At 33.4% G+C, this 70,918-nt stretch overlaps 6 protein-coding genes across 9 annotated transcripts in view; 1 reads left to right on the top strand and 5 right to left on the bottom strand.

Annotated features, from left to right (window-relative positions):
* The window catches only part of LOC111636051 (kielin/chordin-like protein), a 14,462-nt gene extending 12,899 nt beyond the window's left edge, over nucleotides 1-1,563 (bottom strand). For both annotated transcript variants that reach the window (XM_023381209.1, XM_023381210.1), the window contains exon 1: nucleotides 1,438-1,563. In XM_023381209.1, coding sequence (XP_023236977.1) covers nucleotides 1,438-1,501 — 64 coding nt within the window. In that variant the 5' untranslated portion in view covers nucleotides 1,502-1,563. The remainder of the gene's footprint in view (nucleotides 1-1,437) is intronic.
* Nucleotides 1,564-17,773: 16,210 nt separating this feature from the next.
* Nucleotides 17,774-38,360, top strand: LOC111636045 (low density lipoprotein receptor adapter protein 1-B-like). Of its 3 annotated transcripts, XM_023381200.1 has the most exons (7): nucleotides 17,774-17,906; nucleotides 24,720-24,865; nucleotides 32,074-32,186; nucleotides 32,264-32,474; nucleotides 32,756-32,893; nucleotides 34,864-34,904; nucleotides 37,925-38,358. In XM_023381200.1, exons 1-7 carry the CDS (start codon nucleotides 17,843-17,845, stop codon nucleotides 38,073-38,075), a joined length of 864 nt encoding a protein of 287 aa, XP_023236968.1. In that variant the 5' UTR covers nucleotides 17,774-17,842; the 3' UTR covers nucleotides 38,076-38,358. The 3 variants fall into 3 exon arrangements, with proteins under 3 accessions (XP_023236968.1, XP_023236969.1, XP_023236970.1); XM_023381201.1 differs by lacking the exons at nucleotides 17,774-17,906; nucleotides 24,720-24,865 and adding an exon at nucleotides 30,451-30,626 and having other exon boundaries at nucleotides 37,925-38,360; XM_023381202.1 differs by lacking the exons at nucleotides 17,774-17,906; nucleotides 24,720-24,865 and adding an exon at nucleotides 30,747-31,189 and having other exon boundaries at nucleotides 37,925-38,359.
* A 9,717-nt stretch (nucleotides 38,361-48,077) lies between these two features.
* On the bottom strand, nucleotides 48,078-59,659 carry LOC111636044 (protein 5NUC-like). Its single transcript, XM_023381199.1, has 8 exons — nucleotides 59,444-59,659; nucleotides 51,430-51,567; nucleotides 50,725-51,124; nucleotides 50,449-50,646; nucleotides 49,971-50,234; nucleotides 49,714-49,875; nucleotides 49,309-49,512; nucleotides 48,078-48,415 (listed from the first exon to the last, which is right to left on the bottom strand). Exons 1-8 carry the CDS (start codon nucleotides 59,642-59,644, stop codon nucleotides 48,228-48,230), a joined length of 1,755 nt encoding a protein of 584 aa, XP_023236967.1. The 5' UTR covers nucleotides 59,645-59,659; the 3' UTR covers nucleotides 48,078-48,227.
* A 1,676-nt stretch (nucleotides 59,660-61,335) lies between these two features.
* On the bottom strand, nucleotides 61,336-62,244 carry LOC111636042 (histidine-rich glycoprotein-like). The gene has a single exon (XM_023381197.1). The coding sequence runs from the start codon at nucleotides 62,242-62,244 to the stop codon at nucleotides 61,336-61,338; it is 909 nt and encodes a 302-aa protein (XP_023236965.1).
* A 925-nt stretch (nucleotides 62,245-63,169) lies between these two features.
* On the bottom strand, nucleotides 63,170-64,033 carry LOC111636041 (histidine-rich glycoprotein-like). The gene has a single exon (XM_023381195.1). It carries the CDS (start codon nucleotides 64,031-64,033, stop codon nucleotides 63,185-63,187), a length of 849 nt encoding a protein of 282 aa, XP_023236963.1. The 3' UTR covers nucleotides 63,170-63,184.
* Nucleotides 64,034-64,677: 644 nt separating this feature from the next.
* LOC111636040 (histidine-rich glycoprotein-like) lies at nucleotides 64,678-65,520 on the bottom strand. The gene has a single exon (XM_023381194.1). It carries the CDS (start codon nucleotides 65,500-65,502, stop codon nucleotides 64,678-64,680), a length of 825 nt encoding a protein of 274 aa, XP_023236962.1. The 5' UTR covers nucleotides 65,503-65,520.
* Between the last annotated feature and the right edge of the window lie 5,398 nt (nucleotides 65,521-70,918).

The following is a 70,918-nucleotide window of genomic DNA, read 5'->3' as shown; positions in this document are numbered from 1 at the left end:
GAGACACGTGACTTCCGTTCGGGATACTTTTTTTTTTTTTTTTTTTTATAAAGCCTAAACGACGCAATTTAAGAGCTTATTTTAAGCGTGTAAAACGCCACTTTTAAGGGCCTATACGTTCTTTGTCTATCAAGGGGCCTCAAAATTCAGCTCTCAAAATAAAAATCAGTAGTAAATTTAAAAATAAATTGTTTTTTTATATCCATGGATTACTATATTTTTTTGTTTTTAACACTCTTGCCTATTGAAACTTAATTTTTGTACCAATAAGTTTCAATTTTCGTAATTAATACAATCCGAACATCGGTAACCTTTTAAATACAGCCAGGCAGTTGTAATTTTATATTGATTAATTAATTTACATTGTTATTTCCCAGTGTCTCACCTTTTTTTCGGATTAAGGTATAGTGCCTACCAGAGTAAAAAACGTGAGCGTAGAATGCACAGTGTAGTGTATGGGTAGTAAAAATATTTAAAGGGAGCCTCAAAATTGAATTGCGCCTGGGGCCTCTCGTGTGCTAAATCCTCCACTGCTATGCACTATAATCATTGTACTAACCATTAGTTTTATTTTTACATTTTTGCCTTTTTCCCTCTTGTGGACACTAAGAGAACCATTTTAACCATACCAGTCGTGGGCTCAGCTAAGTCCACAACGAGGGTCCCAGCGAATCCGAGGAGGACCACCCACGTAAAATTTCTAGGGATTGCTGGACCGGATTGCATCCCGATTCCCTCACAGAATTGTGAATTTAAATTACGAAAAGGTGTTCTTCAAATTGTTATTTTAACGATAATTTTTTATTACTGTTTCAGATTCTTTGATATTTTATAAAATTATTTTCTTTAATTTTATTGCCAAAGTCTTGATCGTAAAATTAATAAAAGTTCCCTCGAGGAGGAAAGGAAAAAAGGGGGTAGCAACCTTGGATCTAAGCCAAGGATGCCGGAAAACAATGGAGCGGAGATTAATATTCGAGGAAAAAATGGCGGATTTTTATTTTAAACGCAATAAAATAAATAAAAATATCGAGTGAACCGAGTAAAAATAATTGCCACGATTACGGATAACTGAAAGACATTCGAATTTCTAGCATTTATACATTAAATAGTTCATCCTCGACGATGCTAGAGACTAAAACCAGTACGCAAATGAAGGATTATGCAGCGGCAAGAAGCGAATACGGGTTACAAATTTAGAGTTTACTGGTAGAATTATTTTAAAAAGCAACTAAATCAGTGGAGAAAATTAATATTTACATTAGAAAATATAATGATTTTGTGAACTCGGTGATCTGTATATATTTAATTAATCTAGTTTGCCTTGAACTTTCTCTCCCTTTACCTCGAGGAGAGGAAGGATGAAAAGCGTGTTCCTGGATAATTTAAAGCTCTAATTCGTGAATATTAATACTACATTCTGGAAAAAGTACTTACGAGGGAAGCAATCGACTCCCACCATCATCCAAACGAATAAAAAATAAATTTCCGCTCTACTCATTCTACAATTATTACAGAAATTTTGCACAAACCCTCGCGATGAGACTTACTTTTTAAAAGGATTTATCACGTGTTCGTAGTGGATCCGACCAATAGTAATGTCATCAAAATTTCGCAACGTTCCCTTTCCGAGATTTCAATACGTGAATCTTGAACTTGGGTGTTAACTGTTTATATAAATCCACTTATCTTAACAGATTAAAACTTGAAGCGGTGCATAAAACGAATTGCGATTTGAAATTCTGGAAATTTGCATTTCTCTAGGAAATTATATTGAATAAATCGTGGGCGATACGCGTCATTCTTGAACGTGTTATTTACAATAATATCGATGATTGCCGGATGGAAACATCACACAATTGTTTACACAATTGATATAGTGGCATCGAAAGTCACTCCTACTCGTAGAAAAGGTCAAGAATTTTGTATACATATTCAAATGTAAGAAATTCTAATTACTAGAATAGATAAATTAGATTCGTTACAGATACATCTGTAACGAATCTCTCATTAAAGTGTCGGTACAGTACGCGATAATCGGGTGTTGAGCGTGTTAAGAGGGTTAATAGTTCGTCCTTTAAGCTATATACTGTATCTGACAAGCTAATTTCATACAGCTTTTACTCTATGTTTATCATGAAAAACCTATTTATTTGAGCTTCCGAAGGTTGACAATTTACCTTCAGCGTAGCAGTTAGAAAATGACACTATTTGTATAGATTCCTCTTCAGAATGAAGGTCACGAAGCACGACTTTGATACAATGTAAAAATATTTAAAGATATAGTGATAAATGTATAGATATTCTTAAAAATAACAAGCAACTTTAAAAGTTGAGATTGCCGAAACAGCAGCGTTCGGAAATTAGTTAATCAAATTACAAAAGAAGTCGGTTTAACTCGGTTAACTGATTTTTAGGCCACAACGTTTGTGGTAATAGATAGCGTAGCAAACAATTTGGAGAAAAACGAAGGCACAGACGAGGATAAAAAGTGTGGGTCAGAGCTTCCCAACTGGTAGATCGCAATCCATTGAAGGGTCAGAACGAGTTTCTACGATGTTAATGTTGAAAATGTTCTTTGGTGATTAATTCAATTGTGTCTTAACCAAATTTTTCGTAATAATGAGGCTGTTCCTCGTTACCATGAAGAACGTATTTTGTTAAGACAAAGTTAATTCTCCACCAATCTTACACGGTTAAAAATTTACATCAGCATCTTCAAATTTAATTGGTGAGAGAGTATCCTACGTGTATATATCGAGTAACGATGGTGACACGTGCTGACTGTTGTGCGGCTTGATCCTCACGAAATATATTTATCGATCATAAACGTCATTTATTTTTATCGAGAATAAAAATATCAATAATTTAAAATAAGCTTTACACAGTACAGTCGACCCCCTATAACACTGTTGATAATTCCGTTTTATATGAATTCCATGTTGTACGAGTCACTTAGATTTTACAAATACGTGAGCCGTTCACAGCCCGGCACAGGTATTTGTAAAATCTAAGTGACTCGTACAACATGGAATTCATATAAAACGGAATTATCAACAGTGTTATAGGGGGTCGACTGTATATCGCATAAGTTCATCATAACTTTAACCAGAAGGATCCGGGTTCGATTTCTGTTGAATGACTCTCGAGATAATAGTTACGCTACTGTATTTTAATGGGTTATATTCATTAAAATATTTGGACGAATGTAAATCGACAAGAATGGTTTCCCATTTAATTTTGGGCACGAGTTTATGGATACGTTGCTTGGAGACACGTGACTTCCGCTCAGGATACTGTCGAGTAAATTGATTGTTAAGGTTACGTTTAGTCATCAAATATACTTAATATATGACCAGAATATAATGTAAACACGGAATTAGGAGGTTAAAATTGCGCATTATGTAAAGCATTACTTGTATATTTAGTAATAGTAGTAAGTGACATTGATAAAGGATGTATGTAGGAGGACAAGGGTACAGTACGTGTGTAAAGAATTCTTGGAAGCGTAAAAACATTTATCCCGATCAGTCGAGAGTTTCCAATAATTTGTGTTCGGACAGGCATTAACGATCCTTTATTTACGTTTATCTATTTTTAATCAACGTTCTTAATTGGACAATTTATAAGTACGATGATCCAGAAAGATAATCTTCAATTCATCGCTGCAAACTAATCCGATGATTATTATATCAATAGACAATCTGTTAATACAACATTAGAGAAGTTTTTATCTATGATATTTTATATTGTTTTTTAATGCGAACATAAGAAAACGCTCTGTTCCAAGAGACGATAAATAAAGGGCCAAACATATTTCGCCATTTCTTCGCCGCGCGTAAATTTTGATGCGGATTTCCGAAGTTAATATCGTGAAAACATTCCATAGTTCACTTAATTTAGGAGGAAAATCTAAAGGAAACTTTGCATTCGATTAAACAAATCTTCAAGTATTTGCCGAAGGTGGTAATTGCAAAAGTAAATTAAGAAATAACACCACGATGCGTCATCGTTCGCTTTGTTCCGAGACGAAATTCGCAATTTGAAATTCGTTTTTAACGGTTTAAAATTATATAGCTTGCATTTCTATATGGAAAATATACTTTTAATTTTCTAAATAATCTTTTTAATATAAATTACGTTTGCTTATACTTCCATAATTTGTTAACTTTGCTGCAATGGAGTCGATTAGCGCGGCCACCTCTAACGATCGATTTCCATCGTAGACGAAGAACGACGATGCCCATCCGCAAAGAAGACCATTACGATCGATTTGAAATTGTAATTACGACGTCACGCAACATTTTTTCCTTCGCTTAGACTTAATAAAAATCGCCTACGAAAATCACTCTTTCCCACCATTACGAAGGACTCCTACATAATAAATTACAGGGGTGTAGACTAGATTCGAAATTAGAGAATGCCGGACATGTTGAATCCTTAAACTTTCACTTCTCATATTTCATCGCGTCTTGCAATAAAATTATTACATTTAGTCTGCAAAATTGTCCTTAAAAAATTGAAATTTAAATAAGTTTTTCGTTCTAGAAATTGTACGAATTCGCCAATTTTTCGTAATTTCTGCAAATTTCTTCCCTACGCTCTTGATGATTAATCAATATGTAATTATGATATGTGGGGTAATCGAAGTATAATGTGGGTGTACAGTGTCTTTTCGATTGCCTTTACGATTTATATTATGATTAATTTAATATTAATTAGTTTTTAAAGCCATTTCTATAATATATTCGAAAAATAAACAAGTAATAGATAGCAATCCATTGCAGGGTCAGAACGAGTTTCTACCATGTTAAATACAGTTTAAAAATTTGTTTTAAACAGGAAGCATATTTCTCTTTATCACCTCTTATGATTTTGCTCTGGCATTTATTTGTTTATGATATAAATTATAAACAGATAAAACATTAAAACATAACTGAAACGAAAACTCTATATGTTTCAATTTCAGGTAATAGGCCTATGGAGTCCAGGCTTAAATCTGTACACTGTATACAGAAACTACAGGAGAATATTTAATAATTATTTAATATAAACGACTACGCAAATCATAAGAAGTAATGAAGAGAAATATGCTTCCTCTTTAAAACGTTAAATAATAACGCCCAGTATACAATAAATAGAGATGCCAAACGATCAACTTTTGGTAAGACAGGCTTACAATCGAAGGTAGGCCTACGTGTGCTACATTTATCATAAATATTCTACTTTTGAGGATTAGAACCTCAAAATCACAGAAAACGCGAGTGGGTAATTCATACAATTGTTTGGGTTACACACTTGTTTACTATTCATAATTTTTCGGGTCCGTGAAAACGAGGTGCACTAGTTGAACCCCACCGAGATTCCCTCAAAACAGAATGAAATTTGAAAGAGTAAACAGATACAAGGATACAAGGAGCCTCTTTGGTTTCCTTGTACCTGGGATTTTTGGCTTCTTTGTACCAAAATATATATTTAATACGGTTTATGCAACAATTTACAGGAATTTTCCAGAGATGCAAATCGTCTCAATTTGAAAAAAAAAAAAAAAAAAAACATTATGTTCAACTCTAACGAAGAAGGAAGTACAGTATCCACGTCTTCTCTTTTCTCCTACTCTGTCTTTTCTTACAAAACGATAAACATTTTTATCTCATCTCATTAACTCAACAAAGAATCACTTAATGTAGTTTTTTTTAAACGTATGATACAATAAATATTTAATCAGTTCATCAATAAAAACACGCAAAAGAGACGAGAATATTCCAACCTCTAACTTGTACTTTGAACAGCTCGTTGCAAAGGACACGATCATCGCAAAGTGGTTAAAGTATTAACTAATGATATACGTAAAATGAAGGCTTTAAGCTATAGATTCATAACGCGAGGCTCCAAACTGCAGCTTGTTTAGCATATGTGTAAATCAGGCCTGTTTACCCTACGACTACGGAACAATTACTTTTTCTTTTTTTCGAATTTATATTCGTTATGTAAACTGAAAGGGTGAGTAGGAATGAAGAAAATTATATTAATGTCATCTGTCGAGCGATAAGTAAAACTTTAATAATTTTGGAAGGGCTTTTTGCTAAGAGAGCGAAAGATATTATTCGGCCCAAATTATCTAGCCACCCCATTGAGATTCTAGTGACAAATGATGGGCATAAATATGGCCTTCTGAGTACCCACAGGGCAGAAGAATTTAAGAAAACTAACGGCCCAATGATCAGGGAGATAAAGGCCTCGGCTTACAGCTCTGGGGAGTGGGGATCCAAGTTCGATTCCGAATCAGAAAATGTTTCTTGGTCGGTCCGTGAGGAATATTTTTTTACTTTTTTCGCCCTATGAGTAATAAGAGGGCATTTTAATCATTCCCATCGTTGATTCGGCCAGGGACAACGAGGTGATGAGGAACGGGACCCGATAAAACCTGATGAATTTACAGGTTCGTGCCGTCCGTCCTCCACGTAAAAGGGTCCTGTTAATGCCCAAAGGACGAAAAACATTTTTAAAGTACTAATATTATCGCTTCATTATTTAACAAATAATTTTCATAAGATCAAATTTTGCAATTTTATTCCCCTAGAGACACTTCGTAGGAGGAATAAGGTCAATGTCGCTCGTTTGATCGATACGCACGTTTTGCGAGGTACTAAACACGAATTTGCTAGTCGAAACGAGCAAAATCGTGCGTGTTAAACGGTCGGATACACGTATAAAGGTGAGGCTGAGGTCACGTGATCGTTTACGTGTTGAGTTTATTGTCACTACAAATTTGGTACCCTAACGAAAACGTTTTATATTACAAAATTCCTATTGCCGTTTCGTTTACGTGTTCGAGGAACCAATCGGTATATGCAAACCAGTCTCATTATCCCTTTTCCCTCCATTTACAAAATTTCTTACACACTTTTTATATCGAAAGTCACTTATTTTGATATATTGGATAGGAATTTACAACTTATCTTTCAATAGTACTTTACGTTGAGTCACTCTCGTTAAGGGGGAACTTTAATGGGTCTGAACGAGCGGTCGTCAACTTCTTTTCATTATGTTATTTTTTTAGTGTCTTATATCTTCAATTGTATTCATTATACTTTAGACGACTTAACAAAGATTAGCGGAAACCATAATTCTACCACCGAAGCAGACTGGAGACGTGGGGGGGGGAGTTAGCGCATCTAATTGTTATTATCCTTAGGCGATATTAGAAGTAGTTACGCATGAGTTCGCGACTATGAAAGCTTCTATATACGCCAATATAATTGAAACTTCTATAGAGAAATAATTTAGTTATATATAACATCACAAGTTTATATCATACGTCCAGAATGAGACTCCATCGGAACCGGAAGTTACGGCGTATCTCTCCACGTTTCCGAAATTTAGCGAGTTCTGTTATGTTCTAAGGGTTTCTATTGTTATAAATTTAATTACAATGTCGTCTACTTCTTACACACATATTATTATGTAAGTAAATTAATGCATATATCGGTTGAGTGTCGTGCTGGGAAGCTACCTTTATCCTTAAGTATGTGTTTACTTCTGGATTCTTGACAAATATTTGCTAATTTAATTATCAGAAAGTATAAGAAAAGTAATTTAAGTGATAACATAAATACGATAATTTATTCATTTAATATTTAAACAGTTATTTATATAGAGAAAACATAATTAAATATATTCAATGCTCATACTACTTGAAAGAATCTGATTATCTTAATACCCTAATGAACAATTTTAAATGACTTCAATTACTGAATTTATAAAAAGAATAACACGTTTTATTACGTCTAATTATTTTAATAATTAAAATAATTCAATTTGTACTTAAATGCTAGCAGATTTATAAATTAATACACGAATATTTTAGTCGCTTTTTAGATTTAACTTTCACGATATGTGATTTTATCGTTGTTTAGAAGCTGTAAATTTGTATAAAAACGAAAAAAAATTAAATCTAATTAATAAATTTAGTTGAAAAATGTTATATTATACCTCGATTTAGCGCTACTTTATTCTCGATATAAATCTTATTAGCATTCAGCCTTTGAAGTAATCTATCACTTAACGTTGTTGGAATGGTGCTTAATTATAAAATCCTTACTTAAAAACTTGGTTTCACATAACTTTCAGTTGTAGAATTTTTCTGGTTTGGGTTCGAATTCAGTTTGTACTGTACATGGATACGGTAAAACCTGTCATGTTAAAAACTGTCCAAGTAGAGAGATACCCTTCGTAGAAAGGTTGGAGAAAACAAGATGTTCGCCAGTTTCGATAAAAAATATCCAGCTTAGAGCGGTAATCCAGGGTACAGGGATGCCTAACTTGGGAGGCTTTACTGCGTGCTTACCATCGTAATTGTTACAAAGTTTTAATTTATACTAAGCTTATTTAAAATTATATATTAGAATCCTCAAAAATTGAGTTATTTATTTATACGGGATGATTAAAAACCCATTGTGCATCCGCATTATAGGCTATCTCTATAATATAGATGCGCAGTGATGAATGTAACTGCGAAACACCCGAGTATAATTGTGATATCGATCACAATTTGTAAATATACGGCAAGTATTTCGTATCGAACGAAGACTTATGTATTTTTTATAGACAATAGGCGATATCCAACATTTATTATCATACTGCAAATTCTTGGAAGTGTGTAACGGAAGGTAGAATATCTACTCCGTCACCTTCTCTATATCTGGCAACGATTCAAAATTAGTGTCAAGACCAGTTTACTTAATTAAGAATTCGTCGTTTAAATCTAATTCCTTTTGCGTACCATTTAAATACCCATTATCATCCCTTTAAAATACAAATATGTAATATAGCTCCCGTAGTCTGGGTGTATTATTTTTTTTCTATTATTAATAGCGCAAAACTACGTGTACTTCGTCATTAATTAATTACTTAATTGAAAAAGAAAATTCGGCAATATAATGCAAGAATAATTTTATATGTAACATTCGATGTCTGCTAAGGAATTGCGAGTAAAGGTATCATTTTTCTAAGGATCGCAGCCAGATCTTATGAAAGAGAAGCTATTTTTTCATGTAAAATAAAATTGCCGTTCTACATTTATTTAATCTACCATTTTTCCAGATAATGGGCGAGCATTTTTCGTGAGAAAACAGCGGAGTGGCATCATTAAATTGGAAAAACAAAAAATACAGGAATAACTTATAAATCTGATAAAATTAACCGAATACGGAGTAAAATTCATTTAATTTATTAGAGTTTCTTCTATAAATATTTTTTTTCGAGTCTTTTTTACGAGCAACAGTTGCAACGTGCGTAAATAAAATATTTAGAATGGTTTGCCTTTACGGTTTCGGCTCTTCTACAGGGTAATTTTTATCGTAAAACCATCCTTTATTCAGCGGAGTGAAGGCAAATTATGCTAAACATCTGAATCTATACGCAAAAAAATATAGCATGCGGATATATCGCCATAGTGCTGCGAACTACGGGAAGAGCGCCCGTAAAATGGGTTCACCCAATTGAAATTTACTTACAAAAACTTTAAAACGAGTAGAAATAAGTGGCAAAACAAATTATAGCTGGAATTCGTTTATAATTATAATTTTCTATTAATAAAATTCTATTTTTTCTGGAGTATCCTCATTCAATTCCCAATTCCCTTTGGCTCTGGCTCCCAATCGGAGAGCCCCTTTTGTCGATCTCTCCTCCCAATTTTATATAATCGGAACGAAATAGCGCAGAAAAATCCCAGTTTTTTTTCAATTTTTAATTTAAAAAAAAAAAAACTGTTCAAATCGGCCGGAGAGAAACGTTTTCGCAACTTTTACCTTTGACCTAGATTAAAAATAGAAACGGAGCCGAGAAGGAGAACGAGTAAACCCGGTTCTCATTGGACGCCGCTCGACCGGCAGACGTCGCTTCGATCTAGTTCCTTTTGTACTCGCGTCACAAGTATCGATGGCATCGCTCTTTAAAGCCGTGCGGATTAATTCGGGATTTTTCGGACGTTCCAAACACAAAAGTGAGTCCTTTTTACCGTTTTTAATAAAGAATTTGGGTATTTTTTCGTTACGGAACGAACTTTCCCGCGTTAATTCGTGCCCTTTAATCGCGTGATTGACGGGCGCGCGTGCTTTCTCGCGTTGTTTACTATCGCCCTTGTTTTAATAGCGCGAATACAATACGTAGACTGGCAATTAATGCCTCCTCCGGGCTATGTTTAAGCCGTAATTTTCCTCTGTTCTAATTAATAAAGAAAGTCGTGCCATTGACCCGTTCGATCTGATAGCCATTGCCTTAACTTCGTTTCTCTTATTCTCTTTTATACGCAATATATTATCTGATGTAATCGCGTAAAGTGTTTTATTCCTATTTTTTACCTAGAAATTTGTACCTAAGCTACTACTTGGCTCGTTGAGACAGAGATTCATAAAGCTGATTATTCTCTGAATAGTATCCGGCCGATTGGGAANTGTACCGGTGACGGTTTAATAAGCCTTTACTGGAATGTACATTGATGAATATTGGAACATATTTTAGCACATTGTGGTTCACCAATGCAGTGTTTTATGCATACTGGAATGTACCCAATGTGGTCATATAAAATGCAAATTTTTTCGAAGAAACATTTTACCAAAATCATTTGTAAATACAGTATAACATTTATATCAAACACATTTTTAAAAACATTCAATAAATATGAAAGTTATTAATTTTTCATGTAAAATGTTGTATATAAGCAAATGTAAGCATAATACATGTTTTTACATAGAATAGATATAAAACATTTGCATATTTCCAATGATTAATTTTGTTTTGGTGCATTATCTCTTGATACATATTAGTTACTTGAAGAAGCATTAACATTTATGCATATATTGTGCAGTAAGTGGTAAATTGCTTGGTAAAAAGATTCACCAAACAGCAATTAACATCTGCATACCTGTTAATCACAACATCAAAACAATATTTTTAGGAAATAACATCAATTTATTTATTAAATAATATAATATGTAAAAACAAATACATTGATACAATCAAATGTAATTATTAGAAAGTTCTTCAAAATGAATAATTTTAATCAAAATATCAGATAAATTATTAAAGACTAAAAGTAATAACAGAGTAAATTTCATAAGTCTTCAAATGTAAAACTTCTTGTGCCACATGTGTGTGAAAAAGCATCCCAAAATAATTTTTATAATTACAAGCCAATAACTGTGCCAAATGATGCTCGGCAGATGGGATTCTGTCGAATCTTTTAATTTAAGAAATATCGATCACACAGTTATACTTAATAATGATTGCAATAAAATATTTAGAAAGGAAATATTTTTATTATATTTTTGTTGAAAGTTCAAACATCAAAAATATTATCTCTATCTCGGCTTCCAAGAATTATGAAATAGTTAATAAAAACAATTCCTAAACTCAGATTTTCCTTAAAATATGAAATGCAAGTAGAATTCTAGTGGTATTTTGTATTTTATTCATGTTGAAATTAACATTCTTTTCTTATTTTCCACCTTGTTCTGTCTTTTTGAGTGAAAGCTAAGTTTAAAATTAGATTTTGTTTTGGAGTTTATCATGGTAACTTGATACTTTCATTGATTTTTTCCTTGACATTAAGGTTACACTAACTATACAATTTTATCAAGAAAAAAATTGATTACTCTATTTATTATTCCATTATAGTATGAGATCCAAATATGCAAAAAACAAGATTTAAAGCTTTGAATTAAAAATTTTATATGGAAAAAAATAATAATAAATGTAGTTAATAGTGAAGTGTGATGAGATAATGATCACTTAATATTAGAAATGCCATTTAATCAAGAAATATTGGCAAGAATTGAAGACTCCACATACAAAATTCTGAAGTTTTTTCCTTCAAATGGATGAGTAAAATGCTTGGGCGGCTTTGACTGGTTCAATATTAGGAAATGTTTTATTTTACGGATTTTATGATTTGAAAATTTCTATTTTAATAAGAAAAATTATTATTTTTGAAAGAAAATAATTTATAGATTATAAATTGAAATTTAAATAAATTTGGCTGTTTTTACTTAATATTTCTGTAATTTTTATTAATGATTTAATTATAGTTTGCACTAAACAAGAGATAAGCATTTGTTTAAATCTGTGGACCCTACACGTGTCGTTTATTTTTTCGTGTATCCTACTTACGTCAGAGAATAAATTTGCGTAAGTTGGTTTTGTATAAATAAAATATTCAAAGTTTTGCATTAAATTGGATTAAAAATATTACCAGGAATGTCAGAGGATTTCAAAATAACTACCAAGAAAGCTGCCCAATTATCTAAATCGCCATTTTCGATTAGCAAATTATGAATTACAACCAGATACAGCAATAAATTTATATACGTTCAATTTCGATTTTTAACATAAAAGGTGACCCAAAAGTTGGTTGACCAAAAGTACGTCTCGCCCATTCTGACATACTCTTCAATACCAATGGTCAACAATGTTTAGAACAATTGTTTTTATTTTCTTTTAAAAAGTGCCGAAAACATTTCATTTCATTTTTATTATTTGACAACGATTCAGTCTTTACATTGGTTAACAGACTATTGGACCACCCTGTTTTTCTAATTCAAATCGATAAACACGAAACAGGAATGTTTGAAAGAGTCACAAAATGAGAGCAATTATATATAGATATGCTAATATACGTCGATATAACGCCACCCTGGTAAAGCGCCAGTGAATACCCTTTGGATATTCACTGGCGTGAATCACTGAATGTATGATTTTGCATAGTAAACGGCATTGTTATCGTGTCAGGTGACTTCCGGAATGAAGCTTTCGTATGGATTTTACGTCTGTGTATAATTCTTATTGTTTGTTACTTCAGTTTAACGTTGCACTCGATTTAGTGCCAATTTCTTAGGCGAAGAAACCGCGACGCTAAATGAAAGTTTGACGTGTGTACAGTACATATATACAAGCGTGTTAATTATTATGATTATTTGATTGTTTGGCTGCTTAATTACTAAATTTGATTGATAATTCATTTGTGTTCTTTACTAATTTCTGTTTATATAATTGCTTCTTATTAAATATATCGACTTAAAATGATTGCAACACGCTAGACGTTCGCATAGTTACTCTCACTTTTTTTAAACTGGCTTTTCTTTTATTGGTTTCAAGGTCGTTTCTTCTCGTCTCAATTGTTCCATTCATCCAATAGCTAGAAGGGTTATTTTCCTCTCGTGCCGCTCTCTCATCTTTCGTATAATTTACACAAATTTCTTGCCTTTGTTTTCGTTGATTAGTTCTGGTTCGTTAACTCCCTATTTCTCTCTTTGTAATAACTTTCTCTTTGTTTCAAACCTCGGCGGAGGAGGATTGAATTGAAGAAAGAAGAGGAAACGAGTAACTTAAACGTTAAATTGCTCTCCGGAAATACGAATTTAATAATAAATAACGAAAATTAATTCGGGAAAGTTTACTTGAAAAGCTTTAGAGATCTTCGTGATTACAAGATTCGGTTCTTCGAGACCATTCGAGAACGTCTTGAAAACTTGAAGATTTCAAGAAACTGGCCATATTCTCGACCAAGAATCTGGAGTTGAAGTTAACCAATTACCATTCGTTTTACTTTTAATACGCGAATTCTTATTGGTTAACCTCCAGTTTATGATCCTTTCAGACCTAAAGGCTCGAGTTTCGTGTAAATCCAAGCCTTTTTAATTAAACTACCGAAAATATTCTTTCAAAACAATGCGTTAGATCATCATTTTATAGAATGATAGAAATTTTATTTTTAAAAATCGGTAAATTTAACTGTGGTTACGTATATAAATAGGATCGTTCTCTGTAAACAGTTTATATAAAGAATGACATAAACAAATGCCGATCGCACTGGAGATATATTTCGAAAATAGGTTACTATGGACAGAACGAGATATTTCAAGCGATATTTATAAATAAATGACGTCTACGTCGCGAAATATCTGTTATATCTATCGTCACCCGCTCTTAGGACAGTAGAATTTTCTATAAGATAGAAGTATGTCGGCAGACTGCTTAATGCGGTGATGTAGGGGCACGCCTTTCGGGAAATTAACGCGTAGGACGTTAATTGGAAAATATCGAGTTACGTTTAGTAAAGCGACGCGTTACGTCAAGCGGCGCGGCCGCCCTTTATAGTTGTTTATACAAGGTTAAATGCACCCTGGCGACGGCATTGTCGCGAGTCAGTACTATTCCAATTGCATAGATTCGAGTCCATATACTAAAATACACACATTTCCACGGAAAAAATTAAATTAACAGAGTGTTAAGTAAAAACAATTACGAAAATTTTAGTTACAATTCCTGCCATTAGGTAGCGCTCGTAGGAAACGTGAAGACCTATATATAACAAATGGCGACAAACAACGGGACGCCATCTTCTGGTAATTCTTAAACCGTGTTTAAGAATTACCAGTAGGCGTTCGCAGTGGAAAAAAAAATGTTGCCACAATAATTTTGTGCGTAAACTTATGGCGGGGGCATCGATGCTTTCCTGTGAAATTTATGCAGCGGCGATTCTTGTCTATATTGGAGTATGTTCGACGCCATTTTCTAACTTCTGAATATGTTTTAAATTTGTAATAATATACGAGTATGGGTGTAATTGACTGGAAAAAACTAGGAGCCACGGAAAAGACTGCCATTACTTTAATATCTATAACTTTAATGAGAAGAGCTTGGGAAATTACCTTACTCGTTTTATTATGATGTTGGGTAAGGACCTGGATCTCTGAGCAGCGCCACCGCCGGCAGAAATTGTAACTAAAATTTGCTCAAAGTGTTTGTTTCCAAAAATTCTTGCTCCTTTTGAAGTACTTCTGTGAAAACTATGGACGTTTTTCACTAATACGTGAACTTTTAAATCTGTTTCTGACTGTTGGATCGTCCCACATTTGGGACGCAGACAAAAAACATTGTGCCAGTCCATGTCTTACTTCTGCTAAATATTAGCTTAAATGCGAGTGTGTAATTAATTGGTAGTGTGTGTTGGTGGCACAGTTGCTGCGCACCCCGATCTTTTCGTGGATTCAAATCCTGTCTTGAGTTTTATGTCCACTAAAATAAAATGTCAAAAATGTCATTTTACTGTAGTGAAGTAAGTTTTTTCTGGAATTTTGTGGTTTCTGTGTTGTTGTATTGTATTATATCCAGTTTAGAACTGGTTAATTACATTTGATGACTGCACCATTTAAATTAATAAATTGTAGTGAATCCCGAGATCTGTACAAAATTTAGTTAAAATACCCAAAGGGGAAGGGGCCGGATGCTGTCAAAAAATGGCTTCTCTGCGGGACCTTAAGCGGTAAAGGCCATGTAGTGTCCTCTTGCAGTTTCACTTCTCACTTTTTGTGGCAGTGTACACTGTAAATTTATGGTAATTTTGAAAATTTAGAATAATATAATTATTGATTTAGAACCAATCAGAATTCATTTATCAAGCTTGCAGAGTTCAGTTCTCATCCTAAATGGATTTTTCTGGATATTTTTAATTTATCTAATTACAAAATTGCCCTAATTTGTAGATGTAAATGTAAATATAATTTAAATCATACATCATCTTTGTTAGATGACGTATGATTTTTAATCTCTCTCCCACTCTTTCATTTATTTAACCAATGACAATTTTTTACCATGTAATTTTTTCAGTGACGACAGTTTTGCTCCTAATTATAAGTTTATACAAATAAGTTAATACAAATTATGTAAAGTTTAATTTAGAATGTTCAACAGTAATGGAAAATATTTTTGACACTCTTTATAATATACAAAAATTCATGTTAAATAAAATATTAAAAACAGAATTAAACTTAACTGGACAAAATTGTTACACATTTTAATAATGTATTTAGGTGAATTTTTGCAAAATTAATTACATAACATTCTGGCAGTATAGCATCATTTACAATTATGTTTAACAGTTCAGAATGTGTAAATATCACTCAAAGCCTTGAATTTACTTATAAAGATGGAAATATTTCCCTCTAAAAATAATTAAATTGTTTCTATCTTCACACGTCAAGTATAATAATAATGAAATTTATAATTCAAGTATAACACATTCGTTTGTGTACATCAGAATATTGATATTTTTAAATAAAGTAAAATAAAAACTGGCATAAAAACTATTTTATTGGAGCAAAGTTAAACAATTGTATATTAAAAATATGTGAAAGAAACTAAATATATTTTTACGTTTCTGTCACATCTAATCATTATTTAGTTTCTTCTGTATGNATTGTTACAAAGTTTTAATTTATACTAAGCTTATTTAAAATTATATATTAGAATCCTCAAAAATTGAGTTATTTATTTATACGGGATGATTAAAAACCCATTGTGCATCCGCATTATAGGCTATCTCTATAATATAGATGCGCAGTGATGAATGTAACTGCGAAACACCCGAGTATAATTGTGATATCGATCACAATTTGTAAATATACGGCAAGTATTTCGTATCGAACGAAGACTTATGTATTTTTTATAGACAATAGGCGATATCCAACATTTATTATCATACTGCAAATTCTTGGAAGTGTGTAACGGAAGGTAGAATATCTACTCCGTCACCTTCTCTATATCTGGCAACGATTCAAAATTAGTGTCAAGACCAGTTTACTTAATTAAGAATTCGTCGTTTAAATCTAATTCCTTTTGCGTACCATTTAAATACCCATTATCATCCCTTTAAAATACAAATATGTAATATAGCTCCCGTAGTCTGGGTGTATTATTTTTTTTCTATTATTAATAGCGCAAAACTACGTGTACTTCGTCATTAATTAATTACTTAATTGAAAAAGAAAATTCGGCAATATAATGCAAGAATAATTTTATATGTAACATTCGATGTCTGCTAAGGAATTGCGAGTAAAGGTATCATTTTTCTAAGGATCGCAGCCAGATCTTATGAAAGAGAAGCTATTTTTTCATGTAAAATAAAATTGCCGTTCTACATTTATTTAATCTACCATTTTTCCAGATAATGGGCGAGCATTTTTCGTGAGAAAACAGCGGAGTGGCATCATTAAATTGGAAAAACAAAAAATACAGGAATAACTTATAAATCTGATAAAATTAACCGAATACGGAGTAAAATTCATTTAATTTATTAGAGTTTCTTCTATAAATATTTTTTTTCGAGTCTTTTTTACGAGCAACAGTTGCAACGTGCGTAAATAAAATATTTAGAATGGTTTGCCTTTACGGTTTCGGCTCTTCTACAGGGTAATTTTTATCGTAAAACCATCCTTTATTCAGCGGAGTGAAGGCAAATTATGCTAAACATCTGAATCTATACGCAAAAAAATATAGCATGCGGATATATCGCCATAGTGCTGCGAACTACGGGAAGAGCGCCCGTAAAATGGGTTCACCCAATTGAAATTTACTTACAAAAACTTTAAAACGAGTAGAAATAAGTGGCAAAACAAATTATAGCTGGAATTCGTTTATAATTATAATTTTCTATTAATAAAATTCTATTTTTTCTGGAGTATCCTCATTCAATTCCCAATTCCCTTTGGCTCTGGCTCCCAATCGGAGAGCCCCTTTTGTCGATCTCTCCTCCCAATTTTATATAATCGGAACGAAATAGCGCAGAAAAATCCCAGTTTTTTTTCAATTTTTAATTTAAAAAAAAAAAAACTGTTCAAATCGGCCGGAGAGAAACGTTTTCGCAACTTTTACCTTTGACCTAGATTAAAAATAGAAACGGAGCCGAGAAGGAGAACGAGTAAACCCGGTTCTCATTGGACGCCGCTCGACCGGCAGACGTCGCTTCGATCTAGTTCCTTTTGTACTCGCGTCACAAGTATCGATGGCATCGCTCTTTAAAGCCGTGCGGATTAATTCGGGATTTTTCGGACGTTCCAAACACAAAAGTGAGTCCTTTTTACCGTTTTTAATAAAGAATTTGGGTATTTTTTCGTTACGGAACGAACTTTCCCGCGTTAATTCGTGCCCTTTAATCGCGTGATTGACGGGCGCGCGTGCTTTCTCGCGTTGTTTACTATCGCCCTTGTTTTAATAGCGCGAATACAATACGTAGACTGGCAATTAATGCCTCCTCCGGGCTATGTTTAAGCCGTAATTTTCCTCTGTTCTAATTAATAAAGAAAGTCGTGCCATTGACCCGTTCGATCTGATAGCCATTGCCTTAACTTCGTTTCTCTTATTCTCTTTTATACGCAATATATTATCTGATGTAATCGCGTAAAGTGTTTTATTCCTATTTTTTACCTAGAAATTTGTACCTAAGCTACTACTTGGCTCGTTGAGACAGAGATTCATAAAGCTGATTATTCTCTGAATAGTATCCGGCCGATTGGGAAGGGTGATGTAGAGTGAGAAAGGTGTCCCGGTGTCTTATTCTTGTCTGCCCGAGCTCCAATTGTTTGACATTGGGTACTGTGTTTCTGTCGGTTCCGTACGCCTTAGACTCTTTTTGTATTACTCTTCCCGTTCTGTGGGCACCTGGGGCCTTTGCCGTCGAACCCCGACGTGTCTGGGACGGATCTCCGAAAAATTCCTGGCACCGAGACTCGGCCCACGGAGTGTTGGGCAGATGTCTCAATTGCCGAACGAGATCTTTTGGGACCGACGCGGACGAGAGACGTTGCTCTGGCTCGTTCCGTCGGGATTTCGGGCGGATTCTCCAATTGTGGGACGAAGCCTTGGTGCCCGACCGTCTGGCCGACTCGAACATAGACGTTTGTTGTATATATATATATACGCAACAAATGTGCACATTTGTATTTATATACGAATTGAACTTGCGTGGGAAGATTTAATTACATTTTCACTTTGTTTTCGTTCCAAAAATTAAATGGCCTCTAATTTTTGAAGGATTTTCGGTCTGTTTGGCGACATCCGTGAATTTAAGGGGAATCTTCCAGAAACTTTTACAGATTTATTTTATATCTTGTGGGATATTTGATGTTTTTTGATATGTTGTAAATGTGTATGGGTTAACCGTATTCCTATAGACTGGATTTAATCAGTTCTGGATTGTGATAGTTATAAAAAATAGTTTGCAAACCAACTTTTAAATGAAAGTTTGAAAAATAAATGGCCAATTTAATCTAGAACTTATAAAGTATTCTATTACAATATCATGATAAATTAACGTATTGATGGACTTTTACAATCCTACAACCTAGTCTGTGTCATACTTCTGCTCCTTGTGCCAGATCTTGTTTGTGAAAGTTGTGCTTTTTGGATTCTTCACTCTTTTCTGAACTATAGCATAAAATAAGAACAAATTCATTTACAGAATAACATAAATATAAGGTAATTCAAAAAGAAATTTTCATTTGAGACAATTTTTATTTCAAATAATATGATTTTGATAGAATGGGAACAGTTTGTAACTTAAAATTTTTATTAAGAAATGAACTAAATAAAAGTTTTAAGAGGAAAAGGAATGCAGAATAAAAGCACATTCCATTACATTTAAATATCTATTTTATATATTATGAGTGCTTTTTGATTTGGATTTCTTTTATAAAATAAAGTCAAAAAAGATTTCTTGCAGGCACAAATACTTTTCTGCAGTCTGATCTAGTGCAAAATTATGTAATCATAACACAATAATATTTGCTTTCCCTTCTATCTGGCAAATATAATTAATTTTCATACACTTTCAACTGGAGATTTGTTTGAAAATAACCTTTTAAACTCCAGTATAATTATTAAAATTACATTTTCAACATAATAATTAATTCTAGTACTATATTTATCATAAACAATGATCAGTAAACATGAAAAGTGTTTGCTTTAATGAAATTTAAAAAGCAAAATAAAAATAAAACTTTGTAGACTTGTCATATTATCAGAAACACCTAAAGATGCTCCTTTGAACATTCCTGATGATGTATAGTATGAGACTTGTGAACTTGTGTTCTTACGTTCTTTCTTGGTTTTTAAAATTCATTAAAGGAAATATTTTATTTTTATGTTTGTAGTCTGTTTTGAATTTACTAGGTGCACATAATAATGAAAAAAACCCAAAAAAATATCGGTGAGTGTACAGTAGTCAATATTGAAATAAAATGAAATTTTTATGAGAAACTTTTGTATAATATTATCAATTTTATTACCAATTAATTATAATTTTCAAAACATGTTATTGGCATACTCAAAAATCTCAATTTGAAACTAAAATAGACAATATCAAATAAATATATATCCACTCAACAAACATTCACAAGTAGCTATTCTTGTTTATAATAAATTTATATTTCAATACTTTTTTTGATAGATAATTGTTTATGCAATCATTGGATAGATGTTTACATACATTGCTAAATGTTCAACTTTGTTTTTGAGTAAATATTTTTAATTAAAACAGATTATTTTATACTTGTTATTGAATTAAAATGATTGCTTTCCTTATAAAATTTTTCTCTTTTATAGTTTTAAATTCATTCTAACAGGCTTATTTCACAATATATAATTAGATATTTTATTGCAAATTAAAAGAAATAATCTACAGTGTGAAGTATTTCTTCTTGAGACAACAATTAACTTGTTTAGAACACTAGAGACAATTATTTTATGCCTTGTTTATGCACAAGGTTGTATATTAGAGAAATTGTAGACTTTTCATTAATAGAATAAGTGCATTTTTACAATAAGTTCTTTGCTTTATTATCTTTATATAAACTAAAAATTATAAATATTTATATAAAATTATTTTAAAGTTAGTTCTAAACATATTCCAAACAACAAGAATATAGTAACTTGCATTTAAATTAATAAACTTAATATATATATCAATGAAAAACAAACTAATATGAAAAATCATAATTGTCCTGAATCACAAATTTGATTTTAATTCTGTTTTTCTAATTAATTATAAAGAATGCTCCATAAGTTGGAAAAGTATTCATTAGAAAAGATGTTGCATTAAGTGTTCCCCAGTATGGACGTAGACCCGAAAAATGCTAAAACTCATGTTTTTAACGTCAAATTTTTACTTAATTCTGTACTAAATTTTTCAAATAAAATTAAATAGATTATCCAACATTTTTTGTGATTCATAGGAACAGAATGAAATTAACAAATTTGAAAATTTTCTGATGAGTAATTATTACAATGTTATTTGTTTCAAGTTGTTTTTTTAACACTGCAAGTTATAAATATTTATTGTAACCCAGTAACATGAAAAACTAAACAATACTCTCATTTGATACATATTTGCACATACTAGATGTATGACAATTTGGGGATTTTCAAAGGACAATGCATACGTACTTAAATCATAGCGAGGTACACTTATTATGAAAAATTTTGAAGCTTTACTGGCTTTCATGTTAATACATTGTCCTTCACTAAAATCCAAAAATGAAAATTCTGACACAAGATTTGGCTAAGAAATGTGACGAACGTATCCATCTCGAGAAATTTCAGTTTAGACACTGTCATTTCTTTATACGGGGTTCTTTTTTGTTAAAAAATTAAATGTTTCATACTTCTGATCAATAAACAAGGAAGTTCTCTGGTGTGTTTAGATATACGATACCAATTATGATAACATCCTTGGCAAGAAAGACTGCTTTATATAACCTTACACTTTAGTGATAGTGCAAAGACTGGTCGGATAAATTTTCACATTTGTTAATGATCTTGTGAGGATTTTGAAATCTCTGCACAAGAAAGTTGTAATTTATTTAAAATCCTGATTTGATATTTAAAGAAATTAATTTTATTTTAATGTTAATAATAAAATTTTAAATTAGGCCTATCCTATTTTTTAAAAATTCTCATTATCATCCTGTTTATATTTTAATAACTTGAAATATTTTACAATTGTACATGTGTTTCAGTGATGCAATATTTATGTAAGCTAATAGCAATTTAAAAGCTTTTAGAAATGAATATTTATAATTTATCACATCACAGATTTGAATACTACTACAGGGTGTTGTTTGATTATATTTATGAAATTTCAATAAAAGTTTTAGTATTGTTTGGTGAAGGTTACATTGTAGTGGTGGTATTACGTGAATTGCTTCTCACTGGATTAGAATGATGACAATTCAAAATTTAAAATTTGGTGGTTTAATGGAAAAGTTGTATGAGTAACCAAAGTTATAATTTGAGTATATTGATGACAATGAAAAATAATTAATATGTATGGTTGCAAATTAGATATTATTGCTGGAAAGAAACTCTGAAGGGTTAATGACTTTACATCTTTGATTTATTTAAAATTAAATATCTATATTACATTATTATAGCAATATAATAATTTTCTCAAACATTAATCGTCAAGAATTACTCCAATCGTGTATGTGTTTGTTTACCGATCCTTACATCAAGAGGAGAACGAGAAGCAAATTATGGGATTAACTTAAATTGCGTAAAGTTTAAATTACAATAAGTCCAAGTAGTCAACTTAATTAAATATAATCGTTGTAATTATATAATTGTTTAAAAAAAAATAATTGTCACCACGTAATAGTTAAAACATTTCCTATGGTTTAGAATTGGGATATAAAACAATTGCCGTCGATATAAAATATAGATAAGAAACTATTGTAATCTCTTTTGTCTGCATCAGTTTATTAACAAGCAAATATTTCAAAAGAGTGCAATAATACAATGGATTTGAATACACAATGCAATTTAAATGTAAAATTGATATGGAAATGTCGATCCATTTTTTAGTAACTCGAAAATAAAAATAATGGCTTTGCTCTTAAGGAGTCGTTATGACATTCTCGTTAAGGTTATTTTTATTTTTTGAATTAGGATAAGTTGTTGCATAAACTTGAAATTATCCATGTGCTTTTCAAAGAATAGTAACACAAATAATAATTTTAAATATTGTAAAAATATATTTTATATCATTGTTTTACAAATTTATCTTTTTAACATTTTGTAAAATAACTTTAATATTAAACTCTCTTTCGTTTACTTAATAGGTTTAATATTTAATTATATTAATTATAATCAATCTCATACCTTGCTTATGTCTTCCAGCAATATTTTATAAAAACAAACATTTTAGAACATGCAAGTCTAGGTGCGAATTGATTATTGTTGGGCTAAGTTCCAGCTTTGAACGACACATTATTTTAATTATTAATTAATAAGATTTTATTTAAAAAATTAAAGATCTATAATTTGTTTAAATACCATTTAGTATACAGTATTTTTAAATTGAAGTTCTAATCAATGGCATTTTACTAGCTAATAAAAGAGTGTGTACAAGTTCAAAAGTATAAAGCTTTAAGACTTTTCTTAACAAATAACTTTTTTAAATTAAATTTTTTTTTTATTTTTAGATACTTTAATTTTGAGAAATAACTCTGATGATTTGTATTAAAACCCTAATTTGTAGATGTAAATGTAAATATAATTTAAATCATACATCATCTTTGTTAGATGACGTATGATTTTTAATCTCTCTCCCACTCTTTCATTTATTTAACCAATGACAATTTTTTACCATGTAATTTTTTCAGTGACGACAGTTTTGCTCCTAATTATAAGTTTATACAAATAAGTTAATACAAATTATGTAAAGTTTAATTTAGAATGTTCAACAGTAATGGAAAATATTTTTGACACTCTTTATAATATACAAAAATTCATGTTAAATAAAATATTAAAAACAGAATTAAACTTAACTGGACAAAATTGTTACACATTTTAATAATGTATTTAGGTGAATTTTTGCAAAATTAATTACATAACATTCTGGCAGTATAGCATCATTTACAATTATGTTTAACAGTTCAGAATGTGTAAATATCACTCAAAGCCTTGAATTTACTTATAAAGATGGAAATATTTCCCTCTAAAAATAATTAAATTGTTTCTATCTTCACACGTCAAGTATAATAATAATGAAATTTATAATTCAAGTATAACACATTCGTTTGTGTACATCAGAATATTGATATTTTTAAATAAAGTAAAATAAAAACTGGCATAAAAACTATTTTATTGGAGCAAAGTTAAACAATTGTATATTAAAAATATGTGAAAGAAACTAAATATATTTTTACGTTTCTGTCACATCTAATCATTATTTAGTTTCTTCTGTATGCTTTTAATGTGTAAAATACCTTCAGCCATTTTAACTTAAACAATTATCATTGTTTAATTTCATGAATGAAACCGTTTTTATTTTATTTTTTCAGAAATGATTCATTTTTGTTTATATTTAAAGTTAAAATATATATCACACTATCTGAATTTTTTCTATATTTTCTGAAATATTTGTTTTTTTGAATTTGTTCTTATGACAACAAGTTACTTACAGTATATCCAAAAAAAATCATGTTTTCTGCATCCAGAAACACAAAATTAAATCCATTTATTAGCTTTTTTCCAGCATTCTACTAACATATATATTTATCTATTCTATGTTTATTTCCCTCTATATCAATAACTTATTTATTGCATGAATTTTCAGTTTATAAAAGCAGTTTGCATTCTGCTAACCTAAGCTTCCGACTAGGAAAATATGATCAAATTTGTAGCCAAAAAAAGTACGAATTGACCTATTTCACTAATTGTGTGGTTAAATATATTGAGGACAGGAAATACTGGTAACATTATATGATGTGTTTATTAATTTGATATGTCAAGTTTCATTCATGTTTTTTTCTTACTATTGTTTATAAAATCTATGATAAATTAGATAATATTGATTATGTTTAACCAAATGTTTTCCTTGTCAGAGTTACCTGAAGAATGGGGAGATAGCATCAAGCAACCAGTTTTAGATGGAATTACTTTTTATGTGAAATATCTGGGCAGTACGCTGGTAGAAGAACCTAACGGGCAGCAGTCGACGGCGGATGCCATCAAAGCTATTATTTCCATGGTATGGTGCTTTAATCAGTAATTTTATATATATTCTGTTGCAACATTTATTTAAAATGACTCAGTGATATTTAAAATATGTCAAAAATTCTAACAAGAAAATTTATTGCACATTTAATTAAAATACATTTATTTATAATTATTATTTTAAACTTTGATTCAAAGAGATCAGTTTCAAAGTTTAAAGAAAATTTGTTTTATTTCTGTAAATTTTACTTCAAAAGATATATTAATTGCCAAATACCCTTTTCAATATTGAATTATTTTTGTACAGAATAATTAATAAGATTTTATTTAAAAAATTAAAGATCTATAATTTGTTTAAATACCATTTAGTATACAGTATTTTTAAATTGAAGTTCTAATCAATGGCATTTTACTAGCTAATAAAAGAGTGTGTACAAGTTCAAAAGTATAAAGCTTTAAGACTTTTGTTAACAAATAACTTTTCAAATTAAATTTTTTTTTTACTTTTATTTTTACTCTACACAAGGAAAGATTTTTTATAAATAACTGTTAAATAGGGTCATACATCCTGGTAATAGGTAGGAACTAAAGAGTACATCCATATTAGCACTAGTGATATGCTGGGTATCTGTATCCGTATCCGTTTCCACGGATATCCGAGGGAAAAAAAGATCCGTATCTGTTACTTTTTAGCGGATCTTTAACGGATCTTTTATCTTAATGAATTTCATTACTTATATGAAATTTTAAAGATAGGTAGAAATAAAATACTAACAACTTCAATTCAAATCACTTTTTATTTCTTAAAATCACGTATTTGGCACATTCATATTGAAAAAATTTTATCATGCAAAATTCATTTACTATTGTAAATTATTTCCATATTACACTATTAAACTTTTTTGTCAACATTGTTTTTATTTTAATTTAACTCAACACTCTCCAAAGATACAAATATAATCTATGTTATCCCGTGTCACACTAAACTATAAGCAAAAACACATGCAGTGCAAGTCAAAACACGTCGCGTTACTAACGCAAAATGTCAACTATCGGTCCAAGGTCACAAGCACCGGCGCCGACTGAGTACGAAAGTTGAGATCCATATCTGTATCCGTATCCGCGGATCTAGACATTAATGATCTGTATCTGTATCCATATCCGTTGATATACATTTTTAACGATTTGGCACATAACTAATTAGCACATATATACAGTACACATAAAGATCAACATTAATTGTAAGTCAGTATTAATCTACAGAATTCAGCAAATACAAGATATTAGAAGTAAAAAATTATGATTTATAAAACTTATAATTGATGAAAATAATCTTCTACTACAGAATACATTAACATAAATATAGGAAATATAAACAGTTTCAAAAATATGATGGATTTAACAATACCTATTCAAATTATGTGTGTAGAAATCTAAAATTATAATTATAATTGATTATTATAATAATTACAATTAAATAGGGAAAAATGGATTAAGAAATCTAATTGGAAAGAATTAGGGGGAAAAAATGGGCCAGTTATAGATTTATTGATCCATGCAGTGTTTTAGTTTCTGTTCAGTAAGAAGTTAAAAGAAAGTAATGATCATTAAGAATTAAATATGATGTTTAACATGCATATAATTTGAAGTGATTTTGTTAAAATTTTTTTGTCAATGGATACATGCAAGTATGCATCAGTTTCGGCTACATTCAATGTACCGGTGACGGTTTAATAAGCCTTTACTGGAATGTACATTGATGAATATTGGAACATATTTTAGCACATTGTGGTTCACCAATGCAGTGTTTTATGCATACTGGAATGTACCCAATGTGGTCATATAAAATGCAAATTTTTTCGAAGAAAAATTTTACCAAAATCATTTGTAAATACAGTATAACATTTATATCAAACACATTTTTAAAAACATTCAATAAATATGAAAGTTATTAATTTTTCATGTAAAATGTTGTATATAAGCAAATGTAAGCATAATACATGTTTTTACATAGAATAGATATAAAACATTTGCATATTTCCAATGATTAATTTTGTTTTGGTGCATTATCTCTTGATACATATTAGTTACTTGAAGAAGCATTAACATTTATGCATATATTGTGCAGTAAGTGGTAAATTGCTTGGTAAAAAGATTCACCAAACAGCAATTAACATCTGCATACCTGTTAATCACAACATCAAAACAATATTTTTAGGAAATAACATCAATTTATTTATTAAATAATATAATATGTAAAAACAAATACATTGATACAATCAAATGTAATTATTAGAAAGTTCTTCAAAATGAATAATTTTAATCAAAATATCAGATAAATTATTAAAGACTAAAAGTAATAACAGAGTAAATTTCATAAGTCTTCAAATGTAAAACTTCTTGTGCCACATGTGTGTGAAAAAGCATCCCAAAATAATTTCTATAATTACAAGCCAATAACTGTGCCAAATGATGCTCGGCAGATGGGATTCTGTCGAATCTTTTAATTTAAGAAATATCGATCACACAGTTATACTTAATAATGATTGCAATAAAATATTTAGAAAGGAAATATTTTTATTATATTTTTGTTGAAAGTTCAAACATCAAAAATATTATCTCTATCTCGGCTTCCAAGAATTATGAAATAGTTAATAAAAACAATTCCTAAACTCAGATTTTCCTTAAAATATGAAATGCAAGTAGAATTCTAGTGGTATTTTGTATTTTATTCATGTTGAAATTAACATTCTTTTCTTATTTTCCACCTTGTTCTGTCTTTTTGAGTGAAAGCTAAGTTTAAAATTAGATTTTGTTTTGGAGTTTATCATGGTAACTTGATACTTTCATTGATTTTTTCCTTGACATTAAGGTTACACTAACTATACAATTTTATCAAGAAAAAAATTGATTACTCTATTTATTATTCCATTATAGTATGAGATCCAAATATGCAAAAAACAAGATTTAAAGCTTTGAATTAAAAATTTTATATGGAAAAAAATAATAATAAATGTAGTTAATAGTGAAGTGTGATGAGATAATGATCACTTAATATTAGAAATGCCATTTAATCAAGAAATATTGGCAAGAATTGAAGACTCCACATACAAAATTCTGAAGTTTTTTCCTTCAAATGGATGAGTAAAATGCTTGGGCGGCTTTGACTGGTTCAATATTAGGAAATGTTTTATTTTACGGATTTTATGATTTGAAAATTTCTATTTTAATAAGAAAAATTATTATTTTTGAAAGAAAATAATTTATAGATTATAAATTGAAATTTAAATAAATTTGGCTGTTTTTACTTAATATTTCTGTAATTTTTATTAATGATTTAATTATAGTTTGCACTAAACAAGAGATAAGCATTTGTTTAAATCTGTGGACCCTACACGTGTCGTTTATTTTTTCGTGTATCCTACTTACGTCAGAGAATAAATTTGCGTAAGTTGGTTTTGTATAAATAAAATATTCAAAGTTTTGCATTAAATTGGATTAAAAATATTACCAGGAATGTCAGAGGATTTCAAAATAACTACCAAGAAAGCTGCCCAATTATCTAAATCGCCATTTTCGATTAGCAAATTATGAATTATAACCAGATACAGCAATAAATTTATATACGTTCAATTTCGATTTTTAACATAAAAGGTGACCCAAAAGTTGGTTGACCAAAAGTACGTCTCGCCCGTTCTGACATACTCTTCAATACCAATGGTCAACAATGTTTAGAACAATTGTTTTTATTTTCTTTTAAAAAGTGCCGAAAACATTTCATTTCATTTTTATTATTTGACAACGATTCAGTCTTTACATTGGTTAACAGACTATTGGACCACCCTGTTTTTCTAATTCAAATCGATAAACACGAAACAGGAATGTTTGAAAGAGTCACAAAATGAGAGCAATTATATATAGATATGCTAATATACGTCGATATAACGCCACCCTGGTAAAGCGCCAGTGAATACCCTTTGGATATTCACTGGCGTGAATCACTGAATGTATGATTTTGCATAGTAAACGGCATTGTTATCGTGTCAGGTGACTTCCGGAATGAAGCTTTCGTATGGATTTTACGTCTGTGTATAATTCTTATTGTTTGTTACTTCAGTTTAACGTTGCACTCGATTTAGTGCCAATTTCTTAGGCGAAGAAACCGCGACGCTAAATGAAAGTTTGACGTGTGTACAGTACATATATACAAGCGTGTTAATTATTATGATTATTTGATTGTTTGGCTGCTTAATTACTAAATTTGATTGATAATTCATTTGTGTTCTTTACTAATTTCTGTTTATATAATTGCTTCTTATTAAATATATCGACTTAAAATGATTGCAACACGCTAGACGTTCGCATAGTTACTCTCACTTTTTTTAAACTGGCTTTTCTTTTATTGGTTTCAAGGTCGTTTCTTCTCGTCTCAATTGTTCCATTCATCCAATAGCTAGAAGGGTTATTTTCCTCTCGTGCCGCTCTCTCATCTTTCGTATAATTTACACAAATTTCTTGCCTTTGTTTTCGTTGATTAGTTCTGGTTCGTTAACTCCCTATTTCTCTCTTTGTAATAACTTTCTCTTTGTTTCAAACCTCGGCGGAGGAGGATTGAATTGAAGAAAGAAGAGGAAACGAGTAACTTAAACGTTAAATTGCTCTCCGGAAATACGAATTTAATAATAAATAACGAAAATTAATTCGGGAAAGTTTACTTGAAAAGCTTTAGAGATCTTCGTGATTACAAGATTCGGTTCTTCGAGACCATTCGAGAACGTCTTGAAAACTTGAAGATTTCAAGAAACTGGCCATATTCTCGACCAAGAATCTGGAGTTGAAGTTAACCAATTACCATTCGTTTTACTTTTAATACGCGAATTCTTATTGGTTAACCTCCAGTTTATGATCCTTTCAGACCTAAAGGCTCGAGTTTCGTGTAAATCCAAGCCTTTTTAATTAAACTACCGAAAATATTCTTTCAAAACAATGCGTTAGATCATCATTTTATAGAATGATAGAAATTTTATTTTTAAAAATCGGTAAATTTAACTGTGGTTACGTATATAAATAGGATCGTTCTCTGTAAACAGTTTATATAAAGAATGACATAAACAAATGCCGATCGCACTGGAGATATATTTCGAAAATAGGTTACTATGGACAGAACGAGATATTTCAAGCGATATTTATAAATAAATGACGTCTACGTCGCGAAATATCTGTTATATCTATCGTCACCCGCTCTTAGGACAGTAGAATTTTCTATAAGATAGAAGTATGTCGGCAGACTGCTTAATGCGGTGATGTAGGGGCACGCCTTTCGGGAAATTAACGCGTAGGACGTTAATTGGAAAATATCGAGTTACGTTTAGTAAAGCGACGCGTTACGTCAAGCGGCGCGGCCGCCCTTTATAGTTGTTTATACAAGGTTAAATGCACCCTGGCGACGGCATTGTCGCGAGTCAGTACTATTCCAATTGCATAGATTCGAGTCCATATACTAAAATACACACATTTCCACGGAAAAAATTAAATTAACAGAGTGTTAAGTAAAAACAATTACGAAAATTTTAGTTACAATTCCTGCCATTAGGTAGCGCTCGTAGGAAACGTGAAGACCTATATATAACAAATGGCGACAAACAACGGGACGCCATCTTCTGGTAATTCTTAAACACGGCGTTCGCAGTGGAAAAAAAAAATGTTGCCACAATAATTTTGTGCGTAAACTTATGGCGGGGGCATCGATGCTTTCCTGTGAAATTTATGCAGCGGCGATTCTTGTCTATATTGGAGTATGTTCGACGCCATTTTCTAACTTCTGAATATGTTTTAAATTTGTAATAATATACGAGTATGGGTGTAATTGACTGGAAAAAACTAGGAGCCACGGAAAAGACTGCCATTACTTTAATATCTATAACTTTAATGAGAAGAGCTTGGGAAATTACCTTACTCGTTTTATTATGATGTTGGGTAAGGACCTGGATCTCTGAGCAGCGCCACCGCCGGCAGAAATTGTAACTAAAATTTGCTCAAAGTGTTTGTTTCCAAAAATTCTTGCTCCTTTTGAAGTACTTCTGTGAAAACTATGGACGTTTTTCACTAATACGTGAACTTTTAAATCTGTTTCTGACTGTTGGATCGTCCCACATTTGGGACGCAGACAAAAAACATTGTGCCAGTCCATGTCTTACTTCTGCTAAATATTAGCTTAAATGTGAGTGTGTAATTAATTGGTAGTGTGTGTTGGTGGCACAGTTGCTGCGCACCCCGATCTTTTCGTGGATTCAAATCCTGTCTTGAGTTTTATGTCCACTAAAATAAAATGTCAAAAATGTCATTTTACTGTAGTGAAGTAAGTTTTTTCTGGAATTTTGTGGTTTCTGTGTTGTTGTATTGTATTATATCCAGTTTAGAACTGGTTAATTACATTTGATGACTGCACCATTTAAATTAATAAATTGTAGTGAATCCCGAGATCTGTACAAAATTTAGTTAAAATACCCAAAGGGGAAGGGGCCGGATGCTGTCAAAAAATGGCTTCTCTGCGGGACCTTAAGCGGTAAAGGCCATGTAGTGTCCTCTTGCAGTTTCACTTCTCACTTTTTGTGGCAGTGTACACTGTAAATTTATGGTAATTTTGAAAATTTAGAATAATATAATTATTGATTTAGAACCAATCAGAATTCATTTATCAAGCTTGCAGAGTTCAGTTCTCATCCTAAATGGATTTTTCTGGATATTTTTAATTTATCTAATTACAAAATTGTTATTAAAACATAGCCTGTCCCATCTTAATGACAAATTATCCTAATTACAATTTAATCTAACCAATGTTTGTATAAGAATCTAGTTAGTGTAGTTTTTAACTTCTAATACAAATTAGATTATTTAAAATATATATAATAATATATCTTGGTGCATTCTCAATGAGCAATGTGCTGAGGTGGCCAAGCTATTGGCCTCTCTAGGGCATCTGGTTTGAGCCAGTGTAGTACAGAAATTTTCGTGGACGAATCGAACTGGATTGTTAGACTCTATCCTTTTCCACTCGATCGTTCTTGTTGCGGATCCAATCAAAACTGCGATGGCTCCAAAAAAGCCCTCGTCATGATGCGAGACAGAGTTAAAAGAAAAACCAAAGTAAATTCTCATTAATCCAATCATTGTTAAAGATGGTTAGATTAGTGAAAGGTTTCAATATTCTTTTATTTCATTAATTCCTTTAATATATTTCAGGCAAAAGCTAGCAGTAAAAAGCTTCAGAGAGTTGCGATGACGGTTAATCCAAAAGGAATATTAATATCTGATCTAAATTCTGGAGAAACGCAATCAAATTTTTCTATTTATAGGTAAAGTATAATATATAAACAATCTAAAAGGAATTTAAATGATCGTACGTAACCTTTGCTGGATTCTGTATTTTCAGGATATCTTTCTGCTCGGCGGATGCGAATTACGACAGAGTGGTCGCATTCATTGCCACGAACAAAAATGAGACGTACGAGTGCCATGCATTTCTCTGTTCCAAACGAAAGGTGGCACAGGCGGCAGCCCTCACCATATCCCAAGCTTTTAACATCGCATTTGACATCTGGGAACATGCACAGGGGGAAAAGCTTAACCAAACTAGTAATCAGGTAAATAATTCTGTTTTAGAATGAGTGAATTGAATGGATCTTTGGTCACTACAATAATTAAATGAATGGGAATATTGTAATAATCAAACATATATTTGCTTCTTTAGAACATATAGGACAAAGAGTAGTTTAAGAATATTAAATTTTAATTAAATATTTGTTGGTGGACTGAATGTTTTTTATTCTTTTCATTGCTATCTTTTACAGTTATAGTTTGATTGCATATTTATTGTTTTCATAGAATAATTACATTAATTTGCATTATAAATTTTATCGTTTAGGATAAAGAATCTGCAGAAAATAAAACAAAGGAATCGAGTTCCGAAAGTAATAATGGTCCCGAAAGAAATAATCAAATTACGTTAATAGATTTTAATAACGAATCAGAAACCGTAACAAACGAAACAATGAGGAAATTGGTAAGATAAATTACCTTTGATATTTTACAAAATCAAAATTAGATTAATTTAGTTTGTATAAAGACAAATTATTCAGCAAATTATTTTTATTCTGTAACCTGAAGGTGACTTTGTTAAACAAGTCAAAATATTCATTTCATGGAATAATTTGCTAGCTATTTGTGAGGTTGTATGGCATAGATTCCATTCTCCCTTTGCATGAGGACAGATCCTATTTTTGGTCCTACGTAAGATAATGACTTAGTTTAAGTTACAAAGATGTAGAGCATATTGAGATCAGTTTGAAACTTTTTGGTCAAGTTAAAATACTTAAAAGGGAAGCAGCTGGACACAAACAAGAGTAGCAAAATTAGCTTCTCTGCATGATCTCAGGTACTCAGGCCTTGCAGAGAAGCCTCACATGGAATATTTTATTGAAGCTATAACTCAAAAAATAGGAAAATCTTAACATTTTGGTATATTCTAAATATAGAATAGATAATGCTAATAAGATGACAATTATTAAATATTAATGAGTCATTTCTGTCACGGTATTTACATTTTTTTAAATTGTCAACTGATATAAAATGACATGTTTTCCATAAATTAACATAGGATAATATCAAACAAACTGTTTGTGAAAGTAGCCAAGGACGCAGATCTCAATCTACGCCACTTACGGGCACTAGTCGGTGAGACCAGTTCTCTAGGATGCAGATCACTAGATCTGATCTTAAATATTTCATAGGAGAGCGATAAACGCTAGTTGATCCGAACTGCGAAGTTCAGACGTTCCTGTCAGGTTCCCGACACCAGTTTGTCAATTTATCGATGTGCGGACAAACACGCGTATGCGATCTGATTCGGACACCCAATTAAGAGACATTTTTGTATAATAAACATAAGTATAATTTAATAAAACTAAACAAACGAATACAAATAATCGATAACCACAATTAAACGACAAGCTAGAGGTTAAAACCTCTTCTAGGTTTATGCGCGTTCGAGAGAGAGAGCTCACAAAATTATTCTAGACATACGACCTGTTTAGTTGTCGTCGTTCGTCTTCATCTGTATAGGTAAAGGACACCTTGTAGATGGGGTTCCTATTACTTTCATACGGGAGATCAATTCATGCACAAAATATAAAGATATCACTTCTTCTAAGTGTAGACTCGGGACTTCGTCTATCGGACTCCGTTATGGGCGTTGGCCATCAGGAGGATAACTGCGTGGAGTTTAGATGCTCGGATCTGTCGAAGAACTCCGCGAATTCTGACTAATCTCCCCTTTTATTTCAAAATTTCGTCCAATCATCGTCCAGTAACTCTTTCGTGAGAACGGACGAAAGGGGGATGAATGAGGGGTAACCATTTCCCATCTGAGCGAGATTTTTAACCAGATACGGAAAAACAGAGGATGTTCTCTTCATGAAAGGAAATAACATTTGTTATCTGGTTTTTCCCACGTCTAAAACAATATTTTTTTCACAAAAACGAAGTAATATTTCGTGTCTATATTTTAATATATTTAATAAAAATTCACAAATTAGACCCAGGGTCTTTCGGATCTCACATGTTTTACTATTTTATATTATGCAAAAATATTTCAATGTAATTGTGCAAATACTACAGAATGATTAAATGAAAACTTAACTTGTGAATGGTCTGCTCTACAATATTGGTGAGGAGTTTCAAATGTTGCCCTTACATTTGTGGTAAATAAATGTTCAAGAATTGTTTCTTGTAACACATAGCAAGTGTGGTCAGTTCATAATATTTATACTGTAGCATTATGTCTGTTCTTGTATTGTAAATAAAGTAAATTTTTTATTTAATCATTCAGTATACTGATATTGGATAATTGTATAAATTGTACAGGATAGGGATATAACATATTGTCTGTTAAATAAGCTTCTGAATTTTAAACCATAAACATTAAAATAACATTTATGAAACTAAGACAAATTTATATATATTTTTCTTTCACAGGGCTTCGACCATGACATGAATCTCAATGACAGTTTTTCTACGTAAGTATTTTCTGTTAAGTTTCTCTGAAAACTTAAAACTTTCTGTAAGCAATATAACAAAACTGTGGACTAATGAATTATAAATTAAACTGTTGAATTTTCATGCTACGTTTGCACTGATTTCTTAATTAGCCAAATTACAAAATTTAATCTAGAGATATGTAATAATGTAACTGTCTAGTTTTATATCATATTTTATAATTTGATTGATTAAAAAGTTAGTGTAAATGTATCTTGAAAATTTGGTTTGTTTTCAGTTTATGAAATAATGCAAATACAAAAAAATAGGCATTCTATTTAGCGTATATCTAAACAGTTTAATTCATATATAATAATATAAAGGACCATTTTTGATTAATCAGATTATTCAAGCAATTAATACAAAGCAGCAACTTACTTAAAATGTCTTAATTTGTTACAAATAATGTTTTCAAGATTTTTAAAATTTCGTCATTATTTCGGTAATATGGTAGTACCCTGGAACTCAAATTCAAATTGTTATTAAAGGGTGTTAGAGTTCCAAAGTAATTTTTCCATAAGGAATAATGTAAAGTGAATTAATCTGTTCTCAAACCTTATAAATGCCCATATTGATTGGGAATGAATTGCTTTTTTTTACCTCAGTCGTTGCTCTTTCAAATTTTCTCTGAGGTTTCGTAGCCTCAACATTCTTCAAACACACATGGGTGTTGTTATAAAAACACCAAAAAACAAGTTATGCAAAGATGCTTTAAGAACAAGAGCAGATGAACTGATGGCTGGTCTTGTTCAATATGTGTCCCAAATTTATATTGATGGATTTAGAAAAGTAATGATTTTTGTTGCTTGGAGCCTAAAATAAAAATTAACCTAATCTGGCAACATTGCCTCATCATGTGTACCCATACAGACATCATACAATGCACAATATGGCTGTTTGTGTTTGAGTTATAAGAAAAGTTTGACTTTTGGATAAAATTTCCTCGAAAAAAAGTGTTCAAATTCAAAGTTATTCAAGCCCTGGGGCATTATAATTTTGATGTACTATTTTATATATAACTTGATTTCAAACATTCATTATGTACTTTGCTCTTATTCAATTTTTTCACATAATTTTTCATCTAATCTTAAAATCTGTTTTTTTTAGACTATTCTTCAATAACCATTCAAGAAAACTTCAATACATAACGATTTTGATGTTAAAGACAAATTGATCACACATCATCATTACAACATACAGAATACCTTGGATAGAATTATTGTCATCTATATAGAGAATTACACAAATGTTTTCCTAAGAATTGCAATTTTGTCCATTTTAAATACACTACAACACTGTATTATTAACTTTTTAAGATTCTTTGACTACTTTAACATTACAACTTTTAAACTTTCATATAGTGCCACTTTTGCAAAGTGTTAACAAATATTTGCAAATGGATCGTTCTCACAAATATTAAATAGAGAATCCTTTTGGTACCTGTGAATTATTATTAAATATGATTTTTACATTGCAAGTGAAAGTTGTGTGATTTGGTGATGACAAACTTTTAAACTCAATTATGTGTAAACAGCATGAAACGTGTATAATGCTATTGGCACTAAACTGAAGTAACTTAAACAGTTTCAGGAGCAAATAAATTATAGCACTAAGTTGAGATTTGACGTTATTATTGATTTGAGATTATCGAAAGAAGTCATCTTAAAATTTACAATTTTTGATTAAAAAAAACATATTTAAACTGTTAGAAAGAACAATTTAAACTTTAAATTACTCTTTATTTTTTCAGTTGAATTGTTTAGTTAACACTTATTAATTTCACATCTGATCTAAAGATTTAAGAATTTCTAAATTTGGAATTAATGTACATTAACATTTTCTATTAGTAAACTAAAATTACTTAAGAAAGATTCTAATTTATTCATTTATTATGAGTTTATTAATTTGTAAAATATTCTACTATCAAACTCTGATTTTTTTTAGTGTTTCTAAGCATTTTATGATTATTATTTTTGCCAGTGCAGTTTCTTTTCTCTAAGTTTTGTCGACATCTTATAACATCGTGTAAAGTTTTTTTAGTTTCCGCCAAATAAGAGACTTCGTTTTTTGTCGTCTCGGTATGAAAGGAAATTTATTTGATATTAATCTAGTGTAACAAGATTAATCATTAAAAATATTGTACTATTTCATATTTAAGTATTATTATTGTTTTTTATTATGCATGGTAAGAAATTACAACTTTGACAACATTGCATATCTATGGTTTTAACATTGTAAATCCTACTCCAAATTTTGTACAAAATATTAAATTATAGTTTTATGGTATTCCAAACTTAACTTTAATTTGTATAGGAGTTATTTTCATGCCTTAATCAAAAGATAAATTATCATTTTCCATATGTAATGAGTCTGGATGAACTACACGAACTCTTACAAAGATATCACCAAATCAAAGCATAGTCTGCAGTCACGACAGTATTTGAAAGTGGGAGCTTTGCGAAGTTGTTTAGTTAATTATGGTGTTATATTGTTAACTATCGGAAATATCTTGTCAATAATTATGTTATTTGATGATCGATTTAAGGTATTTTGAATAATTATGTCAGTTTTGACACGGATTATAGTAAGGTTGTTATTTGGTCTCAAAAGCATTTTACATTTCATTTTACAATATTTTTGGCATTGCAATTCTCTTTGCTTGTTAATAGTTTAATCTTTAAAATCATTCTCTGGCATTCAAAACTAGAATGTCATTTTATAAGTTAAATATAGTGTTACAATAATAAGTTAATCAACAAATTCAATAAAATATTTATATTATAATAATTTAATTGAAATTAATATTCATATAGAATATTCTAATTATCTTAAATATGATCAAAATCACGTTAACACATTTATAGACCATCCTAGACGTAAAACATTCAAAATTACTTTTTAAATCGGTCCGCAAATGCATTAAGGTAACGGCTCGGCCATCCGAGTCACGTAATAAGTTAGCAGCAACAGTAATTAAAAAATTAATCTCGACATTTTTCAGACTGGCACAGTCGCGATCTCATCCCATGTTTAACACAAACTACAAGACGGAAGACCTGAAAAACTTGGAACAGTTCGTGCAGAATCAAGGAGAAAGCTGTGATATGGACCCGTTCATGGAAGAACAGACGGACGACCTGTTGAGTCTGTAACCGGCCGGGCCGACGTTTCGGTGAAGGAAATAATGTCTACCAACTTCGGTTACGTTAATTTGTAATTTCCACGAACACATAAATTCGAACCAAGTTTCGGAGGACATATCTATAAAAGGAAAGGTGCATAAACGTTTTATTCTTTTTTTGCCATATAATGAAAATAATTTTGTGAATTGTCTTACTTTAAAGTGGTATGTTGTTGTGTTTTTTTTCTTTCTTTATTGTCCAGAAAATGCACAATAATAAAAAAATTTCTCTCTTATCAAGTGAACATTTCACATAAATGTTATTTTTGAAGCAAATATATATAAATATATTTCCTTTTCTAAATGAAAGTTAGATTTTTAAACTTTGTCTGGAGTTCAGATAAAATAAATATCAGTATTATACAAAGAAACTTTCTTGTTAAATTATTATTATTATTTCAAACAAAAGAACATTGTCTAAATGAAATGTTTATTTGACCCTCTTCTAACAAATATCCTTTTAAAACTGATGAAATTTTATCATATTTTATTACAAATCCACGAAACTGCAAAACGTTTATGAACAATAAAAGTATAATTGACTTAAATATTTAGTAAATTTTTATTTTGGACTTATTTAGTTTATTGAAATTATACCAATAAAAATAATAATAATTATTATCATCTTTTTCGGTGTCAGTGTGGTCTCTAGCCCCATCCCTCCAAAAACAGGTATTCACTTTATTAAAATATCTATAACTACGTGACTTGTTTTTACCTTACCCATCTCTTTTCTACACGATCTTTTATTCCTCCCCTAACTCGGGATACATTTATGGACGATTCCTGTAATTGTTTACGTCACACTAAAAAAACTGTAGAATATACGTGGAAAAGTGTTTTGGCAAATTTCAAGGACTTACAGGAGGAGGAAAACCCGAATAATCTCCGACGCTCTTAAAAGTCGCTAAGGTTAGAGGAAGATCATAGTATGAGACAAATGGAGAATCACCGGCCGTAAATGGATTAGCATAGTTTTAAATTATGCTAATCCATTTACGGCCGTTGCACACTGTTTTCTTCCGCCAGTACAATTCAGTCCACGGTGTCTTCCAAGGATTAAAACCCTCAAATTCTTTCTTATGGGTTTACGGTTCGTGCCGCTCCAATTTCCAATGTACAAACTCTAACGGTAAAAAGTCGTTTTCCAGCGCGTTGGTAAGATGGCCACGGGGACATTTCGAACATCGCCGCCACGTTCTCAATTCTTTTAACTTCCTCTATAATAACTAGTTGTCGACTTTACGAACGTAACCTAACGAGTCGGTAATAAAGCATAAATTCCACTCGATGTAGGTGACGTTTCAAACGGAATTCACGAAGTCAGTTTACTCGGCGAAGAAAATGGCGCCCGACGATATCGATGTTTCTAAATATATTCGAATGTTTAAATTGCGGATTAAAAGATGGAATGATACGAATAACTCCATCGGAAGCAATGTAAGAAAAACATTTCGGATAAGACTGCACTAGTGACATTCGTAACTTCGATTTTAAGAACGGCCATTTTGTTGTAGGTCTACGCGAATCGGTCGAAATGTCAACGCGTTCGACTTTACGAATGTATCCGTAAAATTCCACACCTATAATCAATTCACGCGTGATGTGGCTTGGGTTAAACCAATGGCACATTCCCTAAGGACGTCGGCACTTTTCGTTTAATACTTCGGGCAATATGTGAATTTTATTTCATTTTCTCTCGCTAGATGGCAGAACGACTTTTCCGTTAATTGTATTAACGTTTTATAGCATTAAGTGTAAAGAATGACGTCTAAACCAACTTTCTCGTATTCCAATACTAGAACGCGAAGCTTCCGTAATACCGTTTATAATGGCGGTGACGTGTTGAAGAAACCGGAAGTAACTTACCACAGTTAAACCACGGATGGCTGATGCTTATTGGTTAATACCCGAGTCGAATCTTTTCGTAGACATACTATACTAACCTTGAAAATTGCCCACCGGCAAGTGTGGTACTGAGGTTTTCTTTCAAACCTTAACCATCGTGCCTCGAGAGTATTGCTCTTCTCTTCTGGGAAGCAAGGAATAAGCTTCGTCTACTAGTGTCTACGGACACACTACATAACTCGTAAATCACAGACTATTGTTCGCGCTTGCAAATCTGTGCATTTGTAACAGAGGAAACTACTGTATTTCTTTTACTAAAGTTTCACGGTCGGGAGGATTGGCGCGAAAAAATGCGTGCCAATATCTGTACTCGAAGATAAATTACTTTCACGTCCCGCCGTACGTTATTTATCTCACTCGCCAGTAATACAAGTAAATTAAACGCGGTATCTTAATTGCTTTTTACGTATTATTCTAATTAAAATTTTAATCTTAAGAAGTCGTATACCGGGTGGTCTATTTATAATATCCCCGATAAATATCTGGTTAAAAATAAATAATAATAAAAGTTATTTATTCTTCGGAGGGTCTTTTCGATTTCATTACGGAGGTGGGGGATTAATTTTAATGTAAATTAGATAGGAAAAAAAGCATTTCTAAGTGCTGGTAACTTTAGAAATTAATAATTTGGAAAAACGAGCTTTAAATAAAACTTTATCGTTCTATAATCCTAAATCCAAAAAATATAGGGGTTTTGTTTAAATTTCTAAAGTTGCTCCCCTTCCGTTTAAGGTGGAGTGGCTTAATTTTATGAAACTGAAAAGGCCCTCGAATCCCATCAGATTTTTAATTAGACGCATATTTTACCAGATATTTGTCGGGAACACAATAAATAGTGTGTGTATCTGTATCATTTATTGTATACCGTGTGTTGTTACGTGTAAAATTATGAAAAATCATGGCGCACTTGCAAATGACGCAATGTAGGCGCACGGTGACGTTTCCATCACCGTCGTACACCCGCAAATACAAAGCAAACATTTAGGCTTATCTGAGTCGATACACGTAAATATCTATAATATTTTCAAACTTTTCGAATACATTGAGAAAAATAAAACGCCATTAAAACGTAGTCACACGAATAGAAGATAAAATCGCATCTGTAAGTACGAATCCACGTGGCATTTGGATAATAGATAAAATTCCCGTGTCCAGTTTTCCCAGAAAGACACTTAAATAATTGGCCAACTGTTCTAACCTCGAAGTGAAATTCACGTCTACTGTTTGATGGCAACATCCCGACAAACGTATTTACCTTCTTTAAATTGTTTACGTATATAAACAATATAAAGTTATCGTAAAGATTATCGAATAAGCCAGTCTTATCGATTTTTTCCTATTACGCTACCGTAATTTTATAGATTTGTGCGCTTAAAATACGGTAATGAGCGTATTTTTGAAATATTTAAAGTGATAATGAAGGATAATAGAAAAATCTAATGGAATACACAAGAAAAGTCTGGATTATATTATAATAAAGAAGAAAACGGTGATTGTTTAACGCTACACCAGAGAGTCGCGTGCACTTTCGAGTAGTAGTATATATACGTCATTGGCCACGTTCTTCTTCGTCTCTTCGCGCTGGTGACGAGACTCGTACCGTCCAGATGATGATGATGATCAGCGACCTCTATGATTACTGAGAGTTAACGAAGTGTACTGATTTAATGAGTCTGATGGGCTGTACTTTTATCCTTACATTTCATTCTAACCCTTTTTACCAATGATTACTAAATACCAGTTAATAAAGGAGCGTCCTCCTACTCGTAAATTCTCCAGGCCCTCCGGTATATTCCGAAAAAAATAAGAATATTCGAGGCCCCAGTAAATGCCAGGTCCGGGCTTTGCCCATGTCCTCGCATAGGGCCTACTCGTAATAATTAATTAAAAGTATTTCTAATTATATATCGGCTGCAACTCGTTTATTTAATTAACTCTCTTCATAAATATGCAGCGAGTGTTTTAAAATCGTTAATTTTATTCGTGTCTTTGTAAATACCATACACGGGGGAAAGGTGAAATTGCTAAGCAAATTGTGTCGCTGTTTAATTGGGACAATTTTTTAGTCGACGTCACACTCGAAAGGTAAGGACGTCACTTTTAAAGGTCACGCCGCGAAAGAAATCGAACGTAAGTGACACGCCCTTATCCTTCGCTTTAAACGTACAGCGTCTAGTCCCTGCTTTATATTTTCACCTGTATTTAGTGCCTGGAAACAACGAGAATTGTAAGCTCGTGCAATATGCAAATCGGCGACGTGTAAAACAAGATCGTAGTGTTCTAGGTGTTGAATTGTACGTCACGGGTGATAATCGAGTTTAGTGTTCCTTAAAATTAACCTTCTTGTTCTCTTTTGGCTGGTCCTCGCCTCATCTGCTACAAGATTAGTTATGGTGTCGCCATCTGTTGACGGAAGAAACTTTGAAAGACACAGTGTTGCATCGTCAATATCATCGTTGTTTTTATACGCGCTCAAATTCGAGCAAATACTACAATTATCTTTGTAAAATTTACAATGGAATTTAGAGATGTTTTATATAAAAATGGATTTTAAATTATTCTGGCTGTTTGACTGCAGAGGGATGAATCGAGTGAAGAAAACAATAACTTTACCTATTAGACCGAGAAGGTAACTATACACTACTCTAAAACATCTTTTTAGGCTAGTTTAATGATGCGGGCCTCCAGAACGTAGGCCTCGGAGGACCCGGGATCCACCACAAATCATCGTGGTGTTGTCGGGCTCCGTCGCCCCATTTCTCTTGTGTGATTGGTCACGAGAAATCACAATAGATCATCGTAAATTCTCCCCATAATCCATGACGAAAAAGGCCCTCTTGGGTCCAAGACGACAAAAATAATACATCAAAAATGATGAATAAATTTCAAGAAACGAAGTGTACGACGTAAGAATTCAATGGAGGCCTTTCGGAAGTACGGGGAGGCCTCAACTTCCTACATTTCCGAGGTGGGGTAAACGTGAGATCCCGACCAAATGACTTCCGCTGGTCCCTCGTGATAGGGCCTGTATCTAATATTTACTTAATTCAAATATTCTAACGATAATGAATATCTTTTATATTTGTATATAGATAATACACACCATCCCGTATTAGGTCTATATTTATAATAATAGGCGTCCGCGTATATTTTAATTGTAATTAAAAAAATGACAGTTAAAATTTACTTGAACTCGAAGAATTTATTTAATAAATAAATTATTTTTCAGTTTAAAGTATATTTTATAACTCGAAAACTAAACAAAGGATCGATATACACCGGCCCAAAAGTTAGTTAACCGATGTATATGATTTAACGCACGGATCGGTTATCTAACTTTTGGATCTGGCTGTAATTTACAGAGAAACTCGATCGGTGCATTTACACCTTATTAAGTATAGGATCTAAGGGATCGATAATTAAATTATTATTTTAATTGATTTTAAATTGGTGTTGCTGTGTCATTTCTGTTTAACGTCGATGAAAACAATAAATTAATAAATACACGGCTTGTATTAACTTATATATATGTATATAAATAAGTGTATTATTTACGTCATTTATTCTAGTGTAATAAATTCGACCCTTAGCTGTAGCAGAAATGGTCGATTTGTAATTTATGCAACTTCTTCCTAGTATATTTGTTGGGAGTTCTTTGCAAAAAACACCGAATTTCCGTGTTACATTCCATTCCTTAGCCATTTTTTTCTGTTTTTTACTGTATAAGAATACACTTAAACTTAAAATTCAGGCTCCTAAATAATTTTTATACAGGATAATCCATGGCAAATCAGCCGAAGAATCGCAGCTTGAAGGCTTCCCTCGCAGGGACAGGTGTGTGTATAGAACAGGGAGACTAGCCCAACATCTGTCTGGTTCGAGAAAATCTACAAAGAACAATAACCTGAAAATATCCTCACCCTTAACAATTAACCCGGAGATTTCTTTCGTCTACCAATACTACAATACTTCTGTTCGATTTAGGTGTTTTAATTCCTCGAGAGGGAAGAGATTTATTCAATTGTAAACACTTAACACCGAAGGAAATGGAGAGACGTAACACTGTTGACTCGTGTTAACTCGAAGAATACTTTAATAGATTTAAACTTCGTAGAACAGAACACATAAATGCCCGTGTTGTGAATTAATTCGTTTCAACACCAATAATTTAATTGTTTTAGTGTATTCTAAATCGATCGCTGTTAAAATTAAAAAAGAAATCGAGTTACGTGCTTTAAGGTTGGTTTTATTTTTTCCAGTTGTGGAACACTCGGGAAATTAAACAGACGAATTTCTAGGGGTCGTATTGAAAAATTTAATAATAGTGTTTTGAATCGGACATTCGGTAAACACGTCGGTCAAACCATTGTCGATCCGGCCGACGTATCGAGAAGGAACCGAAACAAAGGTGTTGGAAATCATAAAAGAACTTCCGGAAGATGGAGATCCTATTGTTCTTGTTGTACAACTCGCGCGTGGCTCGCGACAACCGGCATCTGGCGGTCGTGCCGTCCAATTGTCACCTGGCTACCACCATTCATTCCTCCGAATACGGGCAGATGCCGAACTCCGAAAAATCAGACAGACCGCTGACGTCATTTCGCCAACAATGGTCATTGGTTGGTTGATTTGTGGAGCGTGTCTCGCTCGTGTCTGTCAACCATCTGGCACGTGCTGAGTCTTTACACAAGCATCGGTTGGCTGACCGAGACTGCTCCGTAGTTACGACTGGACGAATGTGTGTGTGTGCGAGTGCGTGTGAACGTGTGTCGGAATTTTCCTCCACAACACATCTTATCCTCGTGCAGTGCAGGTAAGTATTGTCGTACCGGCATCACTCGCGACTTAGTTGTAAGCTTAGAACGAGGGATTTAAAAATAAGTTTAATACTACTGCCGTATTTTCGTTTTCTTCGAGTACAGAGGATCCTAATCGATATATGGATCCGCGGGCATTCCGCCATCTTCCTCGCGCTCTCCCCCTCTTAACAAATGGTTCTGGTAGCCAGTTACCGCATTATTTTTAAAACGACTTCTGTACCCGACGTTACGAATACGATTTAAAGAGTTAATCGCGTCTTATACATAATAATTGTACTTACGGGTGTACAGACGAACGTTCTGGTCAAACGAGATTTGAAATATTTGAGATTAATTGGAAATTCCTTAGGGTACGGTCGAATTAAAATAATGAGCTTAGAGGAGTTGCGTGAGAAACAAACTCCTATCTAATGATTGTGCAGAAGGTGATGAATAATTCATGTCTCCGGCGTTAAATCGAATTGTCGATAAAAGTCGAGTCTTCGATTATTAATTTTCTTTTTTATTTATTTAATTGACGTTTCACGGTCGACGATTTTTTTAAGTCGGATTAAGTGGAAGAAACGGCGGTGGCCATTGACACGTAAACACGATACCTCGTAATGCATCAATTGTTATCAACATGCGAGCGAATGGATGGGTGGAGTCGTTATTCCGTCTTCTGCTGCGGCAAAGTAAATATTTCAGGGTGTAGTCCGATATTTTTTGACACATCACACTTATAACCATTGTACCTGTTTTAATGACAGGTGAACAGTATTCTAGTCAAGGACAACTCTACATTGGCCACCTGTTGCCCAAGGCAAACGATTACGGTTTTTGGCAGATGCCATATTAACCAGCCAGAAAAAGAAAATAAGTTTCGTCCGTATTACAAAACACTAACACCGGGTGTTTTATGCGTTAAGCCACACGAAACGATTGAAAACGGAAAGAAATAATATATTTGTATCGCCTATTCAATACATCGAGGGTACGTCCGATAAATTTCTTTTTATCTCTTATTTGAATTCCTATTGTTTCGGCAGAACTGACGAGAAAAAAGGATCGCCGATCCAGTTTTTTATCGTATCTGCCGGCGGTTTGAACTTTTGACCCCGAGGGTAATCTTCTATATCGTATCATTTCACGCGCTCCTCCGACTTCTCGCCGCAATTGATAAAACTAAAATTCCAACGAAAGTGCTTTCATAATAATTAAATAATAACACAGGGGTTAATGTCGACTATTGTTTTAATATAACGTAGGCCTATTATTTTTTATTCTAAACTATATGCAAATTAGTTTTAAATTTAGGGCCTTTATAATTTATTCTAATTAAGTATTTTATTTAATACTTTATGAATAGTAAATTAAACTCTCATTAAATTAAGAAACAATTTCTAGTGTTAGTATTTAATGTAGACTGTACAGTTATAAATGCACTAAATATTAGTATTTAGCAGCATTTACAATTATTCGAAAGGCAACTAATCTCATAAAATCTAGTTTATCTGTGTTCAAACTGGACACATTATTATATTCATACTATTGTACGAATATTATATTATATATATTATTATAGTCTAAGTAGTATAATATAATATATAATAGGAGGCATGTACTGTACAGTGATATAGAAGTGTTCACGAAGAAGACTATTGCGCGGGGCTGTGTCTTAAGTAATGCTTAATAATATAGGAACGTGTCGTATTGTCCCCTCGAGACTAACAAAAGCGTTTCTGCTGTGAGAATAAACGAGCCAACAGCTAAATGTAGACAGAGGAAAAGACGGAAGGAAGCGAATAAGGATGCTGGAGACACTGAGCTTAAATTTGGAAGGGAAAGTGGAGGAAGTTAAAACGCCTTTATTAACCTTAACCAATAAAGGCCTTTTAATACGATCTAATGCCTGGTTGATCGCGCGTGTTTCATCTCTTCGCTATAAAGAAAGTCCAAGTAGACAACTTATACTCAACACATAAAATAAAAGACCAGAAGCGAGTATCTTTACGTTATTTCCGACAATAGAGGGGCGTTGGCATTTTATAGACTCCAACCGGAGATTTCTCGGCAACGAATTTTAACGGATTTTTTAATTAAACAATTAAAGTTGACAGAGAAAAACGGGAATAACACAAATTTTAATTAACGTTAAGAGCAGCTGATATTACTTAAATCTTTGAAACTATTTTCTACCGTTCGAAGCATCTGTCTAGTCACGTGGGACAGGTGAGGGCCAAAGAACAGGTGAAGCTGGAGAAGAGGAAATAACTGGTGTATTTTTATTGATTTATTAATGGCTTCCTAATTTTTTTGGCAGGATGAATGTCTTCTGAATGGCCGCGTCCATAGTCCATTCGGAGTCCACGGACGACGATTGGAGGAAGATCTTAATCGGGTACAGAAGTTGCGCGGTCGAAGCCATCCGTTACCTGACGGAAGAGGAGAAACTTCCGTTGGATCACCCTTTGGTGGTCAGCCTCTGGCAACACTTGATAATGCAGGAAGCTCAGCTTAACTTTCAAGAGATTTTAAATTCTATCGGCGACGACAGCGGTGTCAGCATGGCCGAGGACAGCGACAGCGAAGACGAAACTTCCACCGACACTTACCGGATAATGGCGTCGCACGACGACTAGTCAATGGGCTATTCTTGTATAGACAAAATAAGTGAATTAAACGTCATTAAAATGCACTTTTTTAAATCTTCCCCAACGTTTGCGTACTTTTAAATGGCGTGGTTCGTTTCGTAGTACGAATTACGCGGAATTTTAATTTATAAGATGCAGTTTCTATGGTTATTTTACTTAAACAGAAGTTATAGAACAACCAGAAACAATCAAATTCTTTATTTCAAGAATATAAACTTTTACCAAATATCTTAAAATTACCGATTTACATAAATATCTACAATTTATACAGTAAAGTAGGTTATATTGTCCGGGATTCGGCCGGACGGTTTACAATTTACACCGAATTTTGTCCGAAAATCCAAAATTACTAATAAGATACTAAATTAGTACGCTTACGAATTAAATTGGATTCTATAAAAATGAGACACGATGATGAGTGGATGCCAGTCATAGATTTAAATGCGATGCACAATAAGGAGAAGAGCTTCGGAGTGTTAAATTCCTATTTCTATTCCCGAAATTATATTTGATTCCCGATATTTAAGAATAATTACGTCTATTATAACGGATTAGAAATTAAAATAAGTATTTTTAATGAAAGATATTCCAGAATATAGGCCTATTATTATTATATCTTTTAATATATAAGATGTAAATTATTATTAGGTTAAGCGCTTATCTTATCAGCAGTTTGATACAAAATAATACAGTAAAATATAAAACAAACAATAGGGCCTATATATAGGCCTATATAGTATAGACGATAGAAGATAAGCGATTCTAACGTAGATAAGAATAAATGACCGAAAGAATAATTAATAAAGTATTAACTTTCCTATTGGAAGATTGAAAATTCGTCGACTTTAAACACCGGTTTTCGTCTTGGAAACTTATTCTATCTTCTACACCGACGACGAGTGGAGAAGAAGTTCGTAAATACGATTTAATAATGTCACTATCCTCTAAACCTAAATTTAAAAATAAATAAATATATATTTAATATTTTACATCGGTTGGCATTTAATACAAAATATAAATAAGCGAATACATTCGATATAACATAAAATAAATACGCGGGTGAGCAACGTAATTTTACACCGCCAACTTTTAAAATTTAATATTAGAAACGTGAATATAAATTGTTCCATTTAATATTTAGATAAATTAATAAGTAAATTATATATATATATTTTAAAATATTCTACGAATTAAAGAACAGCCGTTCTGTTTCTTTCAAAACAATTTCTTAGAAGATTGCGCGCTTGTCAAGGACGATCGTCATCGTTTCGATAACTGTGCAGTTTGCCGAATACAAATCGTCGTGTTTCGTCGAATACGTACCACCTCGTTTAGTTTAATCGTTTAAATTGTGGAGCCGTTAAATAACGAAAGATTTAAAAAATCCGTTGATTATCGCCACCTTTTTGACTCGGCACTCGTAATTTTCCGTGGAACACCGGCCATTTCGTGTGTATAGCATTTATATACGAAATGCATTAACTTTAATTTCTAATCTTACGCGTAATCTATCGATCGAACGGTCGACTTTTAAGAAATGTCTTCCTAAATTTGATATAAATTTAATTTATTTAATATGTATAAACTTACCTATTCGATAATATAATAGTCTAATTCGAAGACAGAAAACCCCAGGCTTTTTATGGATTTTTGAGGGTATAAGTTTAGTTGTTCCGTCGTAAATTTTGAAACGTATCGTCGAATAAAAAACATTTATTTCGATGCGTATACGTATCGCTCGCGCGTATTTATCGTATACACTTAATGCAACCCGCATTGCGGAGCCTTCCCAAAAAAAGTTCTCTATCTCTGGTCTAGTTAACGAAACAAAGAAAAACCTTACCGGTACTAATAACGGACGTGGACTTTTCCATAAAAGTTTTAAATCCGTCGCCTTTATTGTAAATGAAATCTGGAATCGCAACTTTATAGTAAGAAGTCGTATTTAGAGGAAAATATTTCGGAACTCTGCAGTTAGAGCATTTAATCAGAATTTTTTCCACTCTCTCTCCCGGATTTTTCTTCAAATTATAACGAATCTTCATTCCTAAAATAATAACAACTACGCCATAACTGTCGTATAACGTTTAAATTCATTTATCTATGTCTATTAGTCTAACGAGTTAGACTCGTAAATTAACTCGTATAAAATATACAATTTTATAAAGAAAAATAGTGATTTAAAAATTGACAGATGTTAAACATTATTTACATCTAATTTTAATGTAAAATCCGTAAATTCATTTACCAGAAACTTGTAAGAACGCCCCGGGAGGGTCAACGCCCGTTACGTCATAATTTTCGACAGCTTCTTCCATAGCCGTAATCAGATCGCTTCCTTTCAGTTCGACTATTAAGAAAATGCAAGCGAAGGGGATAACGTTCATGAGATCTTCCATGGTAATGTTTCCTGTATAAAATATTAAACGGGACTTCAAAAATGTACGTTTTAGAATCGCGTGGTTAAAAACTTGAAAGGAAGAAACGGTCTAACAATAAACTTACCGTCGGCGTATCTTTCGTCGATGGAAGAGCGAATTCCTCCCGAATTCCAAAGAGCGACACTAACCGAAGTCCACCCTCGATCTCTCGGCATTTTCGTGAATTCGCTGACGACGGCATCGGTTAGCATGTTGCCCATATTGCATTCTCTCATCCTGCAAGTACTTCTTTCGCCGAGAAGCAACACTCGCGATTTTCCTACCACTTCTTTCGATATTTTCTCCACTTCTTCAACGTACGGCTTCAAGGCGTTTTGTATTAAAGGATCTAAATTCGTCATAAAAATTTTCCATAAAAATCGGAATATCCGGAATAAAATATAAGTCTACTTTCTGATTTTAGGCGTTTTTAATTGTATTTGTGGCTAAGAAGAACATTTTTTGTAATGGTTTGAATTTTATATTTGATCTTCAATCGTAATATCTTACAGAAATACCTACGTTGAAGAGTTGCGGACGAAATTCTTAAGATAAACACTGACCTTCTTCGACTTTTTCGTCTAAAAGAATAGGATTCCCCGTCCAACTTTGGACTTTTCCATCGTCCGTAAATTTAACTCGAAGAAATCCTAAATATTTTCCGTAGGTGTAATCTTGAACTACCAGAGTCTTACTTCCGTCGTCTTTATCGATCACAACCGGATATTTTCCTTGAGGTTTCTCGATCGAAGGAGGATTTCCTAGAATGAATACAATAGCAATATTTCAGAAACATACATTATTCGGCATACTACGAAAATAAGGTCAAAAATTCAAACCTGTATACAAAAAAGTATCGGTGTGTCCTCCCACTACCACATCCAGATAAGGTATACTTCTAGCAATTTCCAGATCTCTCCTAAATCCAGAATGACCGAGAGCGATGATAATTTTAATTCCTTTACTGTGTAATTGTTCCGCTTGTTCTTTCAGACAGTCGCTTTCGGTCTTAAATGACACATTACCGGGACTAGCTAAAAAGGAAGTGTCTGGCGTTACGTAACCGATAATCCCTATTTTCTCACCTCCTACGTCACGTTCGATCGATGAAAGTATTTTTCCTTTTAAAAGGGGTACTTCGTCGACATCGATATTACATCCGAGAACTGGAAAGTTTACGTTCTCCAAAAACGGTAAAAGTCCTTCCACTCCGTCATCAAATTCGTGATTTCCCAGAGCCTAAAAGAATATAAATAAATTATTTAATAAACCTCTTTCGCCAGTTGGCCCATAATTCGGTTAACCAATACTGTTAATAAGATGGAGCGCCGAAAAATTTCATGAATGTCATAACTTTATTAAGCACGAAGGGTCTCGTTCGCCACCAATTTAATAGAAACTGTAATAAGAATGGTTAACTGACTTTTAGGTCGATTTTTATAGCAAATTAGCTTCTTTAGGCACTAGCCACGGTATCTAATTGGCACCGGGACCGAGTATTTGTATTTATAGTTGTATTTCGTACGAAAAATACGTTTACTTACCATAGCATCGTGCCCCAATCGATTCATAAAATCTGCTACTATTTTCCATTTATGAACGGTATACATAAAGGTACCTTGATAATAATCACCGGCATTTAGAAAGATAACGTTGTCGTTCGTTTCTCGAATTTCTCTTACCTATTATGTAATAAAAATATAATATTTTAATAAATCGTATTGTGATATTTACTGATATCATTCATTTAATACAATAAAACAATAAAAAAGTTCTCGGCAGCGTTTTATGTTATATTATAGTAGATTATATTGGAGGATTTTCTCCGATGCGAAGAATACAAAGTAACAGGAAAATTTGAAATACCGTCGATTCTCGATTTTACGGTCCTCGGTATAACGTATTTCGGAAACAACAGAGGAAGGAACTCGTGTTAATGGAATAAATCTACACCAAAGTACGGAGATAAAGAAAACAACAAGAAAAAAATGCCAGTACGAGGCGTATTTCCATTTGGTTTTTTTTTATTACGGTTACGATTTTAGTTTAAAAATGCTGTTCCAATTCCTGATTGGTTATCTTATAATTTTCAAACGGCGAGAGGCGTGTTTCATTGGTTTCGTGAACTGACGTACCGTGTACCGTACTTCCCATATAAACGAGTATCCTTATTTAGGTGCGAACACGTTCGACTGATACGGGTAAGTAAACAGGCGGTAACGAGACGTAACTCTGGAGGGAATCGGATTTTAGCTGTGAGATTTCTTCCCGTGTGCAGCTGGTTCGCATTATCCGTATACATCTTCGAGCATTGTATTTTTTATATACTTTATTACGATATTCTTTTATTTTTCGGGTTATACAGACCTTCGTTGGCTTTAATAAGTGGTCCCCGTAACTATTACTTCCAGCGCTGGCTTAGAAGTCTTTTCTAATGCAAACTACAGCCGGTAGCTGAAGCCCCGAGTAAGGCGGAACCCTTTTGCTCTATTTTTTTTTAATGAAATATGTTGTCCGTTTGTTTTTTATTAATAAAAAGCAATCTTAAAAGTTCTTTCTGTTAGTAAAGTAACATAAATTTTAAAAGGAGCGGGAACCACTACGAGCCTTCTAATTTTCTCCGGGCCCAGAAAATTCCCCGCATTGGAATAACGTGATTCGCGGTGCAAATTTGAGTTTCTTATATAGTTTTATATAGATAATCTGGGCCTCCTGCCCGGAAAGTTTTCATATTTAGTCTCGGATTTCATCTGTCTAATTCCATTCTCGAGATTAAGGAATGACAGACGGGAGAACAGAATACAGTGGGAATTTATAGGTTTACAATTTTCTCAAACTGCAGCTCAATAAGAAATTTAAAGAAACGGTAATGTTGAATTTATAGAATTAGAACAATAAAACGAGAAAAGAATACGCAATGTTTGTAATTATTTTCCAACAGTGACTAGATTTTTTGTCTCGTTACTAAATTCGTTTTTGACAATTGAAATGTTTACCTAAATTCTTCGATTATGTTTAACCACTCGCCCGAAAGAAATGCTCTCGACATATTTTACGAAAGACAATAAATAGTAGTTTCTTGTGTGATTTTCACAATTTGTAATTTGAATTCTTGACATTTTCCTCAAAATTTCCTTCTAAAATGTCTAGCTATCCGCTAAGATGACACCGAAGTAGGACACGCGCCGTTTCGGAGGTAAAACAAAATGTAAATTAATGAAGATTACCTTCTGAAAACTAATTATATTAGGTTTACCAAAAAAATGTAGCAACCAGTTGCAAGGACTATATACTACAAGGATAGCCAGATCCCTATTCTACAATGTTAGCCAGGAATGGCAAGTTAGTGACGTCAGCACGAGTCCTGACCTCTCTGTTTACATAGAGCAGGGTGTGCACGTGTTTAGTTTTCGCTTTTAATATTCGTCCAATTTTGTGATTAACGAAGTGATTTATTTTAATATTTCTGTAATTGTTTTATTTGACTAAGTTTTATATAAGGTAAGATGATTTAAATATAAGTCATTAAATATTTAAAGCTATATTTTTATGTTAGGTGAAGAACAAAATACTGAGTGCTAGGTGTGCTGTGTATGGTTGCAATAATAACCTTTTTTTTTCAAATTGGAAGCAACCTGTTTACATCGGGTTTGATCAAAAAATGTAGTAGCTTGCATCAGTGACTGTAGTTGCAGTAACATAAGTTTATGGAAAGAATTGAATGTGAATATCAATGAAACGTTTATTATGAATCAATTATTATTATCAATGAAACGTTTATTATGAATCAATTATTATTATCAATGAAACGTATATTAGAGATATAAATATGTGGTTCGACATTTTTAATAGCTATGCACCAAAAGGTTCTGTTCCAAGCAAAAGTGGATATGGTGTAGACTCGGAATTACAAGAAGAACATTTAAATAAAATGATAAAAATAATCTCAACAATGAGAGCGAGTGGAAAAAAATGCCCTCCAAATTTTCCAGAAAGGAATGATAATCTCAATGAAATCGCTAATTGATCTTTTTCAAGATATGAAATCGACTTTTGATATAAAATACATCTGCACTCACAATTTAAATCAAGATTGTCTGGAAAACTTTTTTTCAAATTAGAAGCCGGGGTCCTAATGAACATCCGAGCCCATTAAATGCTATACATAGAATTAGATTGATTATTTTAGGTAAGAATCCTGGTATTTTAGAGTCAAAAGTAAATACTACAGATCGAAGACAAGAGGAATATATTATACCCAAAGTTTTAGAGAAAGCGCATGTAGAAGTATCGAGTAAAAATACAGACCAATATACTAAATGTAAAACTACTTTTTCTTCAAATAAATCTTCAGGAAACTCTACATGTAATCTAGACTTTAACACAATCTCTGAAGAAACTTCCTACGATGCTGTCGAGTATATAGCAGGATATTTTGCCTATAAATATAAAGAAAAATACCCAAACTTAATTAATTCCACTAACAAAATTAAAAATCATTACAACTATAGCATTCCGTCATGGGTGCAACATTTATCTTATGGAGGGCTTATTAAACCTACTGATGAATGGCTAGCAAAAATTATAGAATGGAATAAATATTTCGAAATATATCACGATGAATCGTATAAAAAAGGCCCCGGAGTTGTACAGAATTAGTCAGTGGAAACAGTTTTACCTTTTACTTTAATAAAAGATTTTTGTAAATTAAGAACTATAATAAGAATTAATTATAGAAATCTTAAACAAGAAAACTATAAAATATTGAAAAGAATGCCTTCTGAAAATGGTGATTGTCGAAAAAAAATTAAAAAGTTAAGTAAGATAATCACATAATAAAAAATATAGCTCATTAATTTGTTAAATAAATATTAGACAAAAGACTTGTAAATTTATTGACGTACAGTACACTTATTAAATCCGAAAATTCTACAGTAGTTTACATTTAGTAGTAATTTAATAATTAATTAAGAAATGATTTAACATTTTATCGTATTTTGTTATTTGAAAGATCTGTCGTGTTGAAGTAGAGGGTTTGCTGTGACGTCACGTAGATCCAAGGTCATGCTAACAAATATACGGGATCTGGCTATCCTTGTAGTTTAAAGTCCTTGAACCAGTTGCTTAACTTTCCCCGCACCATTTAAAACTGCGCGCGTGGCGCCATCTGTTGCGATATTTTATTAAAAATCCTTTTTATATTTTTAGTTAGTATAAAATGGCAAAAAGCTTAATTTCCAGGGTAGGGTTGGGTTTTATAAAAAAAAAGAAATTGTAAATGCTAATAACGAGTAAAAAGATCATTAGGTGCTACTCCCTTTATCTTCCCACCCCTTTGATCTTTAATCACAAAAATTTAATTGTATCGATCCCCCTAATACACAAACCTCCCCGCGAAATTTCAGAAATTTTCGACAAATTGCACGCGAATTATTAAGCTTCAAAAAGAGTGAATAAAATCGTGCCCTCCCCACACACTAACATCCGTACATACAGAAATTACCCCCGAATTTTGTTTCGCATTTCTCGACGTTTCGAGGTATCCCGAGTTCAAAAATGTAAAAATCTGGGGGAGTCATTTGTCGACCCAGGGCCGTACATTCCCTACGTTAGGCCTATATATAACAGTCGGGAAAGTAACGAAATGACTGTGGTAATTTATAACAATAGGAGCGTATTTTATTAAAAGTCGACAAATTTATTCTCGATTTAGATTCTATTAAAGTATAATATAGGATTGAGGAGAAAAAGTGAAAATACTACTTTAACATCGCTTGATAAACAACGTTGCGCAACGAGTTAGAATTTCACCGATTACAATCGATATTCCAACAGTTGGCACAGAATTCGTACTAATGGCCCTTACGTGTTTGAACTACATAACGTAGATGACTGGTATATTTGATACTAACGACGAATCTGTAGCAAATGGAGAAAGAAAAGATTGTGTAAATACAGACAAAGCATCAATTTTCTTAAAATAGTTTCGGTTCTTTTTTGAATTGAAGTTCGAGAAATGTTTATGTAACGCATTAAGTCTTAAATTACGAAAAGTACTTTCTTTTAATTATTTGATAAGCGTAACGCACAAATCACTCTTCCAATCGATAACCCTCATTAAAACCTCCATTGATTACAAATATTTTCAAACTCTAATTCATGGGTTTTACATTTATTACGGTTACATTATGGGTTACACAATTAAAATACAGTAGAAATTCTTGTAAATCAAAGAGAAGGTGCACTCCGATAAATAAAAAAAACACGAATAATACGAGTACACTGACATTTACAATACTGTATTTTACATTTATAATTAATTTGATTAGAGTATAAAAGTTCGCGTAATTAAAATAATTACATGTATCATTAATGTAATTAGAACCGAAACTGGTACGGGAGACTGGTACATTTAAGTCACAACAACGAGCTAGAATATACTATATAGAGTGACTGTGATCGTGATTACGGCGTTCTTGGTGGCAACGACGGTTACTATCGACGAATTAGAATATTTTAGTTCGTTGCCTTTACACAACATAGATATCATTCCCCCTTGACTAAAAGGAAAATGGCGGACGTGTATTCAATTTTCCTCGAACGTGGCGTCGCTTCAGCCATTCTATCGTATGTAGTACATTCTACTCGTTCAGTCACAATGACTACATTTTGTCACCGTACGCGAGTAAATCGTTCGAGATTCATTTGTTCGTCATTTTTTTTTTTACTCCGAATATCGTGACCCGATTGACGGACTTTCTACTGTATATTATTTACTTTAAGCAAATTAGAAATTATATACAGTAAAACCTGTTTAAAACGAAAACCCGCCAAACCGAAAAAATATTCGGTTCCTTGCGAGTCCAGTTTACACAGGTTTCACCGTAGACACGATTAAAATAGCTCTTTTTCCGGTAGACAAATTCCTCTCATTAACGATTTAAAAGTGAATTTAGAAACGAAAAAAAAAGAGAAGAAATTAAGATTTTGATAAACTCGTTATAAAGCCAGAAATCTTAAAAATTTAAGCATTTTTATAAGAGTGATTACTCGGAGCAGTATTACGCATCGACTATAAACTGTGTCGTGAATAGGGCGTGCGTGTTTGTATTAGTAAGCTATGTTTCTGTTTGTATTAATGTTTCTTTTTACTCTTTTCACCCCGTGAACACTAAGAGGACCTCTTTTACAAAACCCATTATGGGTTCGCCAGCCCACAATCGGGCGGCCGGATGATGTCAGTGTGTTTGTATGTGTATGCTAAGAAGGACAACTGGCACGTTCTTATCCGTCCTTGTCAGCATCCTTGTTTAGTAATAGGTTTGTGGTTTGCTCTGTTGAGAAGATCAATCCTTTCTTTCTCTTCTTTCTATCTTCTCATCCTCCTCCTCTCCCTCTTTCCCGAATAACTATTTTATATGCGCTTATTAAGAGAAAAGCCAATACTTTTCCCGGATATAGTGTAAATGTAAAGGAGAAATGAAACTCGATATGGAAATTCCAAATTTTCTAAAAATAGAAAACGAAAATTTAATCCCGTTTTTATTTTTTAAACACTATTTTAATCATTAATGAACAGTTAATTTCCTGTTTGTACTTAACATAGTAAATAACTATTCGTAGTAAACTAGATAATCCGGCAATAATAAAAAGCGTTATATACGGATAAATGCGATATATCGAAGTAACGAGATTTTTTAATCTAAATTTAACTCGCTTATAATTTTAATAGAATATACTAAATGAACACAGAATTAATCGTTGAAGTGTTATCCAGTTGTATCAAACGTACAGATTACTCATCGATTATCGTGTTCTTTAACACGTGTGTGTATACGATACGACTCAATAGTATTTAAATGAAAGTAAATATAAATAAAATCGTCGGTACGCTAGACGGCATTTCCCATTGTAACGGTACAAGCGGTGTGACTCGTTATCTGTTTACTTTGTTTCTGACTAAATATTTACTATATTAATGATTAAAAACACTACTTAGGCCTATATATGAGAAAAACAAATAACAAATTCTCTATATTGTTTCAAACTGGTGAAAACGAATTAAAATTACCATTCTACTATATTAAATATCCAACAAATGGAAGAATTCGACAGACTCGAAATGACGATCTTTCTTATAAAATAACACGAGGAAGCGCGCAATTTGTTTCTAAAAAGTTTTTTCTTGTTATTCTGCGTGTTGACATAGAAGGATGCGAGTAGAATTAGCATACAGAGAATTTTAAAGGCTCTCAACAATTATTATATCATATTCCACGTCTCCATAGAACGACGAATTCGCAAATACTGTATATAACAATTGGATCTCGAAAAGTGCAATTTTATTAGCGGCGAAGCGGAATGTGAACGATAGCGCTTTCGATTTATTTATGCGTTTCGATAAAGACAAATAAATTAGATTTCCCTCTCACACGGGAAGAGGAAGACAAGCGATCGATAGTCACGATTTTTTTAAATTTTTGAATAATACAACACTCTCTATTCTATATTGTTAACTCGCGTAACCTTTATTAACACAAAATACAATGGGTATAAATCGTATCGTACGCGAATACAAATCCATTATACTAAATTGCATACGGGTATAAAAACCAATTAAACCATTTATGCAATATTTAATTAATTAATAAACATTGCAAAACTCTGACCCAATTAGGACAATATCGAAGTAATTTAACAATTTATTTATCCATAAGGCCACGAACAGAATGTTTATAACGGTTTAAATATTAGTGTTTTCTAACGCTATATAATTGTATAACATAAACCGGTTCTTTAACATTGTATTTTTTTAATAATACAGTAAAAACTGTCCAAAACCGTACTACACAGGTTTCACTGTATATATACTTTATAATCTTAACAGATACGAATCATATATTAAATATATCTTTAACTGGATTTATTTATTGCAGATCGTAGCCTATTGTATAACAACGCATAGTAGTTGTAAAGCGAAGGGGTGATGTTTCGATTTTTTAAAATAAATATCTGTTGTTACATTCGATATTCCAATCGAATATTTTTAAATAATTGAATAAAATTGAACAATAAATTAGTTTTCTATGCCTCTGGCAACGTAGAATAGTGCGCTTTCGCGTGCGACTTAAGTGTATTTAGTAGTGTTATAAGGCTGTGTAAAGTTTATAGGAGTTACAACAGTTCAATTGGTAACGATTCTTATGCGTGTGATCGAATGTTAGTGTTTGTAAATTGATTGGTCTCGAAATATTTAGGGATAATTTGGGAAATAATTTATGTGGAAAAGTCATCCCCAAGTAAAAGAAAGTTCCAAAAACACGTGTAGTATCATTGAGAAGGTCCGTCGAAGATCGAAATTAACCTTTAAACTTTCAGATAAAGTTTCGATAGTAAATTTATCGATAGCAATAATAATATTTTATTAATCACTTGTATTTTTAAATACAGAAGTAATTTTACATGCGTATAAAAAGAAAATGTTATAATATTTGTTAATAATAAACTTAAAATTTCGAGACGGATATTTAATTTAAATACACGAAAACACGACGTTACCTTTGACATCTGTCTGGCCACTCCACCGAAACATTCCCCCTTCTGGGATAGAGATTCGGTACATCGACCCCCGTATTTATTAAACTCCTCGAATCTGGCGTGTACATCGTTTGTATGAAGTATCGTTAATTGATAAGTCCAAATATGTCCGGGCAACAAAACAGCTAACACCGCCGCAATAAACATCACTCTACTGTACATTCTGCCAGTCACCGCGCGTGAAACGCGGATATGATAAAAAAAATCACGTGATTTTACGTTTCTCCCCCCTTTGGGAGATAAATTTATTTGGAATCCCCATATAAAAGTGTCGGTTCGAAAAACCTGTTTTCCCTTCCTGGTGTTGGAATTAATACGACGTTCGAACGTTTCGCAATTTGTGGCCTTCTTTCAAAAGTCGAGATGACGTGTTTACGTCATTTCCGTTAAAAAACGGAAATGTAGAATGGAATTTTTTCGGGTGTGAGTTTTTTCTGTTCTCTTAAAGAAAAAGTGTTATTCTACGAAACGTTCTGGCAATTATTAATTGGGAGGATTTTATTGGTGTTTCTTACACAGTGTTTATTTAGGCGACTGTTTAATCCTATTCATGCCTACCTTTACGTGTATTTTATTATTATTACCCTCTTTTTTTTTATATAAAAACCTGTATATAGTGTACTTAAATAGATGCTCTACATACAGGTTAATCATTTTAAATGTATTATTGTAGCACGACTCGCTGAAAGACTGTATTGTCGTTGACTCCTGTATATATTTATATGTATTATAGTATCGCGACGAGCAGTAAGAGGATTAATTAATTAATACAGGAAAGATCCCGTATTAATCCTCTTACGGCTCAGATTAGGAATTCGAATGTTTGAAACTCCTAATGGCTAATTAGAACACAGCACTCGCAATTCTCACCCTCTAAGCCTCGGGGTAGAGATTCTAATTAATGGGTTTAAATTCGAACCCATTAATTAGTTCTTTCTGCAATTATGTATTAAAAAGTAGAAACAATATTTACTCAAACAACTTTAATATACACCATATTTAAGTCTGCGTGTACAGTTTACGGTTTACGATAATAATCGTGGAAGTCGTCGTGATGACGTTTATCGGGGTGATTTTGGGGTCGGTAGTAGTACTGGCGCCTCTGTTGCTTGTCGGAGTGATCCACCGGTGGATCTCCCTTATATTGCATGCGATGATAGGACATACCGTCTCCTTGCTGCTCTTTATGATCGGCATTCCTAAACCCTTTCAGTTCGTGTGCTTTGTCTCTTCCTCGACCACCCCGACGACGAAAGCTGTAACGTTCTACGTCTTTGTCTCTCTTGTTGTGGCTCTCGTCTCTGGGAGATTTACTATCGTACTTAAAGGTTTTGAGGTAGCTGCTACCTCTGTTGCGCTCGTGTCCGTCGCCGTACTGCTCGTGCTGTTCGTATACTTTCCCTCCGCTCTTCTTTCCTCTACCCTCTTTGTTATGTCTGCCTTGTTCGTCTTTGCTCGTCACGTGATGGTGATGATAGCTGTGAGGGTAGTTCTTAGCCTCTGACGATTTTAACTCTTTCGATTGGTCTGCGAAAGCCTCGCCGATGACAACGATCCCCACGAACACCTGTTGTATTAAAATAAAATCATTTTACTTTTTAGAAATAATTGTTTGATTGTTTTTTTTGGCTTACAAATTCTTGTAAAATTCTAAAAATCCGAGGTTACTTTTTCAAATTTTTGGCGTAACATCCGATCTTTGGAGATAACAAACGAAATTCGTCGTAAAATATAAATTTTTATTGTTAAAATTTGTATACAACGTATAAAAATACAAAATTCTATGCTATTTTGGCAACACATTAAAATGTAATTAGCGCGATAGAATACGATGAAGATATAATTATCGTCTTCTAGCGATGATGATAATGATGATGGTGGTGATGATGGTGGTGGTGGTGGTGGTGGTGCTCGTGCTCGCCGTGATGATGATGATCGTGATGGTGGTGGTGATCGTCGTGATGGTGATGATCGTGATCGTGATGGTGGTGGTGATCGTCGTGATGGTGATGATCGTGATGGTGGTGGTGATCGTCGTGATGCTCTTCTTTGTGTTCTTTTTCGGGATGATGATGGTGTTGAACTTTCTGGGGTCGTTTTTTCTTGTGTTTGCCGTGTTCTTCGCGATCTTTGGATTTATATTTACCGTCACGCAGATGATCGTGATAAGTTTTATGATAACCGTATTCTTCTTTATGGTATTTATTTTTGAAGCCGTGTTTCTTATGGCCCAAATCTTTGTTGTGATGATCTCCGTGTATTCGATGACGATGGCCTTCTTTGTGATGTTTAGATTTATGACGATCGCCGTGTTCGTGGCTTTTATGATGACGATTCTTGCCGCCGTGTTGTCCGTGCTTTTTACTACGATGGCTTCCTTCTTCGTGATGGTGTCGGCTCCCGTGTTTCTTATATTTGCCGTGATGATGATCGTGATGCTTATGTCCGTCTTCGTGATCTCGATGCTTTTTGTGATGAAACTCGTGACTTTTACGATGATAATGATACTTTTTCCCGTGATGTTTGTCTTGAGGATGTTTTCCTTCCGCAACTTCTAGTTTCTTACTGCCGTGTTCTTTACTTTTCTGGTGAGATTTTTTGTGCTGTTTACCTTCGGCAACGTCCAGTTCTTCTTCGCTTCCGCGCGAATCTCTCAAGAATTTCAAGAGGAACGAAGGGAAATCTGTAAATTCTATTTCTTCCACTCTATCGGCATCGGTCGTTGACGTCCAATAAGCAAATATAGTGCATAACGCTAACATTCCCTAGGGAAGAAAACATTTAAATAATCAGACGTGCAGAAATATGATAATTCAATTTAAATATTTTAATAATTAAAAAATATATATACGTAGAAAATGTTTACCAAATTATTATTTCCCAATCAACGTCGAATTTTTCGCAACTAATTGTGTAAAATACTATGAAATGCAGACGAAATTTGATTTAGAAATACAACATTCGAAATACTCCAAGAAGCCAATGTGAATGCCACTAATGAAATTTGTAGGAGAATATTTTCATCAATTAGATAAGCGTACAATTATTAAAATAAATCCCGTTAAGTGTGTAAATAGCGATGCCACAGTAAATAACCAACATAATTCATGGCCGATTTCGTACGAAAAGTCGAAAGTGGTATCTCGATTACACAAAAACTAAGTTTATGCAAACAGAAGGCCTTAAACACTACATACAATTACTCTTTTCTTGCGGCTTCCGTTGCAATTTTACATCTCATTTTTACAGCAACGGTATGTAAAATTGCATTTACAACTAGAAGCGTAAACACGATGACTTTATGATTTCTTTCTTCTCCTCCTCTCGTTCTCATTATTTCTGCACCCTTCATCGTCCATTCCGCTTCACTCTCGTCATTCCTCACACTTCCTTATACTTTACGATATCCTAACTGCCTTAAAAATTAACATACGCGCACCTCCGAAACAATTGCGTGTTAATATACGTCATAAATACTTCTAGCCAACAGAAGATTTCTTGTCGACTTTCGAACGTCTCGCTTTAAAAACTGCCGAAAAATTGAAATGTGATTTTTTCTTTCGTATACAAAAGCATTTATTTCTATAAAATGGTATAAAAAGTAATACAAAAGTAAAAAAAAATAAAAAAAATCAATTGAGCAAATTTTGAAAGCACATATTAATCAATTTATAAGCATTCCATCCGCACGCCGTTGCTAAATTAGTGATGATGATGGTGGTGATGATCGTGATGGTGATGAGGGTGACCGCTGTGATATTCTTTGTGGTGTTCGTGTCCGTGTCCTCCGTGTTCGTCGTGTTCGTGATGATGATGATGGCCTTTGTGATGATGATCGTGTTCTTTCTTTTCGTGATGTCCGTGTTTATTATGATGATCTCCGTGATGGTTGTGATGTTCGCCTTTATGGTGTTTATGGTGGTGATGTTCGTCTTCGTCGTCGTGATGATGGCCTTTATCGTGATGGTGTCCGTGATGTTTCTTTTTGTGGTGTTCGTGTTTATCGTGGTCTTCGTGATGTTTGCTGTGATGATCGCCATCGTGGTGATGATCGTGATAGGTTTTGTGGTGGCCGTGTTCTTCTTTGTGGTAATAGTTTTTAAAGCCGTCCTTCTTGTGGCCGTGGCTCTTATGGTGATGGTCCCCCTTTTTTTCGTGATGATGGCCGTCGCCGTGATGTTCTCGATGATGACGATCGCTTTCTTTGTCGTGTTTGCCGTGATGGTGTTTCTCGTGGTGATGACCGTGTTTTTTGTGATGGTGGTCGCCGTCTTCGTGATGGTCGTGGTGGCGATGCTTATTCCATTTGTGGTGTTCGCCTTCGTCATGCTTATGACCATCGTCGTGGTGATGGTGCTTGTGATGATGACGCTCGTGTTTACCGTGATGGTGATGGTGCTCCGAACCGTGATGTTCGTGGTGAGGGTGATGTTTAGTTTCGCTCACTTCCAAATCCGCAACCTCGTGATTTCCAGAATTTAATAAATCGATCGAACGAATAGGATAATCGATAGAACCTTCGTCGCTATTTTCGGTATTAACACCGGGCATCCAAAACACGTAGATAATGAAGGAAAAATAAGCCAAATGCTCCTAAATAACAAAAATTATTTTAGAGAAAAATTTCATAAAATACTTCAAAAACATTTTTATTGCACGAATAAACAGCAGCAATATTTGAAATTATTTAAATTAGAAAACAAATGAAACCAATTAAAACAACACTTTATTTTGTTCTAGAACCCATCTTCATAATATAAATTATTATTCATAAATAATATAAAATCCTAAGAGCATTATAATGAATTTTCTTAAGTCATACACAGGTTTCTCCTCTTTAAATATTGGAATAAATAGGTGTGACAATAATAAATATTCTTAATTAAATTAAAAATCTTTACTTACTCAATGAGTAAAAAGTCCTTAAATATTACACGATGAAGGTTCATCGTCTCCATCATATAACGCATATATATATACAGTATATAAATATATATATCATAACTTGATTTCTGGAGATTCGAATGGGAACAAACTAGATTATATAAATGATGCACGCGATCTAACAGTAAACCAATTTATTAAGGTTTCGTTTCATAAATAGGTCCATTACAGAGAACCACTTGCGCAAGTAATTACAGTGGTAATTATGCGTCACAATATAAATAATTATAAATATCATTTGTTTTATTAAACTAACGACGGTGATGTTTGTGATGGCCACTGTATTTCTCGTGATGTTTGTGGCCGTGACCTCCGTGTTCGTCGTGCTCGTGATGATGATGATGACCTTTGTGATGATGGTCGTGTTCGTCGTGATCGTGATGGCCGTGATGTTTATGGTGTTCTCCGTGTTGACTGTGATGGCCACCCTCGTGGTGTTTGTGATGCTCGTGGCCGTGTTCGTGGTCGTCGTGATCGTCTTTTTCGTGGTGGTGTTTATGATGTTTGTGCCCGTGATGCTCGTGTTCGTGGTGGTCTTCGTGTTCCTTATCGTGGTGGTCGCCGTCGTGGTGGTGATCGTGGTAGGTTTTGTGATGTCCGTGTTCTTCTTTATGGTAGTAATTTTTGAAACCGTGCTTTTTATGTCCGTGGTCCTTGTGGTGATGATCTCCGTGTTTTTCGTGGTGGTGCCCTTCTCCGTCCTCTTCGTGGTGGTGGTGATCGCCTTCGTGGTGATGATTCTGGTGATGGTGTCCTTCGTGTTCGTGCCCTTCTTTGTGGTGATGGTGATCGCCATCTTCGTGATGATGGTGATCGTCGTGGTCTTCCCAGTCGTGGTGATGGTGTTTGTCGTCTTTGTGGCCTTCGTCGTGACCGTCGTGTTCCTTGTGATGTTTACTGTGTTCTCCGTGGTGATGATGATGTTTCTCGGAATGACTGTGATGCTTACTCTCCGCTCCTTCCAAATCTCCAAACGCCAAAGCTTCGGGCGCAGTCAAATCCGACAATTTCCTTCCTAAAGCTAATTCTTCGCCACTAACTACATACATACAGCACGCCAAGGCTAACGAATACATCCCTAACTTTCCCTAGAGATACGAAACTTCGTCATTGGACATGCTAATAATTATATCTACATACTTCCCCGTTCACACTAAGGTAATTATTTAATAGTAAAGTTAAAGAAATAAGACTCGGGCGTTAAAATTTAACGGAAAAAATCTTATTTCTAAATGAAAATTCCTAAAAAAAGATAATAATAATACTTTTATAATTAATTGATTGGAAAGTTTGTAAACACGCGGAACGAGTGAGTCTCCATCTGTCGTCGTAAACGCGAAATGGCGCGGGAGAGAGGAGCAAAGTTTGCACTTACCCAAAGGGATATGAGCTTGACCATTTTGCAAGGTGGACTTCCGCCGCTGTGGATGCTAACCTTAATCTGGTCTCGGTCGTTTCGCAGCTGGATGTGACCGAGTCCACACCGTCGGCATTTAAATACACGGGATGGTCCGGTCTCGTGTTCTCTGGAGCGAACCGAGTGACCGTTATGTCGTGTCGGCGACCCGGTCGGTGTCAATCGCATCTACCCCGTTCAAAGTGGATCGAAAAGAATTATAATACGTGCAAGGCAATCATAATTCGTCGGCAATTTCTTACTCGCATTCAATGGAGTGTGGGGGAATATCTCCACGCGTCACTCTCGTCTTTCTTTAATTAATTGGACTTTCCAGCGTGGGAAAACTTACTTTTTCCTCTTTCCCCGCCAATATTCGGACGAAATAATACTTTTACGCCCCACCCGAACTGTAAAGAGATTGGCACTAAAAGTTAATATCCAACGAATCGAATGCTAATTCGTTCATTTTATTGTTACGTATTACTTCTTAATTCCGAATTGTAAAAAACGATTCCAATCGTTTCCGCTAGATGGCGCTAACGCGTCAACCTGGTTTCGTCAGTCGGTATCTGTGTCTCCGGGGTAGAGTCGGAGACAAAAAGATAAACGGACTCTTTTCGTTTTGTCCTTCGGCTTTAACGGCGCCGAAAAATTAAATTTCTTTAATTATTCAAACTATTCTTTAATTTGTGATGTTCGGGTTCGTATTCTCGTGTATTAAATAGCGAGAGAGTATGGAGAAGGGCTTAAATATTCGATTAATTCGACCCTTCGACCCCGGAGGAGAATTAATTAATTTTTCCTATTAATTTTCCTGTTTGTGTAACGTAAATTCCTTAACTAATCGTTTGGACTTTTGCAAGAACTTTTTCTTTATCGACAGAAAATAAGCAGATTAGATTTACGTCGCCTTTCGGTCGATCGAATCGACTTTATCCATTTGAAAAAGAAATAAAATCGCTATTTTATCGCTCCGTCCAATAATTAATAACGTAATTCTACCAAAAATTAATTTTTCGTCATAAATACGGCGTAATATAGATCGGAGTTACGCTACGTTTCAAAGGGTAGACTCTTTTTTTTTCTTTCTAGGAATAAGTTTAATAGCAGACGGCTCGACCTACTTCCCTAATATTGAAATTCGAAGTACAGTTATAGCTCGGTGGGGCCCGGGCAAATTCGATTTTGGGGCCCCCCGTACGGTGCCGACTTCGTAGGCCTTATAAAAAATTGTTTTGGGGCCCCCCGTTGCTGAAAACCCCAGACAATTGCCCTTTTTGACCGTAGAATAACGTGCCACCGAGTACAGTAGTGTCTTAGCTCTCCATACTTAAAAAAATCTGTAGGAAATATTTTAAATTTAAAAATAAAAAAGAATTAATATTATTTTTCGGGTATTTAAAATGGAAAGTGAAGCGTTACGATTTTTAAATTTATTATTTTTTTGTGGTGCGGAGGATGACGCGAAATTACCCCAAAAAAAGTAATTATTTTGTTTTTTTGGATTGGTTCGCATTCTTCATTGGAACAATTTGTTTTTTTTTAATGTTGTCCCGCATAATAAGTTGGTGGAAAGATCGATATAAAATCGAAATTGTTCTCACAGTTTTTCAATTGTTTACTGGCAAAATTTCCCACCGACAAGAAAAAAGTCTGAATTGTAGGCTTTATCAATGCGATATTTTACATTTTTTTTTTAATTTTTTAGATAATATAAATACAGTGAGCTGCTTGAATTCATTGATAATTGTTTATAAACAAGTGTAAACTTATCCGAATTTTACTAGGCCCACTTTTTTTAGTACGGGCTCTAGCAAAATAGGAATTTAACACCCGATATAAATTACAATAGAAAACTTTCTATCGGATGCAAATTTTCTAGGGAATTTCACCGCTTTGTTATTAAATTTCTGCGAAAAAGAACGGCGTAACCCAATAAGTTTCTAAATATAATCGAAAATTATAACGAATCGCCCTTACTTTGAAATTCTAAAAAAAAAGAAAAAGAAAATCATTAAATATTTTAAAAATACAGTAACGAGTTGCGTAACTTTTCCAGCAAAGTAGAAATTGCGTGTGGCGCCATCTGTTACCAGATTTTTACTTATAAAACCTTTTTTATATTCTTAATTATTGTAAAATGACAAAAGGCTTAATTTGGAGGGTAGAGACGAGTTTTATTTCTTCAACAGTGTAAATGTTAAGTCCGACTCCGCTAGACACGCGTCGCGCCACCTCCTGTATCGGCTCACCCCCTCGACTGTTAACCACCAAAATTTAATATTATTAATCCTCCTAATACACCAATCTCCTCGCCACATTTCAGGAACTTCCGACAAAAGGCACGGAAGTTAAGCTTCAGAAGGGTAAAGAAAATCGTGCCCTACCACACACTAACATCCATATATACAGAGAAAACCCCTAAATTGTTTGCGTTTCTCGACGTTTGGTGTTGCCCGAATCTAAAAATGTAAAAATTTGGGGAGTTGATCGATGGTCATACTTTCTCTGTGTTATGTACAGTACAGTACGTGTATGTAACACGGGGAAAGTATAACAGAGAGAAAGAAAAATGGCATTTAAAAAAAAGAAGAAAATTGTTCGTCGACTGATAAATTAATGGGTAAATATTTTCAAATTGTTTTTAAAAATACTATCGCCGATTTTTTTTCCTTTATCTTCTTTTATCGAAGTATAAAGACGGGACGATATTCTTTATATTGTCTATCTAATCCAAATAAAGATTGTTGAATTACGCAATTTTTCAGTCTCGCATCTTTTCCAAAGAAATTCCGAGTAAAAATAGATCTGGGCTTTGATTTTTTCTTCACCACCAATTAACCAGAAACTTCCATTTTCCAGTTTCCCGCAACTCTTTCCTTTATCATTGACCAAATATTCTTCATTTAAACCCGTTTATCCGTATAAATTTCGTCTTCGAAAATCCGCCAGATAATCGGAGGGAGGAATTCTTTAAAATATTGAAAGTTTTGGAGTCTGGTTGGCTCCTCTTCAGAGGCATAAATTAAAGGATAAAAAACAAAATAACAATTAAACCTTTTAAAACACATTCCAAACAGTTTAAATCCCGAATACTCTTTTAGATTTTAACTAATTCGTTTGGTTAAAACAACACCCTTAACTGCGAGTTTAAAAAGTCTACTTTATACTTTGTATCCACCAACCCGAGCCGGATTTATGCCTAAACTAAAAGGCCTAGGGCCCGGCGCTTTTAAATTCGTTACAGTTTACGAAGGGAAGGGCCTCTTAAAGCTCGATCTAGACTAGAATGCGTGGAAAAATGGCCAGTTTAAGGTAATTTCCTGTAGAAATTTGGCACCTAAAATCTATTTTTGTGCTAACCGAAAAGTCGTTTTATCTTTAGAGAATCTCATCGCGCAAGTTCTATTACACTAACACCGCGGGTTCTTAAGTAGCGCACGTCCCTTCGGGGGGAACAATTTTCCCCGAAATTGTAAACTTTCGTGGCGTAACTCCCCCCTATTAAGAAAGGCCGGCCACGCGTGACGTCGTACGTTACTTTTTTATCGATTAAAAGTTACGCTAAGGACGACCGAGTGTTACGTTACGCCGACGGATAATACGTAGGAAAACTGATTAGTGCGAGAGAATGAATCTTTTATGGTTATCGACGAACTTCGTCGTTTAAAAATACCGACCGAAAACACCACATTCGTGTGGGAATGCCATTAAACACGGCCTTTAATTAAATAATACAATTGTCCCAAATGTCTTTTAGTAAAGGAAACTTATTTACGTACACTAGAAAATTATTCGTCGTACGGGAAAACGGGCTAACGCCTTAATGGAAATTGTCGCGTGACGAACGGGTTGCTTTAATTCGCGTAAACAATTAAACTTACGGTAACGAGCGCAAAGTCATAACTGGCTAATTACGTATTGTTCCGCACACGAAACATTTCTGGTAAATTCGAGGCCCTAAAACGTAACCGGTGAAGGGCCTTTCCTCCTCGTCAAATAACAATACACACGCTAGACGTATAGTGTTTTTTGAGAACGGATCCAGGCCCTAAACGATCCGAAGCACACCTGGCACTACTGTTTTTTTAAGCATTGTAGTCTGAAAGGCCATTATAGAAGGTTTTGTTTCTAACAATTCTCTTCGGAGGTAATTTTGTGGAACCTCTTTAAGAGGACCGACAATCGAACGAACCGTACGTAATTACAGCAAAAAAAAAAAAAATGTATTTTTAACCGTGGCTAATATTTGCCAGACCAGTTTCGTTTCTTTAGTGTCCGAGGTGTGTAGTCTCGTGTTACGTAACAACACCAACGTGTCGGGAGTGTCACGTGTCATCAACTCGTTCGGCGAATGCTCTCAATGAACGAGTTAGTACCACGTGATATTCTCGAATCGCGTATTTATCGCCGTCGTCGCAAAATCGCTACCGAAATAACGTTTTCCACAATTTATTTTATTATATATATTTTTAAATTTTCGACGCGTAAACGTTAACCACGTCCGAGGATTTACGAGTGTATCGGCCATTAAGGCGAGAGATTATCGCCATCGGTTTTTTAGCGATAACGAGCGGCGACGTGCGAGGAAAATCGAATGTATTCTCGAAAAGAAAGGGAGGAATTTTCTGGAAAGCGACGAATAATATTAACGAATGGCGGTAAATTTTTTCACGTCGTCGATTTACAACCGGCAAACCTCGTTCCCATTACTCTTAACGCGGGAATTTGTGACGCAAAACTCTTTTATCGTGGGTTTAAATGCTAAACGAAGGCGCGAGTTACGAGGTTACGTCACTTTCTTCCGACACCGGTCCGAATTGCCCGTCGTTACGCGTAGAGCGATAAACGGGAAGGAGGCGCATTACCCGAGTATTATGAATTAAACAACGGCGCGTCGTTCGCTATTTATTGTTTGACGGAATAAAAAGAATTCGACGGAAACAAAAGGTCTTTTCGGCGACGACAGCTGCGGATTAATTACTTGGAAAAACGTTGGCGCGTATCCGGCATCTGTTTCCTCGCCGCCTTCCCGGATAATGCGCCCCTCGGTTTAGCGCTTCCCGCCGTAACAAAGTTACGCCAATCCGACT

This window comes from Centruroides sculpturatus, unplaced genomic scaffold (genome assembly GCF_000671375.1).
Source record: "Centruroides sculpturatus isolate CEXI.00-Female unplaced genomic scaffold, Cexi_2.0 scaffold1009, whole genome shotgun sequence".
NCBI classification, from domain to species: domain Eukaryota; kingdom Metazoa; phylum Arthropoda; class Arachnida; order Scorpiones; family Buthidae; genus Centruroides; species Centruroides sculpturatus.
This window is presented reverse-complemented; position numbering and strand designations above follow the sequence as displayed.

Excerpts from the sequence above, each read along its gene's own strand:
- LOC111636044 (XM_023381199.1), bottom strand. The coding sequence starts at position 59,644 with ATGTACAGTAGAGTGATGTTTATTGCGGCGGTGTTAGCTGTTTTGTTG. Across the intron at positions 51,125-51,429 it reads GATTGGGGCACGATGCTATG|GCTCTGGGAAATCACGAATT; the intron begins GTAAGTAAACGT and ends ATATTCTTTTAG. Across the intron at positions 49,876-49,970 it reads CGACGAAAGATACGCCGACG|GAAACATTACCATGGAAGAT; the intron begins GTAAGTTTATTG and ends TATTTTATACAG.
- LOC111636041 (XM_023381195.1), bottom strand. The coding sequence starts at position 64,033 with ATGCCCGGTGTTAATACCGAAAATAGCGACGAAGGTTCTATCGATTAT.
- LOC111636040 (XM_023381194.1), bottom strand. The coding sequence starts at position 65,502 with ATGTATTCGTTAGCCTTGGCGTGCTGTATGTATGTAGTTAGTGGCGAA.
- LOC111636042 (XM_023381197.1), bottom strand. The coding sequence starts at position 62,244 with ATGTTAGCGTTATGCACTATATTTGCTTATTGGACGTCAACGACCGAT.
- LOC111636045 (XM_023381200.1), top strand. The coding sequence starts at position 17,843 with ATGGCATCGCTCTTTAAAGCCGTGCGGATTAATTCGGGATTTTTCGGA. Across the intron at positions 24,866-32,073 it reads TCAAAGCTATTATTTCCATG|GCAAAAGCTAGCAGTAAAAA; the intron begins GTATGGTGCTTT and ends AATATATTTCAG. Across the intron at positions 32,187-32,263 it reads TCAAATTTTTCTATTTATAG|GATATCTTTCTGCTCGGCGG; the intron begins GTAAAGTATAAT and ends CTGTATTTTCAG.